Source organism: Amblyomma americanum, chromosome 10 (assembly GCF_052857255.1).
Source record: "Amblyomma americanum isolate KBUSLIRL-KWMA chromosome 10, ASM5285725v1, whole genome shotgun sequence".
Lineage (NCBI taxonomy): Eukaryota > Metazoa > Arthropoda > Arachnida > Ixodida > Ixodidae > Amblyomma > Amblyomma americanum.
In genome coordinates this window covers 59,257,743-59,329,831 of record NC_135506.1, presented here as the reverse complement: position 1 = coordinate 59,329,831, position 72,089 = coordinate 59,257,743, and the positions used below count along the sequence as shown (strand labels likewise).

At 47.0% G+C, this 72,089-nt stretch overlaps 2 protein-coding genes across 2 annotated transcripts; both read left to right on the top strand.

Annotated features, from left to right (window-relative positions):
- The first annotated feature begins 11,518 nt into the window (after positions 1-11,518).
- LOC144108342 (uncharacterized) lies at positions 11,519-14,899 on the top strand. Its single transcript, XM_077641601.1, has 3 exons — positions 11,519-11,538; positions 11,645-12,269; positions 14,855-14,899. The coding sequence occupies exons 1-3, from the start codon at positions 11,519-11,521 to the stop codon at positions 14,897-14,899; spliced, it is 690 nt and encodes a 229-aa protein (XP_077497727.1).
- A 16,579-nt stretch (positions 14,900-31,478) lies between these two features.
- On the top strand, positions 31,479-61,758 carry LOC144106327 (uncharacterized). Its single transcript, XM_077639103.1, has 3 exons — positions 31,479-31,566; positions 51,097-51,143; positions 60,737-61,758. The coding sequence occupies exons 1-3, from the start codon at positions 31,526-31,528 to the stop codon at positions 61,684-61,686; spliced, it is 1,038 nt and encodes a 345-aa protein (XP_077495229.1). The 5' UTR covers positions 31,479-31,525; the 3' UTR covers positions 61,687-61,758.
- The last annotated feature ends 10,331 nt before the right edge of the window (positions 61,759-72,089 follow it).

The following is a 72,089-nucleotide window of genomic DNA, read 5'->3' as shown; positions in this document are numbered from 1 at the left end:
AGCCGCCGCGCGCGCGGATGGCCAAGTGTAGTTCCCGCCGGCGTGACATCTCGTTGAGACGGGACCGCGGTTTTTATACACCTCACATGAGCTGTCAGTAAACTGAAAGCGAACCCGTGAGCCGGCCGACCATGGAACCGAGACGCTGGTGTTCGATTCAATGTAAACATTGAGTGATCGCTGTTGAGTGATCGCTATCGGCGGCGGAACGTAAGTACGTGAGGATTCCTTCGACATGCCTGATGATGCTTTTAGGCGCCATTTCACGCTTTCGAAAAGAATGGTACAACGGCGGTCCTCCGAACTGCAGGACGAACTCGGCCCGCGATAACGAGAGAGAAATGTCATCTGCGCGCATCGTTTTTTTGCGACACTAAAAGCTTCCGAGCGGACGTCAGCAGAAAGACATTGGGCACTGCTCACGCGTGCTTGCTACAGGTGAAAGACGAATAAGAAAGCACTGTCATTGAGCTCTGTATCACCACAAACGCTTCGTCGTTGTGAGCGTTATATATGTTGCCTTCAAGGAATTTCGCTATTTCGCTGCGGTGATAGCAGAAAAGTCTACAGCGTTCCACTTATCGGTGGTCTCTTACTGAGCTGCGCCTCCTTCGTCAGCTGGTGGAGTTCAAATGAAACCTTTACCATGTAGCGCTGCTGCTTTTTACTGAGCCATACTCGCTTTCTTTGCGAAGTTAATCATGCGACATGGTATGCACCTTCCGTTTGTAAACAAGCTCTCGTTTTCTTGCATTAAGGTTTGCAGTAAACGAGCTGACAGAGGCATATATGATCAGAAAAGGTAGTAGCGAACGTTGAGTTTGTTTTATGGGGTTTAACGTCCAAAAGCGACTCGGGCTATGTGGGACGTTGTAGTGGAGGGCTCCAGATAATTTGGACCACCTGGGGTTCTTTAACGTGAGAGTGTGAGCGAAACAGAACATTCCACCAACACGAACACCCGAGTGCGGAGCAATGGGAGAGCCGGCTCGACAGCAGCGAGCTCACAGTCCAAAGGACCCTGGTGCCGCACGCTTGTGAGGCAGCGCGGCTCAGCGGAGCCATGGAATAGGGGCCCGACCTTGCGAGGACAGGACCCGGGACCGCCTGAGACGAGGACGACGCGGGTCCTGCAGCCGCGAATTCCTTAAAAGATCCAATAAAGTTTGCTTACCTTAACGTGCACTGACATCGCACAGTATACGCGTCTCTATCATTTAACCTCCATGAAATACGACCGCCGCAGCCACGGATCGAACGCGCGTCTTTCGGGCCAGCAGCCGAGTACCACAAAAACACTTAGCCACCGCGGCGGCTCAGTAGCGAATGTGGCAGTCAGCCATCCGTAGTGTACGGCGAGGTACGCTTCCTGGAAGCTGCGTGAACTGTAACGGTGCGTTACTTTGGGTGCTGTCTCCTGTTCGTCTTTTTTTTTTCATTAGGTGCAGTGTAAATGCTCTGAGACATTCATTTTAATATTTAGTCCACGCGTGTCTTCGGCCTGCGTCTCTTTACGAGCACCGTTTTATCTGCATTGCATGTTCACAAACTAATCTAACCATCTATTCAGCTTTATGAGTTCATCCGGAAGCTCACGCTGGCGCAGCGAGATGTGCAGACCAAGACGGCAGCCTCTACGTGCCGGCACTGGTCACACGAAAGCGACAGCAACGAAGGCTTCCTGAAAAAAAAAAGGGGTGCAAAAGACGACGGACGTAGGAAAGAAAGATACCACAAGCGCTGTCAACTGGCAACTGATCGTTTAATTACAAAGCTCATTATAAGTACATACTCAGAAAACAACAAAACAGAAGACATCAATGAGGCGTGTCTAGACATGAAAACTCCCTTTCATGCAATACAACTGATGGGTCACTAACACGTGTGCGCGTTCTTATAGATAAGGTAGGCCTCTGATACCTCCACTGTTAGTTGATTACAATGCGGAAACAAAATTGTGGTTTGGTCAAGAAAAGGTTCAGACCCACGGCATTCACTGTACAGTGCTTCGCGAGATTTGAAGGCGAAGTTTTTTTTTTTAAAAGATAGCTTTCAGTATTGCACCGTTGTAGCGCTAGATTCTTTTTCCGGCCTGCGCTATCGCACCGCGTGCGAGTTCAGACTATCAGACATGACCTACGAATGATAAGCTTTAATGAAGTAAATTGCGTCATGCTTTCATGCTGTCGCGATAATTGCGTGCGTAAAAGAACTCAAGCGTTAAGTACGCGCCCGATCGTCGCTGGTTTCTTGGTGTGCATCGAAAAATAAAAGCTTCAAGAATAAAAAAAAACGATGATTGGAAGCGGTGCTGCGCATGCGCATTGTGTTCACCTACGGCGTAGGAGCTAAGCTACCGGTTTGAGTGTCTTCAGCTTGAAAAGAAAGTCATGCCGCGAGTGTCCAAGAAATTCCCTCATTTTCCCCAGAGAAATTCACCAGAGAAGAAGTGCGGAGATTACTGGAAGACCGCTCTCGACCGTCAACAGAGTTTTGAAAGTCTGCAAAACTGGAGGTATAGACTCTCGGACCATCCACACGGTTCGCGGTCACGTTCCACGATCGCGGAATGACACCTATTGATAACTGCAGCCGCCGTGGACAATCCTTTTTTAACGGCCCAGCAGATCAATAACGAGCTCGGGCTAAACGTTTGTGTTCAAGTGGTTCGACAGCACCTGCACAAAGCAGGCCTTCGAAGCAGGACAGACTCAAGAAAGCCTTTGGTTTGAGATCAACATAAAGCTGCCGTCTAGAATTCGCACAATCGCATAGGGACTGGACTGTGGAGGATGAGACCAGGTGATGTTCACAGATGAAAGCACATTTACCACGAAGAGACACGCCTTACTGAAAGTGTGGCGTCAAGACAATCATCGGCAAGCTTTTGCACCAGTTGCGATGGTCTTTATATACATGTGGTCCTGAATCCGTTCAGTTTATGCTGCTGTGGTCATAGTAGTATCAAATTTTACCTAAAGTAACCCGACAACGATTGTTGCACGAGAGCGCGACTTCCATGTGTTTATGGGATAAAATGTATCATTTCAGCGCTTAAAATACAGAAATGTGTTCTCCGGTTAGCTTGGCTACTTCTCGGTTGCTGCATATCATGAATCAATTGCTCGAAGTGTATTCTAACCGAACGAATAAAAACCACATTGCAGTAACAGCGCGGTCCTTGTTTTAGTGACAGGTGCCTACTTAGCTAAGGTATACAAGAAAAGAGTTTAGAGTTATACCACTTGGCAGCGCGTAAACGAACTTTCTTTTTTTTACTGTACGCAGCTTTCATCCCACCTGCTTCAAGCGGACAAGCCTCAGCGGACGTTGCTCCGTGTATGGTTGGGGAGCCATCACAGCTGAAAGCTTGGGTCGCCTTATACAGCTATATGAACGGTTCACTGCGGCTGAATACTGTAATATAATCGAGCAGGTTGTCCTGCCCTAAATGCTTTGGATGGACCGTTCAAGGATGGCCTGTTCTATTATCAGCATGACATTTCTCCAATCCGTACTTCACATTCCGTGGAAGCCTTGTTAGGGAACCTTGCATCCGTAAACTTTCGTAGCCAGCAAAAGGCGCAGACATAAATCCAATTTAAAATGTTTGCGAATTATGAAATCACGCTTGTCACGAGTGAAGCTCCATAAAATGAACAAGGACTACCTCTGGGCTGCTGTAAACGCCGAGTGGGACAGGCTTCGCGCAACTGAGCAATTCACAGAACTGTTCGTCTCTATGGTAATGCGCATGGATTCCGCCATTCTTGGCGATGGAGAATTCACCAAATATTAATTAATGCAAAGTATGCTCTTGTCGAGCAATTCTGCATTGTGATAAGTTCAAATTTTGCGCCATCTCCAGCTTTTGTTTGAATTGCTCTTTATTTCTTAGACCAATACATCTGCTAAGGTCTGCAAGACATTTGCGCTTCAGTTCTCTTCAGCACACAATCATCGTGACAGCACGAAAGCATGCCGTATTTTACTTGCTGGGTTAATGACACGGAAATCTTATCATCCGCCGGTCACCCCTGACACTCATAACACGCACGCGGTGATATAGCGCAGGCCGGAGGAAGATTCCAGCGCTAAAGCAGTGCCGACTGAGAACGCCGATTTGCCTAGCGACACCAAAGCATATCTGAGTTGGACACGGATCCTCGGACTGAGCGGGCCGACGCTAGGCTGCGCTCATTTCGCGGAAAGCCACGCTTTCCGCTGTTCGCGTTTCTTTTCATCGCGATAGTACATTCTACCGCTATACTGAGATGGGTATTTTTCAAAATTGATAACGTCGGCAGTTTTCCTCGACACATCAGAGGTGCATTACCGCACCATCTGAGTACACGTAGGTCGTCCCGAAGTACTGGACTACAGCGCGCAGCGTGATAATCTCGGTTCTCATTCTTTCCAACATGTCCGAAGCGGCCTTCCGGCTTCCAGCCAACGCCGATGCATCGGTGCTGAAGAAACACCTCGACACACAGGGTGCGGCTCTTTTGAGACTGAGCCTTACGAACTGTCTTGTCGCGGACGTGAAGGAGCTCTGTCGCTTGGCCGGCCGCTGTGAAAAGCTGCACACCCTCGACTGCATCGGCTGCCCCTTAAAGGCCGTTGACCTTCTGCGCCTCCTGCTGGGGCCGCTCCAGCAGCTGACGCATCTCAAGTTCTCGCTACAGGCTTACGACAGCATACTGGGCCAGCTGCTCAAGTACCTTGGCCAGGTGACCGGCGGTGAGCTCCGCAAACACAAGGCATGCAACGTGCGCCGCATGTACGTTGAGGTCGTCGGTGACCCTAGCGTCGTCGTTCTCGAAGCCTTCCTCAGGTATTGCCCGAACGTGACAGACCTACACGTTCACTTGGCGAGCGGCAGCATCAACAATGCCGTGTGGCGGTGCGCTCAGATCTTGGGCAGCCGGAGCCGCATGGAGACGTTCGTGCTCACTTCCGAGGTGGAATGCATGGCACCCCGCGAAGTGCCAGCGGTGCTCACTTTCGAAAACTGCGCCCCAGTGCGCGCGAGCGCCATTTATCGGCGCCAGGACAACTCGTGGAACTGCGCGTGGCTTCGCGACCTGGCGACGTCCGCCAAGTCGAGCCCTCTCTCCGAGCCCCTGGTCGTGGTCGCCATGAACCAGTCGAAGCTCCCCCAACAGATCCACGATGCCAGCTGGCACAACAACTGGAGCGACCTGCGCACTTTCTGTCTGATCTTGTCACCGCAGGAAGTCGAAGGCATTCTACATGCTACTGCCGAGGCTGCGTGCAACGTTCCTTTGCAGAACCTGTTCGCTGAATGCAAGAACCTAATCGAGCTTAACGTGAGCTCATTCCACTCCGGCCCCGATCTTGACCTTTCGGAAGTGCTGGGAGCGCCCGCGCTCCGCCAGCTCCAGGCGCTCTCGCTTGCACCCTGTGGTCTTCGCTACGGCGGCGCGGTGAAACGGCTGGCAGAGCACTGCCCCAACATCGAGGACCTGGACGTCCGCTACTTCTCCAACGATGGCAATACGGTTTGCATATTTTGCGAGGAGGAGCTCAGGTTCAGTCCTGACGAAGCGGCTAACTTGAGCGTCAGCAGATCGAACGGCCGCCTGACGCTCAACCATGTGCCCAGGATGGAGTCGCTGAAATTCCTCGCAAGCTGTATGGTGGCCGAGCTGCGTATCCTCGACTACTCGCCGACTCCGCTCCGGGAATTCGAGCACCTGGGCCAGCTACTGAAATTCAATAGCAGCTTGCGTACCCTCGTCCTCAGGTACGAGGGACTCTTCTTCACCTCCATCATGTTCTAGGTAGGCTGTTTTTCGGGTTGGAAGAGTAGCACGCAATGCCAGCTTAAACCCAGGGTCATCTGATTCTCTAGTACGAAGAAACGAAGAACTGCAGCATTGGAATAATTTCTTGCTAGTTCCATTATGTCTGGCGCCTAATATCGGTTTTTCTCGTCTTTTTCATTCGGTCACTTCACTGCACTCTGGGTTAAAAAAAATTGCTGCTGAATCAACTTACTATGGGAAAATGCGTAGTATGTGCGCGAGCACGTCGTGTTTCATTTCGCTTCCGATTCGAAGCTATAGGGTTTCAAGGTCAGGCATCGGCGACTATTCTGCGACTGTCATTATCAGCATCATGTTGCTTATTAATGCGTTGTCATTATATAAAAGTCTGTGTAAGCAAAAATGGCGACCGCCGTCACGCGTGACGCTGCGCGAACCTTGTGAGGTCATCACAATCTACCCACCCGATTGTGAGGCAACTGCCCACCGTAGAAGGTGGCAGTTAAACTAATGATTAGTTGCGAGAGATTGCTCGAGGAGAGCTACCTGGGTCCCGCAAGCCCCACCAGTGGCTACGTTTGAAATAGCCACTGGAGGGGCAGTGGCGCATCACTAAACCGCTGCACCACTGCGCCAGGGGTGTTATGAGGAATCCCCGCGATCTATGAATGTAGAGAATGACCAATTCCGCATATATGGGCATTAATCCATTAATGCTATAGTGCCCGACCCTTGAGGTGGAGCTACAACAGAATCAGCAGTAATAGAAAGTGCTAACGCATTCATTCAAACCGTCAACCGAGTGTAACGCCTAAGCTTTTTACTTCATGATAGCTGGATGCGGAATGTTGCATGAAGGGTGGGCCTCTGTTAACACTGCCGCAGTACTTGTGTGAAATGTTTTCGATAACAGATTATAACGCTGGCAGAGACGACGTGGCAGGGAAACGTCTGCGCTGCAGCCGAAAAATGAGCCCTGAAACAATTAAGTACAAACACATAGCGAGATCAGTGCACTCAGCCAGGATACGTCCCCTGGAAGATGTACGCCTCTCCAGTTGTACCCCTTAAGGCGGCCGCGGCCGCCGTGTCCCAGCACATGTCCCAATACCTTGATTCTCTAACTTGAAGCCTTTGACGCCTGCATTTACGTTCCCGTATCTGTATACGTCATGTATGTGGTGTACGATGTTAAGTCTTGACGCTGACAATGGTGCTATGAGGGTCGCCGTAGTTAAGCGCTCCGCATTAATTTCACTTACCTGGGTTGTGCACGAACATATCACAACACGTGATTTTGCCGGACTGACTGCAATAATGCGACAAAAAAAAATTCCTTTTGCTCATAGTGAATGCTCCTGCACCGAATCCCATTGCTTGCCGCCGCGGTGGCTCAGTGGTTATGGCGCTCGGCTGCTGACCCGAATGACCTGCTGGCCCAGGCTCTGGGGTCGCATTTAGATGGAGGCGAAATGCTAGAAGCCCATGTACTGTACAGTGTCTTAAAGCAACCCTTCACTACTGTGTCTCTCATAAAAACTGAAAATTAAAGATTTCTATTGAGGAAAGGAAATAGAGCAGTAATTCTCGCACATTCGGTGGACACTTGAACCGCGCCGTAAAGGAAGGAATAAAGGAGGGAGTGAAAGGAAGAAATAGGTGCCGTAGTGGATGGCTCTGGAAAAATTTCGACCTCCCATGTCCAACATTGTCGGACAAAAAATTTGAATATCAGAAAATTGCAAAGCATTTTTATTGACTATAATAGCCCATTCTTCCGGTGTGTAGCAAAACGTTTCGCTTAAATTTTTTTAGATGAAAATTTGTTTATGCGGAAAGGAAATATCGCAGTAACTGTCTCTTATATCACGGTGGACACCCGAACCGCGCCGTAAGAAAGGGATAAAGGAAGGAGCGAAAGAAGAAATGAAAAGGAGGTCCCATACTGGAGGGCTCCAGAATGATTTCGACCACCTGGGAATATTTAACGTGCACTGACATCGCACAGCACACGGGCGCCTTAACGTTTCGCCTCCATCGAAACTCGGGCGCCGCGGTCGGGTTCGAACCCGGGTACTCCGGATCAGTAGCCGAGCGCCTTAGCCACTGAGCCACCGCGGCGGGCATTAAATTTTTTCCATCGCTCTCATCAAGCAGATAAGACTGCCATATATATGGGGAACGCTTTTGGCGATAGTAAAAACGTTAATCGAAAAAAAGTGCAAGACTGCCGTAGGGTGATCTGCGGATAAATTGATTGCAATAGTGAAATCTTACAATATGTGAAGAAAACTGCTTTCGTAAACTCTTTCCCGCTCAAAAATGATTTTGTCCAGAATTGTTGGCTATGATAAACCGTAAACCGTGCTGCATCTGACTGCACAAGTGATTCCCACTTCTCGTTTTCCTTACGCCTCCTACTTTTTTTTTCCTCTTTAGCGAGACATCATGAATGCGACGAAGCTCCGCTACCTGTGCGTCCTGAGCGACAAGCAGCTCAATAGTTCGACCGCCGAATCGGTCGTCGGAAACCTCGGCTACCGTATGCCGCGCCTCGAGGCCTTCCACGCACATTACAAGACCAGAGAGAAAATAACCAAGAAAGTGACCTGGCTGCGCGCCGCCTCGAGCCCCGATCAACTTGAGGGAGTCGCCGCCGCAGCTCCGGGGACGACGCCGCGGACTCGGCACGGTTACCTGCTGCATGGGAAGCCGTGTGTCCTCTGCTGGACACAGACGTTCATCGGACTCCTCAAGCCGCACAACCGCGGGAGAAAGACGAGCCTGTAGAGACCTCCCGCTCCGATTTGGTTACACCCAGTCCCAAAAGCGGATCTCTTATGCCGTTCTGGAATAATTTCGACCCCCTGGGGACCTTTAACGCGCACGCACGCCTTAGTAAAACAGCCAGGTGGTCGAAATTATTCTGGAGCCCTCCACGACGGCACCTCTTTCTTCCTTTCTTCTTTCACTCCCTCCTTTATCCCTTCCCTTACGGCGCGGTTCAGGTGTCCGCCGATATATGAGACTGATACTGCGCCATTTCCTTTCCCCAAAAACCAATTATTATTATTATGCCTTTCTGGTGGCTGTTAGGATTTTACTTGAGGCATTTGCCCACTGTTCGAAGGCAACAGTGTTTTCTTGAGATTTACTGTCACTTTACGCATGCAACGTAATGCGCTTAAGTGCCTTCTACACGGCTCGTGATCATCATAATCTTTATTTGATTTAGAGCTTTCGTACTCATTTTATGCCGTGTATTTCATCCTCGATGTACACTTTTAGCGTGACTGTTCAATCACGGATTGAAATAAATAATATACAGCTTTTATCTGCGCCAACGTGGATACACCATTGCTCTTTGCCAACGTTCTTGGTGGCTTCATCCTTCAAATCGCAATTCGCTCCGTGGGAAATTATCTTCTGGCCCGTTCTGGAGTGCTTCCCTATCTTATCGGCATATGACTGGTAATGGCTGCTTACTCGGCGACGCATGCGGGGCCTAAGCTGTTTTTTGTAACCGCTTTAGCTGCCGTGTTTTTAGTTCCTCCATTACCAGTTTTATTTTATTTTTTCAAACCAAGAATGCCAGCTAAGAGCACTTCCGTGTTCTTTTTATCGAACCACCTAGGCGAAGTGGTATTGGATAGTATGCTGCCGTTAAACCATCGCCCAAATGTATACATGTCGTTCTGCAGCACTGTTAACAGATTAGATGCTTTGTAGAACATTGATAAGCCAGCGCGAGAGACTTCCCGGCAGGCGTCACAGATTTTTCTTTTTAGGTGCGCAACTTCCTTGGCACTTGGACGGCCAGACGTTTGTGAACGATTCAAACCAACAGAATAAAATAAAAGGCCAAAAACTGTCTTCAAATTGAGGGAATCATCATCAGCAGCAGCCTGACTACGCCCACTGCAGGGCAAAGGCGCATCCCATGTCGCTCCAGATAAACCCTGTCCTTTGCCAGCTGCGGCCACCGTATCCCCGCAAACTTCTTAATCTCATCTTGCCTTCTCTTGGAATCCACTCCAACCCGCCGCAGAGGCTCAGTGGTTAGGGCGCTTGGCTACTGATCCGGAGTACCCGGGTTCGAACCCGACCGCGGCGGCCTCGTTTCGATGGAGGCGAAACGCAAAAGGCATCCGTGTGCTGTGAAATGTCAGCGCACGTTAAAGACCCCAAAATGTTCGAAATTATTCTGGAGCCCTCCACTACGGCACCTCTTCGTTTCTTCTCTGTCTATCCTTTACACTTCCCTTGCGGCACGGTTCAGGTGTCCGCCGAGATGTGAGACAGATACTGCGCCATTTCCTTTCCCCAGCAACCAATTATCAATTATCACTCCACTCCGTTATCCTGCGGTTATCCTGCCGTCGCATTACATGCCCTGCCCAAGCCCATTTCTTCCTCTTGATTTCGACTAGGATGTCATTAACCCGCGTTTGTTTCCTTACACACTCCGCCCGCTTCCGGTCTCTTAATGTTAAACCTATCATTTTTTATTTCCAAAGCTCGCTGTATTGTCCTTAACTTAAGCTGAACCCTTTTCGTTAGCCTCCACGTTTCTGCCCCGTAGGTGAGTGCCGATAAGATACAGCTGTTGTAAACTTTCCCCTTGAGGGATATTGGTCAATTGCCATTCATGATCTGAGAGAACCTGTCATATGCGCTCCACCCCATTCTTATGCTTCTAGTTATTTCCCTCTCATGATCTGGATACGCGGTCACTACCTGGCCTAAGTAGACGTATTCCCTTACCGCTACCAGCACCTCGCTACCAATTGTAAACTGCTGTTCCCTTGTTATACTGTTGAAAATTACTTTGGTTTTATGCATGTTAATTTTTAGACCCAGCATTCTGCTCTGCCTGTCTAACTCATTGATCATGCTTTGATGAGTGACTCCTGAGTGACTAAGCAAGGCAATGTCAACAGCGAATCGCAGATTATTTAGGTATTCTCCATTAACTCTTACCCCCAACTATTCCCAATTCAGGCCTCGGAATACCTCCTATAAAAAGGCCGCGAATAGCACTGGCGACATCGTGACTCCCTGCCTGACGCCCTTTCTTACTTGAATTTTATAGCTGACTTTATGGAGGATTATGGTAGCTGTGCAGTTGGTATAGGCGCCTTCCAGTATTTTCACATGAGGCTCTTCTACACCCTTATTTCACAATGCCTGCATCACTCCTGAGGTTAACTGAGGGAATATTTTTATTGCTATCCGCCCAAGCACAGTAACACGCCTAAAGATGAAAGCTCGCTTCTAGCCATCCTGGTTGGCTCAGTTAATAGAGCGACTGCACAGAACAAGTGGTTGCTCAGGACTGATCCCCGGACTAGTACGGGTTTTTTCTTCGACCAAGAAGGTACTGTGAAAGCTGTGCAGTTTTTCTTTGTAGTCGCGTGGCTGGGCTTGTGTTGGTGCTAATCATTGATTGTTTGCTTATTGAAAACTACTGTATACTGTACCTTTGGGTTTTCCTTAATTACAGCCAGGGATCGCTCGCACCCTATACACTCGGCTTGAGCTTGCCATAAGTTTGCGGTCAATGGTCTTCTCCGTAACTGTGACTTTCGTTGCTTGCTGTCCTAAATCCACATGTCAACAGAGAACGTTGCGGTGCTTATCGTAACGAGATCGGCCCGCCTCGTTCATGCGTCCTGGTTTTCTCGCTGTTTGCATTCTAGCGAGAAAAAAAAATTAGATAACTTCGGCGCATGAATGCGAGCGAGAATTGGTGCGCAATCAAGATGTTGTTAGATCGGCAGCCAGAAACGATTCTTTCAGCGTAGGTTTCCACGCCCGTGGTAATGCCGTGAGGTCCTCGAAGAACCGCAACCCAGCCCTTTCAAGCGTGCTTGCTCTGCTATTGTTTGTGTTCTGCGCTTGTTGCTTCTCAGTGGGGACGTAGAAGTAAACCCAGGGCCCATGACAAAGGCGCAGGAAGAGAAATTAGACACCGTGGCAGAAACCGTATTACGACTTGAAGCGAGCAACGCCACTCTTATTGAAGCGGTAACAAAAGTGCTAAACATTCATGCGACACTGAAAACAGACCTTGAAAATCTAACCAAACGTGTTCAAGAACTTGAAACAAAACTTGAATTGGCTTCATCTGTTAGTACTTCTGCAAATCACGAAAGTGGGTTATCTAACATCGTCAATAAAATTGATGACTTAGAAAACCGGTCGCGCCGTTCAAATGTTCTGTTTTATGGTATCGCCGATAGTGACTCGTCTGAAAGTTGGGAGACGTCAGAGCAACTTGTCAACGACTTCTGCCTCGATAAGCTTGGAGTCACTGTTACTTCCGTTGCTAGGGCGCATCGTGTGGGCCGTTTCTCGACCGAGAAGGCACGGCCAATTATAGCGAAGTTTATCAACGATAAAGAAATTGAAGCCATTCTAAGTAACGGCCGCAAGCTAAAGGAAACAAATTTTAGCATCGGACGTGATTATTCGCTTGCTGTCTGTAACAAACGTCGACAGCTGCTGCAGTTCTCGAAAACGATTAAAAAAGATGGTGACCGCGTGCGTTTGGTTTTCGATAAATTGCATATCAATAAGGACACGTATCTGTGGGATGTCGCCAGTGGCCGAGCGGTGCCAGTTAGTCTTTCCACGACCGACTGACCGGTTCCAACGGCCACCTCATCTTTTCCAGCGTCTTCATGCTCGTTGAACACTCGTCTTAATTCAGAGAATAGCAGTAGTTTCCTTTTCACTAATATCCGAAGTGTACTTTCAAAATCTGTTGCCCTTTCTTCCCTCGTCGATTCAACGTGCGCTTCACTTCTGATATTAACTGAAACTTGGTTGGACGATACTATTCCGGATGCTAACATTCTTCTCAGTGAATCCGAATTTTGCTTTTTTCGTTGTGATAGAAAAAATAGAAAAGGGGGTGGCGTCCTTATTGCTACAAAGAAACAAATATCTGCTGTCCCGATCACTGTCACTACTTTTCTTGAATGTGTTTGGATACGATGCAAAATTGGTATTGCTGATGTTGTTATTGCTGCCTTCTACCGACCGCCAGATATGACTGCCACATTTTCAGGTGAATTTCATAGAATATTGAGTGACTTATACGTGCGTTTTCCTAACTCCATTTTCCTTGTATTTGGTGATTTTAACTTCCCAAACATTGATTGGCCTAATCTTACGGTTAACCCCAGCGACCAGGAAGCCCACATGTTCCTTCATACTTGCTTAGATTTTTCGCTTGTTCAACTTATCACTGATCCTACCCGCCGCTCCGCCACAACGGCAAATATTCTTGATCTCGTCCTAACAAATAACCCTGAGGTTTGTTTCGATATCTTGCATTTACAAGGCCTATCCGATCATTAAATCATCACCGGGTACATCACTCGTCCATTTGGTAGAAAGAAAACATCCACTAAGCGAATTCATTGCTACAACCGCGCTAATTTCGATGGGATTAACTCTGCACTGCAATCATTTTCGGAGGACTTCCTAGCTCACTGTTCATCTCGCTCTGTCGAAACAAATTGGAAATCACTTAAAGACACATTAACTAATCTTGTTGACAAGTTTGTGCCGGTCATCACCATCAGATATCATAAAAATGCACCATGGTTCACAAATCGCCTTCGTCGTCTTAATAATAAGAAAAAACGCTTGTACCGCCAAGCAGTCAAAACAGGTCTTCCATCATCATGGACAAAGTACAGGCATTGCGATCGTGAATATCAGTCACTGCTTAATACAACTCGTCATCATTTCTTCAGTCACGACCTGTCCACCATGTTAACCAATAACTGTCATAGATTTTGGCGCGTCATCAATCCGAGTTCCCACCCCGAAATCGTACTAACTAATCCTGACGGTGATCCTGTAACTGAAACTGAGTGTGCACAGCTTCTTAACGACGCATTCGTCTCAGTGTTCACCCATGAAGATACCACTTCCTCGCCCATGTTACAGTCATCTTCCGTCACTTCCATGCCAGAAATTATCATTAACGAATCAGGAATTCTAGCCCTTTTGAATAACCTCAAAGTTACTACTAGCTCTGATCACCTTGGATTTAATAACAAAATACTAAAGAATGCCTCTCTAAACCTCTATCACGTATTGACATCACTTTTTTCACAATCATTATCATCTGGTACAATTCCTGACGACTGGCGTACAGCGAAAGTAATACCCATTTTCAAATCCGGAGACCGCACCATTCCACTTAACTATCGCCCTATCTCATTAACCAGCAACATCTGTAAACTCCTGGAACACATAATTCATACTCAAGTAATTAATTATCTAGAGGAGCACGATATCATTTTCAAATACCAGCACGGTTTTCGCAGGGGTTATTCATGCGACACACAACTCACTGGATTTACTAACGACATATTTTCCGCAGTAGACACTGGTTTACAGGTTGACGCAGTATTTTTAGACTATTCTAAAGCTTTTGATCGCGTTCCCCATCACAGGCTCCTAACCAAATTGACAAACTTAAATCTCCATCCCAGCGTTATTTCATGGATAAAACAATTCCTCGATAACAGAAAACAATTCACCTCTGTCAACGGCTTTAACTCGTCTTCTGTCCTCGTAACATCTGGAGTCCCCCAGGGAAGTGTACTTGGCCCTCTGCTCTTTTTAATTTTTATTAACGATCTACCCAAGTGTGTATCGTCTCAAATTAGGTTCTTCGCGGATGATTGTGTAATATATCGTAATATTACTAATGAAACCGACCGCCAATCACTTCAAACTGATCTTGACGCTGTAACGGCTTGGTGTTCTTCCTGGCTAATGTCTCTAAATGCATCTAAAACAAAGTTAATGTCGTTTACTAACCGTTCAACTCGAATTGCTACAACATACTTCCTCAATAACGATAAAGTTGAACTTACAACAACTTACAAGTACCTAGGAGTTCACTTTCAGTCTGACCTAACTTGGCATTACCATATTAACACAATCTTAGCATCAGCAAATCGCGCACTCGGCCTTCTTAGGCGTAATCTCAAACACGCGCCTTCACACTTGTATCAGTTCGCAATGACGGCACTCGACAGCATGAAGGCCAGAACAAGAAGAGCAAGTTTATTGCGGAGCATTGATATATATATAGCCTTCGTGATAGCGCGGTTTAAGCACTGCGCATGTCAGGCACATTGTTATCGTGTTATCACGCAAGCCCGATACATCCTTCCAAGGTTAGCACAAGACAGTGGTTCAAGTTCATGATAACTGATTGAAAGCAGCGTCATAACGAAGACGTTGGGGAGGCTTCGCGGTACGAGTCGACCTCCTCAGACTGATGACACTTGTGGGTTGCTCTGGATGGGTAATCGAAGCCGAAGGCGTGGCACCGTGGGCTAGATGTTGGCCACAGAGCCCCGGAGGCTGCTGGGGTGCTGCACTTGTAGTGCCATAAGGCTGGGGTGTCACACTCCCTGGACTGTTCCTTGCATTTGGGTCAGCTTCGTCTGCGCAGTCGTCGTCGGTGTCATCGTCACTTGTTTCAGCATACTGCTCGCTGGAATGAAGCAGGTGTCGCCTGTTGCGCCGAAGAACACGACGACTTTCAGTTACAACGTGGTAGGACCTCGGGGCAGCTTCCCCAACCACCTTTCCTTTCTGTGACCAAGTTGTGTCTCGCAGCCTGACGACGTCACCTTTACCTAGTTGAGGCAACGGCTGTCCTTTGGGCGTCTGGCGGTGCTTCTTGACTTCGATAGTCTTGATACCGCCAAAATCGGGGAGATTAGATCGAAGGCGCCTGCCTTGAAGAAGCTCGCCAGGGGATTGACCATCAATCAGTGGCGGTGATCGGTAGGCCAGAAGGCCTAGCCAGAAGTCGTGTCGTGCGTCTTGAGTTTTCTTCATTATCCGCTTGACAATTTGCACACCTTTTTCAGCAAGGCCGTTAGACTGCGGGTAGTGTGGGCTAGACGTGACGTGCGTAAAATCATACTCTTTAGCGAAGGCTGCGAACTCTTGGCTTGAAAACTGTGGTCCATTATCAGTGCACAGTTCGATAGGAATGCCGTATCGAGCAAACATAGCACTGAGAGCCGCAACAACACTTCTTGCACTTGTGTCTGGAAGCCTCTCGACATCTGGGAAGTTGGAAAGAGCATCATATACGACAACGTAAGAATTTCCCCCAAAACAAAAGATGTCCGCTCCGACCCTGTACCACGCACACTGCGGCACCGGGCGCATTATCAGCGGTTCTTTGGCTTGCTGGTACGCGAACTTTCTGCATGTAGAACAGTTTTGAAGAAGCACTGCGATGTCGTTGGTCAAGCCTGGCCAAAAAACGAGAAGTCTTGCTCTTTCTTTGCATTTGTTTAAGCCAAGGTGGCCGGCATGAATTCTTGTTAGCATTTCTTGTCTCATGCTTCTCGGTATGACAGCTTTTGTTCCTTTGAACAGAATTCCGTTGATTACGGACAGTTCAGATGAAAACGGCTTCAGCTCACCTTGAATTGGGTTTCCTGCTGATAAGTTGCTGACGACAGTCTGCAAGTAGCAGTCACGAGCAGTTTCCTTTGCCAGTTTTTGCTGCGTTGTTACCGTGACCATGCCGTTCAGGAGCTGTAGTGCGTGAACTTCGACGTCTTCTGTGGCACCAGCATTGTCGACACCCCCGGGTGTAGTCGATCGTGAGAGCATGTCTGCCAAGACCAGGTGCTTCCCTGGAACGTACTGTAGAACATAGTCATATCTGAGAAGTCTTAAAAAAAATCTCTGCAATCGTGGGGGCATGTCACAAATTCCTTTAGCAGCGATTGACAGAAGTGGCTTGTGGTCGGTCTCGATAATGACCGTCTGTCCATACACAAACTGATGAAACTTCTCGCAACCGAACAGAATGCCCAGCGTCTCCTTTTCAATTTGCGCGTAACGCTGCTCCGGTGGTGTTAAGACTCGTGAAGCATATGCCACCGGTCGCCAGTCACCACCGTGACACTGTAAAAGCGCCGCTCCGACGCCGTCCTTGGACGCATCGCAAGTTATTTTTGTTTTCTTTTTGGGGTCAAATATTGCTAGCAAGGGTGATGTCGCAAGTGCCTGCGTGATGCATTTCCATTCCTTCGCGTGGTTTTCGGTCCACTCGAACTCGACTTGCGGTTTGATAAGCGCTCGCAGCATCGCTGTTCGTTCTGACAACACTGGCACGTATTTTCCGAAGTAGTTGATCACTCCTAACATGCGCTGTAGATCGGTTTTGCTTTTTGGTGTTGGCATTTCCAACAGATTGCGCACAAGCTTCGGGTTCGGGGAAATTCCTTTTTGTCCGATAACGTCACCCAGAAAATGCACCTCTGTTAAACCGAACTTGCATTTTTCGGCGTTTAGTGTCAATCCTGCTGTTTCGGCAGCTTTCAGAACTGCTACTAGCCGTTCATCATGCTCTTGACGTGTAGTGCCCCACACCAAAATGTCGTCGATATACACGTGAACTCCTGGCAGCCCGTCCAACATCTGACTCAGCATTTTGTGAAAAACTTCCGGTGCCGATGAAATGCCAAACGGCAGGCGCAAGTAACGGTATCGACCGAAAGGAGTGGCAAAAGTGCAAATTTTTGATGTTGCGTCGTCGAGGGGTATCTGGTGAAATCCAGAGTTTGCATCTAGGCAACTAAAGTAGCAAGCGCCGGTCAATTCTGCTTCAATATCTTCTCGCCTGGGAAGCTGGTAGTGTTGCCTCTTTATATGCTCATTGATCCTTCTCGGGTCCATGCACACCCTAAGACTGCCGTCTTTCTTTTTGACCAAAACCAAAGGGCTTACCCAGTCTGTAGGTCCATCTTCTTTTGTGATGATACCAGCTCTCTCCATTCTTTGAAGCTCGTCGCGAAGCGGTTGGCGCAAAGACAGGGGCACCCGCCGCGCTGGCTGGACGACTGGGGTAGCATCTGGCTGTAGTACCATGCTGTATGGTTGCTTTAGGCATCCTAAACCCTCAAAGACATGCCTGAAGTGCTTGATCGCTTCGTACTCAGCAGAAGTGTTGACAGTGTCCACTGTGCGCTGCACAAGGCCTAGAGCTTCACATGCGTGAAGCCCCAGTATTGCACGACGTCCATTTTTCACCACGTAGAATTTCACTGTAGTTGCAGCATCTCCAACGGTTATTTTTTGGACTGTTGTTCCGAAGTTGGTGATGATGCCTCCATTGTATGCTCGCAGCACAGAGCTCGTAGGATTCAGTTCGGAAGTTTTCAACTTGCGGTATATCGAAAATGGTAAGAGGCTTGCTTGTGCTCCGGTATCCACCTTGAATAATGCTTTACGACCCCCAACTTTGGCTTCGACAGTCCAATCACCAGTAATGCAGCTGTCGATGCAGACGTCAAGAACATCAAACTCATCATTGAACTGTGCGCCGACTTCGTTGACGAGCGCCCTGGCCGGACAACAAATCGCAAAGTGATGCAGCTTTCGACAAGTGTTGCATCTTTTTCCGTAAGCAGGACACTGCCTCGGCTCGTGCCGTCGGTTGCATTTCTTGCACCGGTACGAACTACCGTTTACTGCACTGGTCTCTTGCCGGTCTACGCAGCGGTGGCACGACGCCCTACTGCGAGAGACGGAGTCAATGCTGGCACCGGGCCTGGCCCAGACCTGATTTCTTTGTGCCACTGATTCCGCTACCCTGCACATTTCTTCAGCCTTTAACAACGTTAAGCCCTTTTCCCGCAGCATTTTTTCACGCAGTTTGGAATTATTCGTCCCAAAGACGATCTGATCCCTGATCATTGAATCGTGCAGTCCTTCGAAGTTGCATTGCGCTGCTTGCTTCTTGAGGTCTCTAATAAATCTTTCGAACGGCTCTCCGTCTTCTTGTTTTCTCGAGCGAAAAACATACCGCTCATGCACTTCATTGCTTACCTCGGCACAGTATGCTTCAAACTTCCGGACCAGGGTGTCGTAATCTTCCTTGTCTTCCTGCTCACCAAACGTAAACGTGTTGAAGACGTCAAGTGCTTCGTCACCGGCAACGCTCAACAGGAGTGCAGCTTTCGCTGCTCCGCTTCTTGGGTCGTCCTTTGGCGTGGTCGCCTGGATGAAGAGTTCCAGTTTTTGCTTAAACCGCTTCCAATTCTGCGACAGGTTACCGGAGAGCTGCAAAGGTTCCGGGGGCTTCAGCAGGTCCATAGCGCTCCGAGCTACGCCCTGCCCAACTGGCCACTTCTGACACCATGTATCAGTTCGCAATGACGGCACTCGACAGCATGAAGGCCAGAACAAGAAGAGCAAGTTTATTGCGGAGCATTGATATATATATAGCCTTCGTGATAGCGCGGTTTAAGCACTGCGCATGTCAGGCACATTGTTATCGTGTTATCACGCAAGCCCGATACAACACTTAAAAAAACTTGCTTACATCACGCTAATCCGCCCGAAAGTTGAGTATGCGTCTGCCATATGGGACCCTCATCAAGCTTACATCATAAACAACCTTGAATCCCTGCAAAACCGTGCTGTTCGCTTCATCTTTTCAGATTATTCACGCTTCACCAGTGTCACAGCATTAAAACAACGTGCCGAGTTGGAACCGCTATCATGTCGACGCCATTTCGCTCGCCTAACCTTGCTTCACAAACTGTATCACCATCCCACCCTCCACGACGACTTCTTTTTGCCACACCCTGCAGTCTTTCCTCGCCGCGACCACGTTAACAAAATAAAACGCGTCACATGCCGTTCTTTGCTCTACTCGAAATCATTCATTCCTCGCACTATAATAGATTGGAATAACTTGCCATCACACATAGCTACTGAGGTTAACCCACAATCGTTTCAGCATTCGTTAAAACAAACCATGGACTAACAGATTTGGTATTTTTGTTGTATTATGTGCATTTACTGAGTATTTTCTTCTGCGTTGTTTGTTGTTGTTATTTGTGTACATTACTAGTTTTAATTAATTATTACGTGTATTTTGTTTCTAATGCCTGTGCCATATTTTTATGCTTGTATCGCCCCCCCCCCCCCCCTATGTAATACCCTCGCACGAGGGCCCTTAGGGGTATTGTAAATAAATAAATAAAGAGGAACTCCAACCGGAAGGGTGGACTCCGAACTGCTTGTCAAACTACTTCCTGGATCCTAGGCCTGTCGCTGGCTCCAACGCGTCCTTACGTCGGGTTGTACGGCATGCACTGTAGGGTATTGACGCCGCTTCTTTCTATTGTGTCTATTGAGGAAGGAAACTTTTCTCAACCGAACTGTCTCTCTGAAAGCACGTGTGGGTGCGAGCCTCAACAAGCCCTGCCGTGAAAGTCGGGAGCGCAGACACCATCTCATACGTGCGTGCGGAAATCACCGAAAGTGAGCTACAGGGGTTGTAGACACTAGGGACCTTTAGAATAGGGCTACGTTATCGATTAGGTGCATAGCGACATAACGGGGTGCCAGTGCGCATGCGCAAAACATTAACGCGCTTCCTGCGCATGAGTACTAGCGCCTCGCTATTCCCCTATGCCCCCAAGCAATAGGGTAACCCTATTCTAAATCTCTCTACTGACCCCTATCACGGCCTAAGAAGCATTTCGCATCCAACTTGACTGCGGTCATTGCGGTTGAAGTGCGGTTACAGTGATGCCACCACGTCCACTAAGTATGCGCACAGTGTCTGCAACGGCAGGCATGGGTAGAGCTAAGATACATGTATCAGGGATACTATGTTTCGTTACATTTAGTGTGTTGGTATTAGGTAGCCTTGCGAGAAACTAAGGTATCGGGGTACCGGTGCCGAAAATACATATTTGGTGTATCGTGTATTTCAGCGATAGTCGATACTCAAAAAATAAAGAAAATGAGCCGCCCATTTTGAATCCGCTGTGTCAGATTTCGGGCCTGCGGCGCTCGCTCAGGTGGTAGCATATTGAAAAAAGGAATGGAGTGCGATAATAAACAGACGATGCCAATGCCATCCATGGGATCGGCCAGTCTTCTGTCTTCCTATGTCAGCTGTTTGGCAGGCAGATTTGGTATACCTTGCGCTTCTGCTCACTCGGTGACAGAAGGGATGAGGACGCAGGCTCTGCGTTGTAGCAGAAACAACACCACTTCATCCCTATGTCAGGTTGCAGTGGGTGCCAACAGAAACGAAAGACTTCCGCGATCGTGCTCAGAAGCTTAGAGAGCATTTGTTGTTTACTTAGCCATCACGGTAAAGGTATACGCATTGGTCAGTGCGGTCATCGGTGCCGGCAGCGTCAAATACATCAGCCAGTACATTCCTTTCTTTCGAAGAGACAGATGGTACAAGCCCTGTTTCTCAAGAGGTACGAGTGAACTTTCAGTTTATTAACTCTACCGCCACGATCCTCGAGTCGACGTGGCTATATGATTCACTCCTATCCGTTGATGAAAGGCAAAGCTTCACAAAACACAACACTGCAACTTGCTGGTCTGCTGTTGCTGTTGTTGTTAGCCTATCAAAAGATGGCACATACCTACACTGGGGGATCGGCCAAGAATCGGGTGGCTATTCACCTGTACTCAGGTAATTAAAATGAAAAGCTCGAGGGAAGGCAACACCGGAGAATTCTTCTTCATGAACGCAAAAGGAATAAAAGTTTTGATTTCAATATAAGTAATAATAATAATAATAACATTAATAATAATAATAAAGAGAGAGACTGAAACAGAATTAAGTCAAAATGTAATAATTGACACAAAAGACAATTTTGTAACACTTAGCATGGCAGTCGTTGAGATTCTAGCAGGAAATTTAGGACAGCGGTGCAAACAGATCTGTGGCTGAACCCAAATGTGGTGGCACCAAATGAGAGAAAGAGCAGGCTGCTTAAACTAAGGCCAAAATGCCGCAAGGGTCCTCCAGCAACCTTCTTCTCAAAGAGGTGTATCGGCGACAAGAGAGCAAAAAATGCTCAATAGATTCAGGCTCACGGCAAAATGCACAAAGGGTAGAGAGCGCCAAATAATAATAATAATAATTGGTTTTGGGGGGAAAGGAAATGGCGCAGTATCTGTCTCATATATCGTTGGACACCTGAACCGCGCCGTAAGGGAAGGGATAAAGGAGGGAGTGAAAGAAGAAAGGAAGAAGAGGTGCCGTAGTGGAGGGCTTCGGAATAATTTCGACCACCTGGGGATCTTTAACGTGCACTGACATCGCACAGCACACGGGCGCCTTAGCGTTTTTCCTCCACAAAAACGCAGCCGCCGCGGTCGGGTTCGAACCCGGGAACTCCGGATCAGTAGTCGAGGGCCCTAACCACTGAGCCACCGCGGCGGGGAGAGCGCCAAACCCGACCTGTGTAAATAGAAATTTAGAGGAGGGATACGGCACCGCAGCCTCGTCAGAGATACTTCAAGCAAGAGATACTTCAAACAAAGACCAGCAGAGGGAATCTCACCCCTCGTCACAAGCAACGAACTTGAAAGGTCGTGGGAGGCGCGACTCGCCCGGCAGGACCTGGGAACCAAGCAGGCAACCTTGGACCAAGCCGAACGAGCCGCTAGAGCCAGTGGGGCCCTGGAATAGGGGCTTCACCCGCATGAACCTCAGTCTGCTATTTCAATAAAATGTTTATTCCTGAACCTTATGCTTCGTTGCACGCTCGTCGCATGACAACAAAAAGTCACGTGGTATCCAGGCATTTGTGTTCGGCCTCTAGCGTACGGAAACGTAGTCCCTGATGTATTGCAGTGCATGAGACTTGACTGTAAAAACGGCCCTTGCCAGTCTCCGCCGTTCTTCTTAGTGCACGCTATAGATGGTAACGTAACGTAACATCCTTGTGAACGGAAGACGTAATCTGTGTTGTCCTCTTGACTGTCCTGATCCTCGCTCTTTTTTAGGGGACAAGATCATCGGTCCATTGAAACAGCAGTCGACTGCCATCAAGGCTTTCACGAACGACATTGGGCAGCAGCAGCAGCAAAGCGGTACGAGAAGAAATTTGCTTGTATCCAGCAGCTCGGCATTGGCGAACGACCTTCAAAATCGGTTCATTTTCTACTTTCTACTTCCCAGAGCATGGCATGAACGCCAACAAACAACATACTAGCGCATTTTTCTGACGCTAGCGGCCGGCATCCAGGCTGGCTGGCAGGCCGCTTGAACGGCCGCGGTGCATATTGCCGCTATATCTTTCTCTTCGCTCAGGTCGACGCAGCACATTGCTAATATCGAGGGACCAAAGCGCTTTCGAGGGCCAAGCGCGAGCGTAGGAGACGCGGCCAAAGCAGACGAAACTCTCGAAAGGGCGCGAACGGCGTCATTCCCAAGAGTTCTCATTTCAAACGAGAAGGCGACCAGCAGGTCGCTCTTGGAAGTGTGAACATCGGTGTTGTCGAGCTGCGGTGTAGTAGCAGACGACTGCTGGTCGCAGGACCTCTGCGACTCTCAAGTGTGAATGGGCCCTAAAACCGCAGTAATTTAGCCTTTTATTGTAACAGTTAGCATCACGATGAAAATTATCATGCGAATACGAAAATTGCGAGGACATCAAACGCCAATTTAACCGACCTTGCTCCCTGAAAGCCCGGCGCACATGGCCTTTCCCAACAAACACTCTCCGATATTGGGTAGTTCAATTTGACGCATCACCTGTGGCTTTCGTTTGTCCTTTTCTTTCCTTTTTTAGCTACCTGCTTTTTCTTCTTTTTTGAAGCAGACCAAAACCCTTCTTTAATTTTCTGTGCATAATGATTGTTGCCACTTTGCAGGCAACTGAAATCCACATTTTCTTATTGATTTGTGCATTCTTTCTTTATAATTCTATCCATCTGGTACTGTCGCGACCACTGCATGGCCCAAATATATTTCACGATTTCTGCGATCATAGCTTTAATCTTGCAGGATTGTCTGTCTATCTGTGCGTAGGGGTTGCGATCTCTTATTGAGCCACATGTTGATTCGGCTTGTTTGAGATATAATATGGAGCGACTTTATCTTTGGTATGTAGATTTACTAGAGAATATACGTATATATAAATATCTTCTTGTCATGTTTCCTGTATACATGCAGTCAACTTTGTTCCCAGCGATGCTTTTCTGGCCTTTCTCAAGCTCTATCTTCGCATTTCTGATATTCCATTGTATCTTCGCATTTGTAATGTATATTTCGCAGAACTCCTGCTTTTTTATATGTGCTCTCTGTTGCGACTCTAATTTCGGTGCAATTACAATGTTCGACCGGTGACAGCTGCGCCCTAGGAATACATTGGAACGAAAGAGGGAGATTTTTTCCTGGCCATTGCACATGTACAAAATTGTAAACAAGGTTCTTGAATGAAACATATTGGTTAAAATATGTCTCCTCAACTTGATTATTCTTATCAGGGACGGCACTACTTTGCCTGTTTCCAACTGATATAATTCTGAAATTCATGAGGCATTTTCTTTACTTACAAAGACAAAAAAGATGGAAGCATTGATATCTGTTATTTCAGCCAGTTTTCTGGACATACGAAGATATTCGTTTATGAAAAATGCATAGTTCACTTGTCTAGAAAGTGCGTAGCTTTCAAGACTCTGTTTGCAGCATAGATGCATAGATAAGCACTAGCATCGGCAATGGCAATGCAATTATGGTTAATGTATTTGATCCCTCTACAGATTCTATAAGGAGGAGGCCGTGGTGCAACGTGAGCTCCCCTCGAACAAAATTTCTGGCTACGCCACTGGCCTTATCATATGTGGTCCCCCATGGTGTCGCACCACTTTACCTTTAACCTTGACATTTGACCTTCAACCTTTCGATTCCACGGTAGAGGGCGGTAGAATAGGCCGCTGCGTTCATTGCGCGACCAACCTCTCGCGATCAAACATTAACTGCCACCTGCCACCTGGCAGGGTGAGCGCGCTGCATATGCAGTGTGCGGAAAGCACTGAACGTTACAGACGCCAAGCAGGGTCTACTTGCCCGATACACCACAGCTTTCGCTCTCTAAACAGGTACAGCAGTACTTAAACCGCAGAGGTTTTTTTTTAATGAATTACTTCTACAAAAAGAATTGGGCCTATTATAGAAGCCTTCTCGTCAATATTGGCTTCATTTGGACCCTCTCCCAATCTGTTAGCTTCATTCAAAGCTTCTGGGATTTTTTTTCCCTACTGACACAGGACGATGGACGACGACGCAGGTTTTTCAGCTGGGCGACCTCTATACGCTCTCGCGTAAAGTATCGAAATGAATTGAACTCGACAGCGTTAAGGAGCTCGTGGCGCTGAAAAGCCGGTGTCGTCGGCGGCGTTGGTCGTGAGCGAAAAATGATCTATCTCGGTGGACACCTGAATCGCGCCGTAATAATAATAATAATAATTGGTTTTTGGAGGAAAGGAAATGGCGCAGGTAGGTAAACTCTTTTATTGCGCCCAAAAACAGGGGACCAGTCAAAGGACCGGTTGCGCTGACTTAGAGGAGGTCGGCGGGGATCCTTTGGGATGCCGCGGCCTCCACCGCGCGCTGGATAAGCCAGCGTTGGTCTGCTGGCTTGGAAGTACACAGGAGAGACTCCCACGTCTCTGGGGTGTTTGCGTTGTCTGTGTTGTAATGTGTACAAGTCCACACCGTGTGTATGAGTGTGGCCGGAGTTGAGCAGTGTTTACACATGGGGGCTATCTGTTCCGGAAAGATCCTGCTGTATAAGAGGGGGTGTGGGAAGCTGCCAGTTTGTAGTTTGCGCCATTGGACGGCCTCGCGTCTTGTTAGATCGCGGTGTGCGGGAGGATATGTGCACCTTTGGAGTCGGTAGTGCTGGAGTATGTCCGTGTAAGTGGTGAGTAGAGAAGCGCGTGGGATATTAGTGTCAGCGGAAGCAGGGTGGCTGATCATACTCTCGGCGCAGTATCTGTCTCATATATCGTTGGACACCTGAACCGCGCCGTAAGGGAAGGGATAAGGGAGGGAGTGAAAGAGGAAATAAAGAAGGAGGCGCCGTAGTGGAGGACTCCGGAATAATTTAGACCACCTGGGGATCTTTAACGTGCACTGAAATCGCACAGCACACGGGCGCCTTAGCGCTTTTCCTCCATAAAAACGCAGCCGCCGCGGTCGGGTTCGAACCCGAGAACTCCGGATCAGTAGCCAGCGCCCTAACCACTGAGCCACCACGGAGGGTCATGTGGGCGTAAATTTTTGTTTTCTCACAATGGTTTTGGAAAATTGCCTCGGGCCCACACAAAACCTTGCTCGCCGCTTGGCAAGCGTGTCGCTGACCCTTCCGTGGCAAACACTGCGGTGCATGCTCAACACCACAAGGCGTGTCCAGCGGTAGTCCCCATATAGCAAGACAGGCGCTTTGTCGCTGGACGACACAGTAGTGTTCTGAATCCGAGTCCTTATCCTGGCCACACCGTCGCCGTCGATGAAGGGGTGGAGACCTCACACTTTTGACGCCGAGTCAAAACTTTCTCCGTGGTCCATGGGCTTACAAGCAAGAGGTGCCTCATACCGTTCATTTTGCAGTTCGATGTCCTCGTTGAATTTTTTTCCAAAACCTCTTCGTTGTGGCAGGCATTCGGCGAAGGAAAAGAAATGGCTTTTCCTCAAAAACCAATTTTCAACCATCTGATAGGCTGAAGATTCTTACTGTCTCAAGCGCTGAGCTGTAGCCTTCTTTATTTTTTAGAGGAAGATATGACTGAACGCACACTGCGTTCGTAATGCGTCTCCAATGTCTCCATGCCTTGCCGTAAGCCCATTGCCTCCGGACGGGAGTCTTCAAAGGAATGCAGTCTGGTCGCCCCACTGCTGCATGAATTCGAGTCACGTGGAAATCTTCCTGCTCCCGATTCAGCATCGATAAGCCTGGCACACGCAGAAATTGGCTCCAAGGCGCTGGTTGGGAGAATAGACGAGGCACAACTGGTGAAAAGCTAGCCCTCTTTTTTTTTTTTCAAAGTAAACCGTTATGTTCAGTTCTCAAAAACGCTTCCGAATTTCCCGTACTTGCGTCTGGAATCTTTGAAAATTGGCTTTTGTGGAAAACAAACGGCTACTGATCCGGAGTTCCCGGGTTCGAACCCGACCGCGGCGGCTGCGTTTTTATGGAGGAAAAACGCTAAGGCGCCCGTGTGCTGTGCGATGTCAGTGCACGTTAAAGATCCCCAGGTGGTCGAAATTATTCCGGAGCCCTCCACTACGGCACCCATTCTTCCTTTCTTCTTTCACTCCCTCCTTTATCCCTCAGGTGTCGAACGACATATGAGGCAGATACTGCGCTATTTCCTTTCCTCGAAAACCAATTAAATTAAAAATGAAATTTACTCAGTTCTCTTTGAAGCAAACAGGTTGGTTCGTTTAGGAATCCCGAGCAGCATGAACAGCGGGGGCTTCAACAGCGAGAACCACACCTTTGGCGTCGAGTTCGTGAGCGACGGAGTCCAACTGCAACAAAACAAATACGTCCAGCGATGCGCCAAACATGAAGGATAGACCTTCACCGCGAGCAGCATGAACAACGTAGGCTCAAACGGCAAGAACCGCACTTTTACTATCGAATTCGTGAGCGCAGGAGTCCATCTGTAACGACACAAATACGGCAAGTAATGCGCGCGACATAAAAGCTGGACATATATTGCGAGCAGCATGTACAGCGGGTATCAAACAACGAGAGCCGCCTCTTTAGTATGGGGTTCGTAAGCGAAGGAGTCCAACTGGGACAAAAATTCCTGCAGCAGTGCGCAAGATGAAAGCTAGACCTCCAACGCGAGCAACGTAAACATGGGGGCTCAAACAATATGAAGCGTAACTTTCGAGTCGAGCCTGCGAACGAGTCTGACTGCAACCACGTCGGCACGCCACGAAATGCGCGCAACATCAAAGCTGCACCTGCAGAATCTAGCAGAGCTGGCACGGTGTGCATAAGACAAGAAGCACAGCTTTCGTAGCCTACGAGCGAATGAGTCCACCTACAACTATGCAAAACAGCATTTACTGCGAAGAAAGACTCCAGTCACCCGCGCTTCGCACCAAATCCCCCGAAAAAGAACACGACTGACAACTGAAGAACCGCCACTCACCTCACAAAGTGGCGGATCCAGCACATTATCGAGGTTTGCCCGGCCGATCCTGTGCATCCAAACCTTTCGGCGAGCCGCTTTGCTTTTATTGCAAAAGCAATACTTCTCGAGGTTTCCGCTCTTGGCCGTCGTCCCGGAAAATCCACCACTGACCTTTAGCGTGACCTATGTGTGACGTCATACCAGCTGTGGAAAAGTGGGGCCCCAACTCGGCTCGTCGCGATAGTCCCAGCGCATCCTCCATGCTACAGCTGCGCGCCGCTGCCGCGAGGGGCGCTCGCTGTACGTGACTTCATGCCAGTTGTGGAAAAGTGCCCCCCCCCCCCCCCCCACACACACACTCGGCTCGTCGCGATCGTCCCAGCGAATCCTCCACGCGCCGCTGCCGTGGGGGAGGCGCTCGCTCTACGTGACGTCATGCCAGCTGTGGAAAAGCGGCCCCCCAACTCGGCTCGTCGCAGTCGTCCCAGAGAATCCTCCACGGTATGTAGGATGATGTGTATAAGGTGAAGCTGCAACGATGTGCTGCAGCTAAGAAGCGGCGGCGTGCGGAAGAAACGCATGAAGAGCGGGAACAACGTTTAGCTAAACGGCGTGCATATTGTAGTCGTTATGGAGAGCGCGAAAGAGACGCAACAACGACAGAACGAAGCGAGCAAGAGACAACGCGCTCAAGAGACGCCAGAAGAACGCGCCGCAAGACTCGAGAAGCGTCGTAACGCAGATGCGGCTAGAAGAAGTGACACCTACCTTAGTGACTCTTCAACTGCGGAAGAGACCGCTTTGAATTCTCGAGAGCGTCGGAATGAGACGCTGCGTAGACGACGTGCCGAGGAAACGAAGCTTTCGCAATTCGACTTGGGTTAACCAGAGCTAAACCACGGAAAATTTTTTTCCGGACGGAATTACAAAAATCTTTTCCCACTGCCTCCTCGCTTGTTGCATTCATACGCGCAACAGAAGCTCGGAATTGCCGCAACGCGTAGACGCCGTCAAAGATGGAAAAACACTTCCCGCCAGAACTGTTGCACAAAAAAGTAAACGAAGCGCGACTCCTACCCCGGTAATTCGATTGGAAAACATTTAATTCCTCAGAGAAAAGGCAGAATGCAGACGATCCGTGCTAGGTGGATATCAGTCCACGGCTGACAGCGACCTGGGTAGCCCATTCAATGACCCGGGTTTGAACTCCCAAGTCTGAGCTGACCAACACGGCCTCCCACTGCTCGAGAGTAGGAACCTGTATTAGAGATTTCGGGGGCGGCTCCTCTTTACAATTCCACAATGGGTGATCATAAGTGGCTAAATCACCACATAATGTACATGCTACCCCGGTAATGGCGCCGGCGTCTGCTGCGAAGCAAAAAAAGCGCGCGCTAACACGTGACCACGGCGCATCGGCCAATGGGAGGCTAGATAATTCGGCGGCGCGCTAGGAGAGGAGGGAAGCCGGCGGTAAAGTGTACTAGAAGTACACTTTACCGGCGAGTTCAAAGCTTTGCGTTACTTTTGCTTTATTGAGGGGTTTTAGCGCTTCGCGCTCGTATCGTTCGGGCGCAGTGGGGCGTTCGGGCACGCAGCAATCACGCGGTGAGCGGCGAACAACGCAGAGCACACCCAAAGCGCGTTCACCGCGAAGCTTGCGGATTGCTGCCCGTTTGTTCGGCGCGGAAGCTATGCTGGCGTTCGTGGCATCCGGTTTCTCGAGAACGATGTGCCGACGAACTACGACTGCAACTTGAGTCCCACGCGTTTCGGCAAGGCGCCTGGCAGCGCTTCTACGTGGTTTGCCGCTCCGCGCGTGTTTCACAAAACGTAGTAGAGCGATTTGTCCAACGGGAAAGGCGTCGCGCCGAACGGGCGATGGCGTTCCGTGGATGCTGTGGCAGTGCTGCAACACGCTGTCGCGTTCCACTCTTAAAAAAAGAAGCTTCAGCGTCCTCCAATATTTTTATTATGACAAACTAATAATAATAATAATAATAATAATTGGTTTTTGGGAAAGGAAAATGGCGCAGTATCTGTCTCATATACCGTTGGACACCTGAACCGCGCCGTAAGGGAAGGGATAAAGGAGGGAGTGAAAGAAGAAAGGAAGAGGTGCCGTAGTGGAGGGCTCCGGAATAATTTCGACCACCTGGGGATCTTTAACGTGCACTGACATCGCACAGCACGCGGGCGCCTTAGCGTTTTTCCTCCATGAAAACGCAGCCGCCGCGGTCGGGTTCGAACCCGGGAACTCCGGATCAGTAGCCGAGCGCCCTAACCACTGAGCCACCGCGGCGGGGCAATTATGACAAACTCGGAACACGGACCCTGGATGGCTCTTTTCCTTCTCTCCGCAACGCGCCTACGGCGGCGGAGTGCACGCATGCCGGAGCTCTTCTCCACGGCGGGCGTTGAAAATTGAAATTGTTTTTTGAGGAAAGGGAATGGCAAAGTAACTGCCTCACATATCTCGGTGGACACCCGTAAGACGCCGTAATGGAAGGGAGAAAGGTTGGAGTGAAAGACGAAAAGAAGAAGGGGGTGTCGTAGTGGAGGGCTCCGAATTTCGGCCACCTGGGTATCTTTAGCCTGCACTGACAAAGAACAGCACACGGGCGCATTTTACGTCCCGAAACGCGGCCGTCGCGGATGCGTTTGCACCCAAGTACTTAGGCTCAGTAGCCGAGTGCTCTAACCACTAGTTGCATGAAAGACAACCAGCGTTCCGTCGAACGCATCAAACAGCACTTGCGTTCTATGCAAAACCCACTTCCATGCACTCTGCATGCGATGCCGCGCCTCTAAGACTACACCATCACGAATAAGAAAAATAAACGATGCTAAACAATGCAAAACAAGCGTTCGTCTTTATGAGCCTAACCTTAAACCACAGCACAACCAAACATAACAAAAATTAGCTCTGGTTTAACTACTGCTGAGCCTGGTTAGAGAGCGAAAGCTGTGGTGAATCAGGCATCGCCGCGATGGCACAGTGGTTAAGGCGCTCGGCTACTGATCCAGAGTTCCCGGGTTCGAACCAGACCGCGGCGGCCGCGTTTCGATGGAGGCACAACGCTAAGGCGCCCGTGTGCTGTGCGATGTCAGTGCACGTTAAAGACCCCCGGGTGGTCGAAATTATTCCAGAGCCCGCCACTACGGCGCCCCTTTCTTCATTCACTCCCTCCTTTATCCCTTCCCTTACGGCGCGGTTCAGGTGTCCGCTGATATATGAAACAGATACTGCGCTATTTCCTTTCCCCAAAAACCAATTATTGTTATTATTATTCGTTCACATGCGCAAACTCCGGAACAAAACATTCGACAAAAGAGCTATTGCCATCAAATTCTACTCTCTCCATTTTTGGACTTTCGATCACTGCGAAATCAACGTGGCCTCCACAGACAGCGTGAACACGCCGTTACTACGTCTTTCAACAGGGTGAGTTGTTGGGCTAGTTGGTGTTCGGATTTTACAGGCATATTTTTAGCGCAACGGACGGGACGAGATACTCGTCTTGTCTGTATCTCGTCCCGTCCGTTGCGCTAAAAATATGCCTGTAAAAAACTACGTCTTTCGTCTCCTCCGTTTCTCCTAACCTCCTCCTCCTCCTCTCTTCCTCCTCTCTCTCTCTCTCGAGCCGAACAGCAGCGACAGCCAACGACGCCAGAGGCCACTGCGGACGCGGAGTTTGAGAGCGAAGGCACGCCGGTAAGGAGGCAGTTGACAAGAAATTTCCACGATGGAAACTTCGGGGTCATCACTTCTGCGTCTTCAAAGCAGGTATTTATGCACTGTAATATGCGCGCAACACCTTTACGTGATTCAGTGGCTATTTCTTTACGTTATGGGGCACGGTTGCGAGCTTTGAACCGTGCATAGCATTGGCAGTAGCTAGGCCTAATGCCGCCGTGACTGCGACGGCTCCCAGCGTTCTTTCGAACCTGAGTGCACAGTGTTCATAGTACGTTTTTATTGTGCCCAAAACTGTGTCGCCGAGCAAACTGTTTGGTCCTGACCGAACGGAATTTCTCGTAGTAACAAAAATATATCCCTACCCGTCACGTTTAGCGGCGCGGTCATAAACATGGAAACGCCGAAGATGTGCTGCAGACGCTTCATAGGCCCAGATAGCGGTCCCTCGTCAACCGCGCGCACGCAACCGCCTTTGTTTACTTGAGCGATCATCGTGCCGACGCCACTGCGAGGCTGAATATATCTAGCAGTGGTTCTTTGTTCATCACTGAAGAATACGTGGCCACAATCGAGCACAAGCTTGGAGTGTTAGCGAAGCTTCGAAAAACTAGGTGGATAAAAAGGTTTATTGAGGCCTGCTTGAGTTTGATGGAATCGGCTAGCGTCTCTCGTGACAAGCTTCGGCATGGAGTCCGTCACCTTGGCCAAGATAGTGGCCCGCCTTATGACTGATCGTCCGCTAGGCGTTGAGTACATGGTCTCTGTCGTTGCGACCCAAAGTCTCAGCGGGGAATCTGTGGGTGCTCGCAGCTCGAACTCTTCGAATTTTGAACTTGATCTCAAATCGAATTGAGCTGCTCCGTGGTCGCAACGCTTGCGTTTTTAAGAGCGTGAGCTCTTACTACTTTTGTTAAGGACGCGTCAGTCTGCAGTGCAGGTCAAATTGACCAGAATAGTTACCACAACAGTGGGCGCGTAGCGCATCAATTGATACCTATGCTTTCTATCCGTTATAACGTATATGCCAGTGTAGCGGCCATTGAAGTGGGACCACCCGCCTCCGGGGCCACACCATTTGCATAAAATTTGGGAGCTACCCGTTTGTCGCACAATATTGGAAGTGGCGTCAAATGACTTGGTAGCTTCCTGAGGATAAAATTACTGATTGAGATGAAGCCCAAAATATGTTTGGGATTCGCAATGACGACCTTTCTGCCCCCAAACCGTGCATTCCGAGGGCCTTCAGACGGCCATGCTGAACCATTTGTCGCAGGGGGTTCCGGATGGTGTCAAACGATATAGTTTGTTTTTTTTTCGCACGCCAAAACGTCGGCGCTCTGCCCCCCCCCCCCCCCCCCCTCCTTTTGTACGTCCGCCGGCTGCCGGGGCGCGCGGAGTGGCCGCGCCCGCGGTAGCGCGTGACGCTTGAAAGAATTTGGCGCGGTGTGAACCAATGACGCCCGGGGTCTGACGTCACTTGCACAGCGTGACGTCATATGCCAGATTTCGCTCTAAATCCCGGCACCGCCCATCACCGTGAGGTGCGGAAGCGGGAATTTAAAAAAAAAATGTATTGTAAATTTCCCGCTCGCCTTAGAGGTCTCGTACGCGGCATGGACGCCCCGTGGCTTGTACTCTACGTAGTGCAAGAATTTTAAAAACCAAGCTCGAACACCCTTTTCTGTCGTACTTTAAGTCGAACACTGAGACAGTGTTGGCAGAGAATTTTCACACCTTCGGCTCGCGGGTTCATGCTTTTTACCTCCTGCTCTCAGTCTCAGTGGCGCCCGCGGAAAGCTCGCCCGCGCGCCGCTAAAGGCAACGCTCGCTGTCTGTTTCTCGATCACGTGACGCATCCAATTGCCCACCACGCTTCCTCACCGATCGCGCCATTTGTCGGAGTGACCACGTAAGATATTGGACCCTTCACGGGATAGCGCGACTGAGTCAGCGGGTAATAATGTGTTGAAGCCGCCGCACTGACTTACGATTGCCAAAAGAATACGGAAGCCATGCATGCTCAGCTGACAGTAGCGTTTACTGAGGTCGATTCGAGCTTCCCATGTCGTTTTAAGCGTAGAATGCTACTCGTGGTGGAGCTTTGTCGACCGCTTTGCAAAGACCTGGTAATTGATTTTGTGGAGGAGAAAGACCAGTAACTGTAACTTCTTGGTGGACACCTCAGCTGAGCGTTGAGGGAAGGAAGGAAGGTGGGAATGAAAGAAGAACGAGAGAAAGAGCGTGGTAGTGGAGGGCAGCTCCACAATAATTTCAACCACCTTGGGATCTTTAACGTGAACTCTGCGCAGCACACGAATGCCTTTGCGTTTCGCTTGAATTGAAACGCGGCAGCCGCAGAAGGCCGGAATGCTCCGCGGTGGTTTGCAGTTCCCGTAGCCTGGCTCGGCGGTAACCGGGTCAGGGACACTTTCATGGTCGGCATGGTCTCAGATCCTTAACCAACGGCTATCATTGCTGGCCGATAAAACGCTCCCGCCGCGCTGAATAGTTAAATCGACAACGAGTCGGCATAGTTGGCTCTGCAAGTTCAGGCTGTTGCCTTTATGCTTCGTTTAAATCGAAGGGCGGGGGGGGGGGGGGGGGTGAGGAGGCGCGACGCTGCACGGTGGCGTTGCCTGTCTCGAAGCATGGCGGCATCGCGACACAGTATAGTTGTATGGTGCGGTTGCGGAATGCAAGGAGCTCATTGGTCAACGGTTTGGCTTCTTCCCGCGCCGGGCTTTGTCCGGATAAATAGCTGCTGTGAACCAAGGCGTGCGCCGCGACGCAGTGACACGGCGGCGAAAGAGGAGTCAGCATGCATGGTGGATCGTGAGCTCTGCCAGAAGAGCTCGTTGCTTCGTGACCCTCTGGCCGCTACTCTAGAAGGCTAACATGTTGGGTTTGGTCTTACAATTAATTACTTTTAAAAAGTCCACGACTACGCCCGTTATATTCTCCATGCTGGGTTGATTTGCATCAAGAATTAGGTCGTGTTTTTGCAGTTTGTCCTCAGTTCTCAAACTCCCTTTCATGTGTAACCCACCGTGATTTTTTTACATATGGTCACGGCTTCCGGCTGCTGACCTCGAGCGACATGCAATGTTGTTGCGACTGAATTAGTGGTTTTTGAGGAAAAGAAATGGCGAAGCAACTTTCTCAATTCTCAGTGGACACCTCAGCCCAGTGTCTTTCTCTACCAGTACCGTACGTTTTAATGGGACAGTGCTAAGGAGCTCGTGTCGCAGATATGCTGGTGTCGGAGTTGCTGGCGTCGTATCACAAGAACCTTCAAATAAAAAATCTTGCAGATATAGGGGGGAATCGAGCCTTTCAGATTGCACACTCAGAACACGCTACGATGGTTCGTTGGTTCGGAAATAAAAGTGGACCTAGTGAATGCGTTGTGGTCCTTAATTGACTCCGTAAGTGTCTTTGTGCGCTGATGCGTACAAGAGTAATTATGAGTATGTGAATTTTGAAACGCGACCCGATAACAATCGCGTTCTACTCTATAAAGCCTTTCAATGGACTGCCATGGGCTGTGGCGAAGCAGCGTCATCTATTTTGTAGAGATGAAAGCGCATTTCAAGGGCTGAGTTATTTTGCCGTGTTTTTGACTGTGTGCATGTGTGTTTATCTTTCTTCAAGTTGTTCTTGAGCCACTGTATCTTAATTAATGTTGATACTTTTGATAATGTTGATAATGCTAATATTGAACATGAACCCTGCACCTTGTATTTCTTGTTGATGTTACTGACCACTGTATTATGTAACGACTGCTTCCCCCCTTTCGTAATGCCCTAAGCAAAGGCCTTTAAGGGTAAATAAATAAATAAATGATGATGATGATGATGGTGGTGATGATGATGATGATGAAGTAAATGCGAATAGCTTGCGCTGAGGTGCGATAGGCAGTGTTATGACCGTGTTCAGTTTGAGTTTGGGTTTATGGAGTTCTACATCCCAAAGCAATTCAGGCTTTCAGGGACGCCGTAGTTGAGGGCTTCGGTAATTTCGGTACCTGGGGTTCTTTAACGTGCACCGACAGCGCACAGGGCTTGTGGATTCTAATTTGGAAGACCGCCAGACGAAATCTTTGAAGACCTCAACTGGTCTGAACGCGGAGGCCGGTGATAACACGACGGCTTCGCCCCTGCGGGTGGCAGCGTGTGTGCGCCCTCTTCAGGCTTCAGACGGGCAGGCAGCGGCAACCGTACCTGTGTGCGTCATGTTTTGTGCGAGTGTCAACCCTTGCTATGTCACGGAACCCGCACCGTCCGAGCGCCTGTGATGTACGGCGTCTGTGTGCTGTAGTGGTCAACGAATGCGACGCCAACGGAGACACAACACCTCCATTACGGCCTCTCTTTCTGTCTTTTCTCTTTCACTCCGAACTTCCTTCACCGATATGTGAGACAGTTACTGCACCTTTCCTTTCCTCTAAAATCAAAACGGAGACGCACAACGGCCAGCCAATTCATGGAGCAGCGTCAGTGCTTCCCGTTCTTGATCTCTTCGGGCGGCGGATGGGCTGCTTTGAGAGGCTGCCTAGAGATACTGCGATTTGTCCAACGGGCAAGGCATCGCTCTGGATGGATGATGGCACTCCGTGGACTACCTGGCAGCGCTACAAAACGCTGTCGGTTCCACTCTTAAAGGCGAAGCTGCAGCGTCCTCCATTTTTTTTTGTTGCTTTGGGGTAGAGGACGAATTCGGATTTCTTTGGAGAGCATCGTAGGCCATATGTGGCGTTGTATCGTTCTACTGCTTCGGTAGCTTGCTGCAGGCGATTTTGTGTGCCAGCGTCCGAGCCGATGCTGGACGAAATGGTGATGTTTCCGGCGCACAGTGCGTGTCTTACGCCCGGTATGTTTCGAGGATTTTTGGGAGGCGTATTAGAGCGATGCTAAAGCGCATCGGGGATAGGACGGTGCCCTGTCGTGAGCGAGCCTATCTCGAGGGTAGCTATGCGTCCGCCGACGAAGTCTCGAAGGTAGTTCTACAGCTGGGCTCCGCATTTCTCATTTGACGTCTTGCAGGTTATTAGAATAGCGGTGTGGTGTAAGTAGTCGAATGCACCTTTGTGGTCAAAGGCGTGTATGGCCTTGGTGCTTGTTCGGTTTTGTTCTCGGATGTCTTCTTAGAGTTCAAGTAGGGCATTTTTGGTGGGTAGGTGAGAGAGAAAACCGTACATAATCGTGGGTGGGGGTCTTCCTTGTCCAGGTACATCTGTAGCCGGTTGTGGACTACATACTCCATGCTTTTCCCGACGCATGTGAGGGAGGTCGGTCTAAGGTTGGAGATGAGGGGCTTCCTTGGTTTCGGAATGAAGCACGGCTTTTGATTCCTGGGATATTGTTTCCATTACCAGCAGTGATTGATGTCTGCAAGAGCTGTGATGGACCGGTTGTGTGGGTTAAGGATAGCTTTGCCGGAGATTTTGGAAATTTCGGAGAATTCTTATCAGTGAGTGTGTGGCGACACAATCTGCGCACATTTCAGCGCAGCCTTTACCTTGTTATCATCCGACCCAGCGTAAAACGGCCGCACGCTGGACCGCGTTCCCGATAGCTTGTTTCCGTTTGCTAGATGCTGCAGATAAGCCCAATGTTGCCCATGCCCGTTCTCCACAAGTTCAATGTTGCCAAAACAGACGCTGGAGCCAAGTTCAGTGTTGCCCACGCCCATTCCCGACAAAGGCAATGTTGTCCAGCTGTTGCCTGCTGTTGGAAACATACGCTGCAGACACACCGCGTCTGGCAGGCCCAAGTTGTATTGTAGTAACGCTAGCCTGGCCTGCATTTGTGCGAATAGGTGAGTGTCACCGGCAGTGTGTAGGATTCCTAGCCTTTCACAATATGCAAGCCAACATTCCTGCTGGCACTTTTGTTTGTCGGTGATTTTTCTGCGTAACCGTCGCCTTGTTGAGTCTTTTCTCTTAGCGGGGCTGCTTTAATGTCCCTGCCGGAGTGGTTTTTGTTTGATGTAGGTTTTCAGCGTATATTTTCATGGTTTACTGCAAAAATTGTCACGACAGTCCGTACTCATTTTGCCTAAACTTCGCCTTGGGTTGTGGTACATTTTTTTCAAATTCTTGAATCGTCCAACGTTCTACTCACACCTCTCATGAAAGCTGCGGTAACGGGTGACGCTGTCGCATGATTGATTAGACGAAACTGAAATAAAGGAGCTGAAGGGACAGTTGTGTCAGGTAACCGAGAACAGTGCATTGGGCTGTAAGATCATTTCCTTTAGACACTGTTGCAAACAGTTTCATGATATATACTTGCTTTCTTATCTTAACGTTTGACACAGGAATGGAAAAATCCCACTAAGCACACCCTCCCCTAACTAAACTGTTCAGAGTGCAAACAGTAGTCATTAATATTTAATCCACTGCTCGGCATGTGTCTAACCTGGGGCCAGATTACGCAACTGTCAATTAGGAAAATTGTCAAAAACTTGTCAAAAAGGTGTCAATAAGCCTCGCTCCTATTGGTCGGTCGTGGCCGGCGGCCATTTTGCTAATTTTGCGTCATGGGTGGCTGCAGATTACGTCACGGATGTGGCAGAAGTGGTGACGTTGCACACCTAATTATGCAGCCGCTAATTGACAAGTTTTTTGCGACAGTTTCGAGGCCGTCAATTTGACCGTCGCGTTTGTGACAGAAAATGGCGGCGGCGTACGCGGCCATTTAACTGAGGCGGCTGCGCTGGCGCGAGCAACGGCGAAGGAAGGCGCACGAAGACGCGTTTGACTTGCCGGGAGAGCTGTTTCGAAGCCTTTTTCGACTGGAGAAGCAGACTGGGGAGTGGCTACGCGACGAACTCGCCGATGAACTGGGAGGTTTGCGTGCGAGCGCGCTGTCGGTGCGGCGGCAGGTGCTGTGTGCACTGCGGTTATTTGTCATGAGCGGCTTTCAGGTCGCCGTTGGTAGCGAGGCGCACGTCGGCATTGCACAACCGACGGTGAGCAAAGGCGTGCGGCAGGTATTGCAGGCAACCTGCTAACTTACCGCGCAGAAGGGGTGGGTTCCGGTGGTCCTCTCTGTGCCACAGATATATAAATAAAATACGCTTGTGCTGGCAAAGCACTTTATTTTTCCCAGCAAATCGCACTTCGTGGTCGTCTTCTGTTTCATCATCATCATCATCATTTATTGTCCCTTAAAGGCCCCTGTCGGGGTATTACATAAGGGGGGAGCGTATACAAGGTTGATGTGGAAAAACAAAGGTCACAAAAATATAACAATGCAATATAGGAACATAAAGAGAAGCAAGGAACGCGAATAGTTAGAACGGTGCATGTAAAAAATGCCTTTAGGCCACAAGCACCACACACGTCGGCGAGAGGTTAGAAAAAAAAAAACATGTCAACCCAGGTGATCTAACAACATCGCCTTAAACCTTGTCGCATCGTGCACATTTGTTAGTGAGTCGGGCAGAAGGTTCCATTCTTCAATTGCGGTCGGAAAGAAGGACTTGTTGAAAGCATTGGTGGAGCCATGAAGTCGTTGGACGCTATTTGAATTAAAAAGGCGGCGCGATGTACGAAAGGGAGGAGATATGAGGGAACCACTGAGATAGGGGAAATTGAAGTATAACTTATGGAACAAGCAAAGGCGCGCAACTTTTCGTCTGAGAGCTAAGGAAGTGAGGTCAAGTGATGATTTAATGGAACTTACGCTGGAATGAAAGTCGTATGTTGACGATATGAAGCGTGCTGCACGGTTCTGGACGGCTTCGAGCATGTTAATTAGGTAGGACTGATGAGGACTCCAGATCGCGGATGCATACTCCAGCCTACTGCGGACAAAAGTTTCATATGCCAGTTTACGTATGTTAGCGGGGGAAGAGGGAAGTGATCTTCTAATAAAACCAAGTGTACGTGAAGCGTCGGCCGTGATTTTTGTAATATGATCAACCCAAGTTAATTTGCTATTGATTGTGATGCCAAGGTAACGATAAGATTCAACTTGCAATAGGTCCTCAGAAAATAAAGAGTAAGGATAAGTTAAATTGGAGCGTTTCCGAGAAATTTGCATAAAACTGCACTTCCTAATGTTCAGTTCCATCATCCACAAAGAGCACCAATTTTCGATGAGCTTCAGATCGTTTTGGAGGGCAGCTTGATCGTCTTTAGTATTTATACGGCGGTAGATAAGGCAGTCATCTGCGAAAAGATGGATGGTGGATGAGATGTTGTGTGGGAGGTCGTTAATAAATATTAAGAAGAGAAGCGGACCCAACACAGACCCCTGTGGTACTCCGGAGGAGACGGAAGTAGAATTTGAAGGAAGTCCGCCTATTACGGTGAACTGAGAGCGAGCTGTGAGAAAATTGTGAATCCAGTCTAAAACAAGTGGGTGAAGGTGAAGACCTGAAAGTTTGAACATAAGACGTTGATGTGGGACACGGTCGAATGCTTTGGAAAAATCAAGATAGATGACAGGGGAAAAGAAACAGACAGCCACACATCACACACTGCAACACCTCACCTTTTGGAATTTTTGTCATCGATCGAAAGAGGCGAAAAACACAGACTTCAACAAGTTGTATTCGTCGATTTCGTACCAAGCGCTTCTTGCAAGTTCGCTCGGTAGGCACGTAGCCTTCACTGCATTCGTTCAAATTTTTCTGAGCACTTAGGTCAACCGCACAGTAGCTCGATTCCAGACGCCGCGCAAAAAAAAACAATAACACGGCGTGAAACAGCTGCTTTCGTGCAAAGCGGCCATTTTACTGCCGTCAGCGCATCCCCGCGGCAGCAAAAGTTACCCACCAGCCAATTTATTAGCACAACTTCGAACACTTTTTGTTTTGCTTAATATGTTTGGACTTTAAACACAATGTTTTGGCAAAATAAAATATTACTTATTTTCATCGTTGCTTATTTCTTATTTCTTTTTACAAAAAATTTAGCAGACGGCCCCTCGAATCCTCTCGGGGCGCCGCCCTGCTGTAATTAGCTGATTCCTCGTTGCGTCACGTGGTGACGTCTAATCGTTTGTTCATTTTGACGTCACTATCAATAACTTTTGACAGTATTTGTCACAGTTGCGAAATCTGGCCCCTGAGCTCGATGTGGCATCCGCATATTTTCTGCAATCTGTGACCAAGCTGGTAGGTCGTAAACGTAGGTGATAGTGTTACTGAAAGTGCAAGCTTCTCTCACGGCGATTTCCACTGGATGTGCTGGAGCAGCTTTTCTTGCTCCGCCGCCGTGTAATAATAATAATAATAATAATTGGTTTTTTGGGGAAAGGAAATGACGCAGTATCTGTCTGATATATCGTTGGACACCTGAACCGTGCCGTAAGGGAAGGGATGAAGGAGGTGCCGTAGTGGAGGGCTCCGGAATAATTTCGACCACCTGGGGATCTTTAACGTGCACTGACATCACACAGCACAAGAGCGCCTTAGCGTTTTGCCTTCATAAAAACGCTAAGGCGCCCGTTTATGGCACAAAATTCGGATGAGGCAGTACGCCGGTCTACGATTTCACTAGACATGTAAGCTAACATGTAAAGCCATGAATGATGAAACGTAACAAGCTATGACTTAAGAAAGTCATGACTCTTCGTCGTAGTCATGACTCAGTCATTCTGCAACGTATTATGGCTCAGCATTTTCCTTGTAACGTAATTCGTAGCAGACGAACGCGCTCCGCAGGCACGTCTACTTCGCGTACCGTACTGCCGCTTGGAATCGGTGCACATCGGAGATTCGGCAGGTAGTTGCCGGGCGCACGTAACTACGTCACTTCGATTGGGCAGTTGCGTTTTTTAGCGCTGCTCGAGCCGCTCGAGAAAACCGGCGCAGCAGCGGAAGTTCCTCGCGATTTCGATTCCCCCAGATTCCAGCTGGCATCGAAGCTCGTGGCGGTGACAGCAGCGCTTCCTTCAAACCGGAGAGCTGCGTGTAGTTCAGGCACATTCAAGGGGAAGAGATCGGTGACGCCGGCCACTCGGTAGGTGCGGCGCGTCTCCGGGACTCGTTGCATAACTGCGGACTGCGTACCTGAGCAGTACCCTTGATTTCTGAGCTCTTGTACATACCTGGCCCAGATAGTGCTTCAGATTTTAATCTTAGGATAAGCTGACAACTTTAGGGCTATAATCCGGATTTACAACGCACATTTATCGTGGAGTTTCAAAGAGGTAACGTCGAAATTACGTAGCATACTTTTTCAGTCTACTTCTTGTAAGCACTCCCCAACTACTGCGGTATTACTACTACGGTATTAACAAACAGCCGTCTCCGCGAGTACTGTGTGAAACGAGGAAAATATTTCTGAAAGTTTTGTTTCCATGTGTTTCAATGGGGCGCGCTGCCATTACGTACTCCCCCCCCCCCCCTCCCCCCCCCCCCCCAACCGGAGCACGCGTGCGTAACACGATCTTATAAAAATACACCGCCTGCAAAATGACGCTGTATACTTTCAGAATGAGCTCTGGGATGAACTTGGTTGTTCTTCACGAAAGTACGTCATTATATAGGTGCAGTCTGAAATCAGAAAACTGCTTTGATGACTTTTGCTTGCATTTATTCCAGTGGCCAGTGCCACCGAGTGCTCCCGCGTAAATGAGTGCTCTTGCGCCATCTTTCACCGATATGTGGCGAAAGCGAGATGTTGTGGCGCTGCTGGAGCCGGCCGGAACTACTGGGGGGAAAACTTGGGAGTGAGAAGTAGGCTTACCGCATATTGGAATAAAGGGAAGCAAACAAAAGATCTCACAAGTTTTCAGATTCCACAGAGCACCTATATGATATCGCCCTTTCGTGAAGAACATCCAAGTTCATCCTAGAGCAGATTCTGAAACGATATAGGAAAGACGAAAAATATAAGACCTGCGGAGCGAGGCGATAGCATAATTTGGGAATGCCCCATATCCCCGGGCGCTGGGGACAATAATGGAAGTAGAGAAGCCTCGGAGGCCCTGCTGCAGAGGGAGGTCCCCGCCGACCAGCAGCAAGCTCCCCCTGGTGGCTGAAGCCGCGAAGAACCAGTGCGTCTTCGCCAGTCTTTAGTGGCGCAGGTACCGGCCCGCGTCCCCTAGGCCTGCGTGCCAGGGACGGGGACTAGGAGGCCTCCTGCATCAGCGGAAATAACGTTTTGTTCATTATCATCATCAAGAACGCGCAAGTGGCCCTCGTCGCCGTAACGCGCGCGGTCCAAGAATGAGCCCAGTGCCACTGGCCCGTTAAGAAAATATGCGTCAAAAAATCCATCAGTCTCTAGAAGTCTCTGTCTCGCAGGCCATTCGTATAATTCGTCACATTGCTAATAAACATAGAGGCATGCGAGAGGCTGACCAGCGACCTCTTGTTCAGGCGTTTGTTATCAGTCGCCTCACATATACCCTCCATTACCTCTACCTTAGCTGCCAGGAACGGGTCCGCGTTGACTGCCTTAATAGGCAGGCATACAAGGCGGTTCTTCATCTCCCCCACCCGACCCCCACATATAAACTACTGGCATTAGGGGTCTACAACACTGTGACGGAGCTCTCGGAAGCTCATCTCACTTCTCAGTACGAGCGTCTCACCCACACCTCCACAGGACGTCACATACACGACAATCTTGGAATAAGCTTCGAAACGACCATCGCCGACAAGGTCCAGCTTCCGTACCATATGCACAGTAATCTTATTGGTGCCCCTCCCCCTAAAACGTGCACCCAGAGTATCATGTCGCTCTGCGCAAGGACAGGGCTAAGTCTCTGCACAAAAAGTATTTAACAGATAGGACAGCGGTGTATGTCGATGGCGCCGAATACCCCGATCGCGATGCTTTTCGCTCGCGGTTGTAAAATGCTGCGGACGGCCGTTGGTTGCGTGCTCCATTCCCGTCAGATCGTCTCAAGAGTCCGAGGTGGTGGCCAAAGCCTTGGCGATGGTCTCCACCTCTGCGGAAGCCATCTTGAGCGACTCTAAATCTGCTATTCGTAATTTCGCCAAAAGCCGGGTCTCCCCTATCACCCTATCTCTCCCCCGCTCCACCAAGGACCAAATCCGCCCGACCCAAATGATCTGGGTCCCTGCGCACTCATCCCATCCGGGGAACGAGGCGGCGCACAATCATGCCCGAGGATTCGTCGACCGGGATGTGTTGTTGCCCGTCCTTCGGACGGCGAGAGATCGTATTGTTACATTTCATGACATAACCATGCACTACCGTTTAGGTAGACTTCTATATCCTCCCGCACATATTTCTCTAACCAAATCCCAATAGGTTGCGGGGAGGCAACTCTAAACGAACACCTTCCCCAACTCCGCGATATATGCCCGCATATACCCTGGGGTCTACTCTCCCTCCTGTCAACTATGTGGCCAACATGCCACTCTATTCCACATACTCTGGGCTTGCCCTCAAAACTCCTATCCGCGAGGTTTGCAGCTCTCGAATCCAGACCAGTGGGAGGCCGCATTGCTCAGTTCCGACTCGGACACATAGATCCGGGTTGTGACAAGAGCCCTAGAAGACGCCGAACGCCACGGGCTCATGGCCAATTGATGGGGCTATAAAGCCACACCATCGGCTAATCTCTCCGCAATTCTCCTCCGGCGCCGATCGATCGTTACACCACGAAAGAGAGTTAGGAAATGATGTCTCCCTGTGTTGCAACGCACTTTGGAACGCTTTGGATTTGGTTTTGTGTTCTTTTTGCTTTCTTTTTCTCTTTGCTGCTCTATGAGCTGTGCTAAAGGAATTCCGTTAGGCTGGCGAGTGACATCTCTTATTGGACCTCGACTTGTCGCATTTTGCCTGCGCCGTCAGGTGCCGCTTGGATTGGTTAGTTCGTGAATGGATGGGTAACTACACCAAGGAGGTTACACGACTATACCCAAAGTTACTGTACCATCACATAGTGACAAAACATCACTGAAAATGAAACTGAACAACCAAAAAATCCAATCCGTAGACCAGTCGACGCGGCCGTTCTCCGCCGACAGTGGCGCGCAGCAGTGCGGGCGTTTCTTGGGTGACTGCGGTAACTCCGCGGCCGCGCCTGTATGTAGCCGCGATCTATCGCCTTTCGGGTGAAAAAAAAAACACCTTGCGGAGCATACTTACACAGCGTTGCTGAAGTGCAGGGAGTCAGCGTTATCAAAGAAATAAAACTGACCCTTTAAAGGGGCTCAGGAACACCTTCCGAGGCGGGCACATCAACTAGCTCAATCACTGCATTGCGTTGTCATGAAAACATGTGCCAAATAATACACTTCTAGGCGCAGCACAGAACCCGAAATCGCGCGCGAAACTTGACGAGCCCTTGCAAGCGACTTTTTCATGCTCGCACCCTGCTCCGAGGCTATTCGTTAGATTCTTTCAGACGACAGGCAGCTACCGTGGCCCCGGCCAATAAGCCGCGTAGATCCGGCGATTCAGGAAGCTCCGCCCCCGGAGGTAGGGCCGGCGGAGGAGCGCAGACCTTCCAGCGTAAAAATTTTACCACAGGAGAGAAAGAGAGAGAAAGACGAACGGAAAGGCAGGGAGGTTACCTAGGCAGCGCCCGGTATGCTACCATACACGTGGGAAGGGGAACGGAGGAATAGATAGAACGGAGAAAGAGCAAAGGGAGATTATCACTTTTCCACATGTACGTTGGTCATTACTTGCAGGGTACACAGGGCACACACTGGTAGATAACAGCCTTGCACGTAGTCCTGAGTCCTTTAAGAACTTGAAAAGTGCCTTCAAAGCTGTCCTCTGCGATGAAGGCTTACTCCAAGGGCCCAGAATCTTGGCTTCAGTAAGGGGCTGAAGATCTAAACGGCGGAGTGCTGCAGCCAGGAGTGCACGCTCACGCTGAAACCTAGGGCAGTTACAAAGAAGGTGTTCTATTCTTTCGTCGCACCCACAGTCTGCCATTGCGATTAAGTGGGAGTAAGCATTGTAAACGCCACTCCCAGCCGCGACACAACTGCGTAGCATCACAGCGGGAGAGGCCGGACGGAAGACTGAGTTGAAGTAAGGGGTCTAGGCGGTGCAGACAGCATGTAGAGTTTCCAGAAGAAGACCATGACGCTAACATCTCTTTTCGGCCAATCATTTGCAAATGTCTTGATGCGTCGGCTCTTGACAACTGTATCTGGACAAAGTTGGCACTGCCGTGAGCCACTCGAGCTGCAGCGTCAGCTGCGTCGTTTCCGACAATGCCACAGTGTCCCAGTACCCACTGGAAGGCGATCTCATCATCCTCTTCCTGGCCTGGTGTTGAAATTTTCTTAATTGATCTACGAGTTGATCGTGATCGCCGTGGCTTAAAGCAGAATTAGGACATTGAAGGGCTGCTTTTGAGTCGCAGAACACAGGCCATTTGTGGGTTAGGCTGACCACAGGAGTTGAAAAGGCGCGAAGGCGCTGATATTTAAAATTTTGACTCGAGATAACTTAGCTTCTTCATCATCATCATCATCACCATCAGCCTTACTACGTCCATTGCAGGGCAAAGGCCTCTCCCATGTCTCCCATTCTGTCATTTGTCAGCTGCGCTCAACGTAAGCCCGTAAACTTCGTTTGTTGAGTCGCAACACCGTCATCACGCTTCGCATGTTCCTTCTTTATCCTCTGAAGCCGCGATTCAGCCACCGCTTTTACAAGTGGTGGTACCCCACGGCTTCCAAACGTTGGAATTGTTTGTCAAAGCTGCTTTTGATAGCGAGGTAATAGCTTTTTTCCAGTGCGTTGCGAAAAACATTGATTGCATTGGCTCTTTTCATGAACTCCGAGTGAGAGGACACGAAAGGCAAGAGTGCCTTCTTGCTTCTAGGTAAAGATATCCAGCATGAATGGCCATCGTCATTAAAAGCTAGTCGAAGTTATAGGAGCCTTATGGAATGGGGGCCAGGGAGTTCGTGGGTGAAATTTAGATCATGCGACGGAGCTTTGAAAGCTCCTAAGACAGGAAGGGAGTCATTAGGAAAAAGTTCTGCAAGTATAAAAAATCCTCAACATATTTAAGCGATGAAGTACGGGTAAAACATCCACCTCACGTGCAAGCGGACCGGGGTTTGAATCCCGTGTCCTCACAATTCTGCACCGGGTCTGAAAAACAAAACCAGGTGTCGATGGAACTGCATATCCAGGCCTGGGATGCGTCTTTATCTCGGTGACCAGAACCGACTACGGCCTCCCTCACCAGAACAGGATTTGGCCACCACGGTGTGGTACTTGGCCACAACCCAGTAAACATAACTAATGGGTTCACTTTGCCATGCTATTTGGTTCCAATTGGAACCAGTTGGATCCAATTGGTCAGCCAGTTGGGCTCATGAATCCAACTGTGCAGACCATTCAGTTTCCATAGTTCCAGTTGGGCATTCCTATTGGTTTTGTGTTTGCAATTGCATTACCTGACTCTTTCGTGCGGTTCCAACTGGTTTCGGCACTCTTATTCGGAACTCCCAAGAGGAACCATTTGAAAGCAATTGGAGCTCCACGTTGGAACCCAGAAAACCAACTGGGAGCTGATCTCCCAACTGGATGCTCCAGCTGCTTCCAATTGGGCGATGCAATTGGAAAATCAAAGAGGAAGTCAATGGTGTCCTTCACTGAGATCTGTTTACATATTTAGCTGGCTATAAAACAGAACACTGGACTAATTATGTTCTTGAAACAGATATATTAGCAGCTTAATCTCTAGATTTGTTTATAATTCGCCTAATAGTCAACCACTACTGGCCCCAGCTAGAGGGTCTCAAGAGTAGAGTATATAAGAGAGTGGAAAAGTGTGTTCTGTGAATATATGTTGAGAATTAATTTATGTTGGGGTACAGTGTCTGACTATATAGTGTTCATTGCACGCTTGTTGGCCTCATATTTGATAACAGCGGGTAATTATAATTTCAGTTCCCTTAGACATAAAAGAAAGGCCAATTAGTTCCAAGTGAAATTCTTCTGTTCTTGATTTTTTTCTCGCTAGTTAAAACCACTTAAGTCGAATGGGTATGCCATTAATGTGAGTTAACTGGTGGGCTATTTGGTCTGGTTGGGTGGCCAATTATTTTAAACTGGAAGCACCAGTTGGGCTCAATTGGTCGAGCCCAATGGGTGGCAAAAACGCAATTGGTTCTCGATCAATTGGTTTAAACTGATAACTTTCCAAATGAACCCATTGTTTTTTCTTTAGTGGGAACCTTCCACGAACGAGCCAATTATTAGCTTCCACAAAGCGCATTAAAAAATTCTTCATGAATATTATTCGTGAAGTGGCGTGTTTTAACGTCCAAGGCATACCGCAACATTATTAGAGCCTCTTTCAGAGCTTCTTTAATCGTCATATTTGGTTTGACATCTACGTTAATTGCGCCGGCGCTTAGCACCCATCGTAGAGACAACTTTTTCGTGGGTATGGCTAGCATGCAGTTCTAATCCCAATGCGCTCTTAATCCTCCCTGCCGGCCATAAAGCGCCCGGCCCCACATATAGGGCTTTGTTGTCGCCTGCGGGGTGGTGCGCCTGTGTATATACATATCAACAAATTATAGCTGTGAGCTCAACTGAGTGCTATCAAGTGCATGAAAACAAATTTTCGCTTAATTTATCAAAGCTTGGACCAATATCAGCAGAGTAAGCCAGCTTTCACGAATTCTACGGCCCGAAGTCCTGTTTTAAATTTTATAGCCAAGTTAAAAAATCAATTCACTCCATTTGGGAAATTTCCCATTGGTACCAATTGTATTTTCTAATCGTAAATTAGTACACAATTAGACCAGTTGGACCAACTGGGCCAACTCGAATAATAGTCCCCATTAGGTCCCATGCAGAAAATTATTACATCCAGGAAACTTTCACGAAGTCTACCGCCCCTACTACCCAATTAATTAAGCTGAACAAAGTACACAATGTCCTCCACCAAGTTAATTACGTTTAGCACCCAATTAATTAAGCTGCACAAAGTACACAATACCTTAAGCGACTGGATCCAGAACATAATTTAGGCTTGCGTCTTTCCACTGGTGCATACAGAATGTCACCCATAAATAGTCGGTAGAAACTAATGAACTATTGCTTAAAGACAGAAGAGCCGTGCTCACATGCTCGTACATTTTAAAAATCCGTTCACTATACAAACATATCTGTTATCTCATCGCCACAAAGTGCCCTTCTAGAATACTCTTTAACAATAAACCACAAGCTACCAGGCCACTGCTTTTGCGATTCGAAGAGATGTGCCAGAACCTCGGCGTATTAGACATGATGCCAAGCATTGCTCGAAGGCGAGGTCCACTGCCACTATGGTATAATTTCCATGAAATCTGTGATTTCGCTCTCACACAGTTTCGCAAAAAACAAATTCCAGAAGAAGCTATAATGCAAGAATTTCTTTCACTTGAGGAAAGGTACAGTAGTTTCACAGGATATTATACAGGTGGGTCAAAAACAGAGGCGTACGTTGGAAGCGCAGTGGTACAAGGGAATTGGAATAAAATAGTAAGACTTCCACAGTGTGCATCCATCTTCACCGCCGAATGCTACGCTATCTGTGTAGCCATAGGAAAAATACTAAAGGAGAACCTCGCCAACAGTATTATTTACACAGACTCGCTAAGTGTACTTACAGCCCTCCATTCTGGAAGTGCAACAACTCTGCTGCTTGGCGACCTCATACACAACATTGCAACAGCCATAGCCCAAAGACAGAACATAAGACTCTGCTGGGTACCTAGTTACGTCGGCATAAAAGCCAATGAAAGAGCCGATTTGTGCGTTGCTCAAGCTTCAGCCATGCAAATTAAAAATGTAAATATGCCCTATAAAGATTGCATAAAATTTCTACATTTAAATGCATGGAAACAATGGCGGTCCGCATAAACAACAAAATAAATAACAAACTACACCTAATAAAACCAGTTTTAGTCCAATGGAAGTCATCTGTGCACCAAAAACGTTCCAAGGAAGTCCTTATGTGCCGTCTCAGTATAGGCCACATACACATTACACACAACTTTCTGCTTACGAAAAAATACAAACCAGTTTGTACATGCGGAGATGAACTTACAGTTAATCACGTTTTATTTTCATGCTCGCAACTGGAAAAGCAAAGAAAAGCGTGCTTTTCTTCATTTTATAACCAATGTATCCCTTTTCACCCAGCACTGCTGTAAGGTGAAAATGCAATTGTCGACATGTCCTGCGTTTTTAGATTTTTAACAGAAGTTGGTGTTCTTAAAAAGTTGTAAATCATGACCCAGTGCTTCGCGGATGCTCCTCAGCCGCTTTCTCATTCCCATGAAAAGGGCTGAGGTTTTGTATTGTTGTTCGGGGCCTCCAGTCCTTGCACAGCCAAGGACGGCTGATGAGGTTACCTGACCTCCTTTGAAACTTTAAATATTAGCTATTTATCAATATTGCTTTGCTCTCAATACTAGGTAGAAGGAGATAACTTTTTCAGCTTTCCACAGTGCCAAATTTTATATATTTCTAAAAAATCTCCAGAAAACAATTCTTTATACCTTGAGCTTGGCGCATGATAGCCTTAGTTGCTTATGCGCCATTAAACACAACGTAATAATAATAATAATAATAATAATAATAATAATAATAATAATAATAATAATAATAATAATAATAATAATAATATAAAATTTATTATGTAAATGAGTATTAAAAATAAATAACAAAATAAACTTGAAGTATTGCCATCTACTCAAAAACAAGACGGAGCTCCTGCCCCTAGAGCTTGATTACTGCGGTAACCTTAGGCAGCAAGCTTGATAAATATGCTCATCTGTTTCAGCCACGCATGATTCAAATTACAGGATCTTCCAAAATTCTCTTTACAACATTGATCATGTATATTTCTGAAATGGGGATGGTAGAAATGTGCGGCTTCCGACATAATGTTCACTATAGTAGGATACAACTTAGAAAAACAGCAGTTGTTAAGACAAGGCCAAGGTCTGCGGCGACTGTATTACTCCGCACGCCTGTCACAAAATTAAACGAAATTAGCTTTGTAATGTTTGAATTTACAAAACAAGCTAGGTATCAAAATTCTAGAGCTTATAACTTTTTTCTTGTGATTATTCTTGTTTAGGTGACAAGAGAAGTTTTAACAACAGACTACATTTTTGTCGTGTAGGAATTCAGTGCGCCGGTCCTAAATATGGGCGTAAGTTGTATCCGACTATAGTAATCGTCAGCAGCCTGTCGTGTTTTCATCAAAGTTTTCGGCGCCGTCTGGTGTATGCAAAGGAAATCACCATGATGTGAAAGCCACTGAAGGGAGCGCTGCAAGGTGCATGGGCCTTTTGATGGCGCCACCACTGCCTTCCGGCAGCAACCAGGTGCTGATAGCTTTCAGTTCTTTGACCTCAGTGCAGACATTTACAGATTTGCATCATGAGTGGCAGATCCAAGTAATAGCATTGCCAAACCTAATACAAGACAAAAGTTACCACAATACATGAGGTCTGTGCGCAGTTTCAGCACAAATGAGCCAGCGCTTGAGGCGGGAAAGTTTTTATGTCTTCACATTAAAGATGCATGATACTATGCGCTTTTCATTTAGATTTTAAGCTCATTTCAGAACCAGCATTCAATTCTCACACAAAAGCTTCTATTGTGTAACAAAACCTTCAACTTCAGTTTGTTTGCTGTCGCAGAGACCAACCTGGGCCCTGGGCGATGGGAGGCAGCGAAGTGCTAGAAGGTGAACCTTCCATTTTGTCTTACTTTCACAAGTGTTGCTTGAACCTGTGATGATGTTTGCCCATGTTCAAAGTGTCGCAGAAATACGTGGTCACCAGGCTAGCCCAGAATGCTGACTTTCGCTCAATGAAAAAAGCAACCAGCAAAAAATCGTACAGCAGCTATATCTGTGCCGGTATGCTTGTTTGTCCACATTTTCAACCTACTCGCACAACTTACAAAGTGAGCAGGGAAAGGTCGGAGGATGAGAAATTTTCTGGACAGCTTTCTTGATCTTCTGTGGCAATTTTTGAAAGTTGAAGCTGCATAAAACTTTTCGTCGCAGGCAATGATAGCTGTTTGCCATTCATGAGGATGGCAGCTGTGGTTTAGAGTTGCATTGCATGCTGTGGTGCAGCCCTATGTCAGACCACAAGAGCAGTTCAGTGAGCAAACATTGCAGTGAATGTGACATCAAGAATCTAGGAAGTGGTCATCATCATCATCAGCCTCACTATACCCACTGCAAGGCAAGGACCTCTCCCATGTCTCTCCGTTTAACCCAGTCCTTTGCCAGCTGCGCCCACCTTATGCCTGCAAACTTCTTAATCTCATCCGCCCACCTAACTTTCTGATGCCCCCAGCTACGCTCACCTTCTCTTGGAATCCACTCCGCTACCCTTAAGGACAACCGGTTATCTTGACTTCGCATTACATGCCCTGCCTAAGCCCATTTCTTCCTCTTGATTTCGACTACGATGTCATTAAACCACGTTTGTTCTCTCACCCACCCTGCCTGTTTACGGTCTCTTAACGAGCAGATTGACCGGTAGCATCCAAAGTGGATATATGTGTATCTATCTATATATATATATATATATATATAGTGGTAACGATATATAATCAGAAACGTGGTTCATCTGTTGTGAGACAGCAAAATCTTATACATATAGACGCTTTTGCTGACATGACTTTTGGTTCTTCCTCATGCGATATAGCACTTTAAGCACTTGAACAGAAGGGCATCGACACACGTCTTCGGCCCTATTTTGTGGGCTTACACAGCTTGTCTCCACATCAGTCATTTTTCATGCTCTTGATTAGTGCATTGCTGATGGAAAGATGTGTGTTGCATGCATTCGTATGTGTACCATTCAGATCCACACATTCAGTGCTAAGGGAATCTTGCAGTGTAAGCAGAGATGCAATAGGTTTAGTGCAGTATAGGAACGAAAATATTTTTGGCTGTCCAGATTGCCTAAAAAAATTCTTGTGGTTAGAGATATCTCGAGTGGTGCATTTCCACACAAAAAAGACTTTCAAGCTAAGCTTTAATAAGTCTAGCTTAGCCTCATTAAGGATAGGGTTTATTCGACTAGAACTTGTACCGCTTTGGATTCCTCTTTCTGTAGCTTCATGCCGGCATCTACAAGACCAGCTTTTGTCTCTGTATAAACTTCAAGCGTACAGTTTATGGTATAAATCTCAAGAACACATAGATCAGCATTTACTAACTCTTTTATGAGGATAGCCATGTAAAAAATCAGCTCTCCGAGAGGCAGAAATCTCTAATATGCATAGCTGCCAACAGAAAAGGGCTCGATGCAGCACCAAAGAGGATCCAAAAGGTCTTCCACAGGACATTGGGCAGTGTGTGGTTATCGTTGGTAGCAATTTCTAACCATAGGAGGTACAGTGCATGTCCTCTTGCGAGATGTGCCCATATGAATATTCCTCGTCTTCTTGTCAGCCACCATAACGAATGGGTGGCACTGTGAGGTGCTGTGTCTTTGGGAAACAATGAAGCATGCGAGGCATAAATAAAAGGTGCCCTGCGAGGATGTTTGCACTGTTTAAATTTGAGTAGTTTTTCCTAAGCTACTCCTCAGTGCAGCATCATGGTCTTTACAGAATTCCCCCCCCCCCCTGCCATCCTTCCTCTGCTAGAAACAGCCCACTAGTGGACAAAGGGATGTAGAGTAGTGTGCGTGCCATTCCTAGAATTCTGTGGGCAGTCCGCTTGCAGGCCCTGTTCGAGAGACCTGGCATGGCTCTTCAGTTAAAAAGGTAGTAAATTGAACAGTGGCCATATGTGATGTGAATAGTGGTGTGGTTAAGAATCCCTGCAAACAGTGTTCAGTAGGGAGCTGAACTTTAAATGGCTGTGCTATGCGATATAGTGGCACCTTATTTGGATTGGAGGAGAATTGTGAGCACGATTACTGCACAAAACTGCAGTAGCGCAGAGTTCGGCATGCGATTAATAGCAACAGTTGCTGTAGTTTGTGTTCACAGTTGATGAGGATTGGCATTACGGTTGTGGTTGTCTTTAAAATTAACAGGTATGGCACAAACCTGGGGTTTTGCAGGGCTCTAGGTGAGAACTCACATTACCTATGATAGACTCCCTTCTTCCAAACAGGTGAAAGCATCATGCGAATGGAGGCAACATTCAAGACAAGAATTCAGTCAGCTCAGGGCCCCATAAGTAGGTCGCGCTGGTTAAATTGTACTGAGGGTCAGGGTTATAAACGTTGGACACCACAGCTCACTGCTGATGATAGGTTCCTTTCTACTCCTACTTGCTCTTAGGATTAGATGCAATCCCAGACTTATTGCGAGTTGCTATTTTGCAGAGCTAAAAGAAAGAAATGGTACAAAGGAACTAACATTTTCGAAACTAGTTTGTTAGCACAACATTGCTATTGCTATTTCTTCCAAGCAGAGCCTATCAGTTTGCCTTCTAAACACTCGAGTATGCTTCTGTGCCCCTTACCGACACACTTTCTATGAACCAGCTGCTTTTTGGAGAGTTGGCGCGGCAAACCAATGATAACCCCCCCGCTGCTAACATCATTTTCACGACATTACATCGTGTGCCAGATTTCGCGCGAAAGCCTGGCAGCGCAGATTGCCGCGATGTGCAAAAGTGAGAAACTTTAAAAATATTTTGTAAATTATCCGCTAGCTTATGAGGCCTCGTATGCAGCGTGCACTTTTGGGGGCGTGTACTCTACTTAATGCAAGCATACAGTATCCAACCTTGAACATTATTTCCAGGGGCTCAGTAATAAACATTTTGACAGTGCCTCCCCCTATGTTCATTATAATCGGTCGTTCGTTATAAATGGGCTCGACTATAAATGGGCTTGCTATTTAGTTCAATTCGCATCGCACTTGAATTATTCGAAGTATTATACGCTTCTAAACATTCCTAAACCATGGGATTCTTTGTTTGCCTGAATTTGCGGCCAGAGACTGCGGATTTCAGATTACGTTCACTAAATGTATCATCGCATGCTTGTTGCAATAGTCGTTTCCTCGTGGAATCAAAAGCGAGCCCGCGTGGTAATTGTAGACCTTGCATGAAAGCAATGCGTTGACTGCAGTCGAGAGCCAGCATTAACACCGTGGGCTTCTGGCTAAGAAAACAAGGTGCAGCACCACAAAGTACATCATAGCGTCAGCCTATGTTGCAGTCGACAAGTGTCAATAAACGCGTCACCGAAGAAGATGAGCGAGTGTCAGTGCTGCAGTTATCTGCCGTCACTGTACCATGAGACACTTCGCGTGCATGGAAACACTGCTTAAGAAGATAACGGAATGTGCAAAGCTGGTGCACGCATCCACTCCTGTAGCCTTTTTATGGTGGTCATTCTCATTCTACACAATTTTCATTCATTAGCTGCCACGGTTGCTCCGTGGTTGTGGTCTCATTTCGATGGAAGCGGTAAGGTACAGGCCGGTATACAGTGTGATGTCAGTGCATGTTAGAAACCCTAGGTGGTTGAAATTGTCCGAATCCTTGCACAATGGCATCCCTCATTGCCTGAGTCGCTTTGGGACGTTAAACTTCATAAAACCAAACTAATTTTGCTTTATTAGAACCCAGGAACTGTACGTTCAAGCCGCAGGGGACAAAAAAAATATAGGCGCAGTTGTCGTCTCAAGGGAGCAAAAGCGGGGAGGAAGCAGAGGCAGGACTGTGGTGCCCAGGCACTTTTTAACTGTTTGGACTGCAGCTGCATTAATCCTGCCAATTGTCATGTGCTAGAATCCTGAATCTCCATCTTTTAGGCTGGCTACACTAATTAAAAGTGGATGGCTTAAATTAAACCCCTGAGAACAGTTCGCACAGTGACACTTTTACTGAGCTGCTTGTGCGTCGTCACTTGCTGCATAGTGTCACTTTAACGCTTTCGGTTGCATCTGCAACAGTTGCAACACATTTCTCATCACTTGCAAGTGCTTGATTGGTAAACTCAGTTCACTCGGAAGCCACTAAACAAAGCGTAGTGCATTCAAGATTTGATGGGGTTTACAGGGTCCTGCTATGGCCAGTGTTCTGTACCCTTGTTGCACTCATGTGCTAAATGTGTCTGGAGGCATAAGCGAGTCCTGTAGTGCTCGCAATGGTTGATACTTGTGTATTCAAGCTAAGCGAAGTAGTTTCAAAACTTGAAATGGCTTTGGGCACTCGCATGGTCAGGCGCGCGATGGAATTCATGATGGGTCATGCAGGAATGCTCCCGCAAAAGGGGTGTGACAGCCAACTTTGTATTGCATGGAAATCTGTGGAAGCTGTAGTGGGACTGGCTTGAAAGAGCATATCCACCAGGAAAATGCAGTACTTTGGAACATAACAGCCAAGTTCTTCTGTATTAGTCTTCTATCCTAACAGATATCGAATGAGCTTAGAATTCAGTGCTGGTATGTCATTTGCTTTCCCTGACATATGGGAGTGCTGGGTAAAAATGTCATTTTAGTCGGAACACATGCATTGGAAATAAACGGGCACACTTTGAAATTACTGCTGTCAGCAGCATTCGCAGAGTAAAAATTACTTAAAGCATTTTGAATGTGACATTTCTAAGGTACCGTGGACAAGACATTGAATTCTGGCTGACGTCCCTCAAGGGACATGAGTCACAATCAATTTCGTTGCAAAATAATGTTACAAATTTTTTGTTTCAAATTTATCAGTGTTATGGCCAAGTCAGGTCATGAAATGTAGCACAGCTTCTCTGTACTGATCTAGGATGCCGATTACGTTGCTTTAAAGTGCTTCAAGAGAGTTCTGTAACTGGTACAAGCTACTCCAAAAATTGTTGCCAATCAAGGTTCGGCGGCAGCACATTGTGCATGTTTCTCTCTAATTGTAGCCTGTTCCTGGGCAAAGTGCTTGTCTCGGTTGGCAGTGGCTCCACGGGACCCTAATATGCTAAAAGCATAGCGTCGTTTTGCAGCATAAACTGCCTTACTTACGGCTTAAGGGGGGGGGGGGGCGCTTTGCTAAAAACTAAACTTCAGTACTTCATTACAAATTAAACTTCAGTGAGGATCTGAAGCCAGTCCAGAGTGAGAGGTGGAGAGTGTGCGGTAATGGGCACTGCTGCAGCTGCATAAAGTGTCGGACCACTGCAAGAGCACAAGAGCAGGAAAGAAAGCAGGGAGAAAAATGGCAGCAGAAAGAGAACAAAGCAACTCTGCACTTATCTGCTCTGTGCTTAGCATTTAAACGAGGGGTCGGGAACCAACAATGCAATCAGCCCTCTTCTTCTAGAGTCAGGATCCCACTTCCCAAACAGAGAGGGTTTTCCTGTGGCTTGGCAAAGGTGTTACTCTTGCCCTCAGCCAGCACCGGCTCGTAGTAGGCACCAGGGCTGCAGTTCCAGATCCTAAGGGCATCAGGCTCCTTGAAACTCTTCTTTGAATCCGGTGGCCAGTGCCATCAGCGGATCACTCACGTAACACAGCCTGGAAAGGCTGCAGAGCTAAGTGTGGGGCTTTCGCGCACTCATCGAGGCAGCCCTTTCTCCTAAACCCACAATCCAGGCTGGAGGGGAGGGTGTTTTCTGAGTGGTAGCACGTACAAATGGCTTCATCAAGGCCAAGTCTCCTGCTGAGTTATGATGCAAAAACGGAACCCACAGTCGTCTGGTGACACAACACCAGATTGCTATGGGTCACTCTTTGACGATTACGAGAAACTTGAACAATGAAAACTGGAGAACTACTCAGCGCAAAAGAAAATTTGAGCACTTAACAAAATGTGCACAATCCACAAATGCACTAAGTATGCATGTGTTTTGTATATTGGATGGGAAGCTATTGAGCAGCTAATATTATGCATCATTTTTATCATTTTGGCCTTTATTTAGAGCACTGATTTTGAATAACTGTTCATTGGAGCAAAAACTGCGTAGTCAATATTGCGATTAGCATTTCATAAACATACTGCAGAAGCTGCCCTTTTTTCTCTGAGGGTGCGGTGGGATGGGTGCAGAAGTTTCTTCAAGAAACTTGATATGATCAGTAATTACAGAAAGCACCGAAGCTTATAGAACTGGGCACCACTTTTTGTATATAAATTGCTTTGCGTGGCTTCGATTTGTATTAGAACCAGTGTTGGCAAGGCACAGACTGCAAGCCATCAGGGAAAGAACATATCCTGTCAATGAAGAACGAATAATGACATGGTAATCGCTGTCTTTAAAATTGTCACCTCCAAGAAACCGTCATTGGTGTTCGTGCACAAACTAATATGCTTAGACACTGTCCCATTGTGCCAAGACCACAGCCAGATCACTGAGATTTAAATGATGGCTTCTATAAAAAACTTCCACACCATTGTGTTAAGTGTGCAGAAGGCAGCATAAGCATGCAGGAATCTTCGTGCTCTGTTTAAACAACATATTGTCTGCTGCATTTTATTTTTCTCCTCAGTATAGTATTGTCTCCTGAAAACAGTTTTTTTTGTGATAAAAGAAACATGAGGAATAAGCAGACATCTCGTGCCGTACCTTTTAGGCATCTTGTGCTGTAGTGTCTTCCATTTTTCACAACCATCTCACAATCATGTTCGTTGTGGTTTTTTGAAGCAAAGAGATTCACTATGGTAGGTAAATCAGTCGTCGCATATGCCGAAAAATGACCTTGAACGACCTTCAGCCAAACCACGTTAGCCGTGTATCAACATATGTGGTAAAGTTATCCTGTCGAACCCATGACCTTTAGTTGACCTTTGATATTGGGTGACCTTTGGGTTGGCCTTTGACCTTAACATCTGATGGGGCTGTTGTAAGTCTATGATACCGCGTCATAGCCACGTGGTCGTGTTGGTATATACAGAACGGCTGTCATGAGTGCATAGCAGAACTGCCATGGACGAGCATCAGGCACTTAGCAAGCATCCTTGGTTTTCGCTGAATTGCAGGGTTAGCCAAGTTAAGCCACTGCCAGTTTTATTTGCTGTGTTATAAAAAGTTAGTTTGTTCCCTAGTTTGTAGATTACAATTTAAATTGACGGCATTAGATTTCACGTCACACAGTTTCGTGTCCTGTATTGGTCACAGAAGATGCCGATTGGTCGAGAGGGTGATGATGCCACATGGTCACATGACCGTGTCACGAAAGTTCAGAACTGAGAATCAAGGGAGGATCACAGTCAGGAAAGGGCGAGACAAGCAGTTTAGAACAGGGTCTTGCCAGGAGAGGGGAACGCACTGGAGAGCAGCTGTAAAAAAAGAAAAAAAAGCTGATAAAGAAGAAGGAACAGTGGGACCACCAGATTGGAACATGATGTTCTCGACAGCCGTTGTACTCTGCGTTTCGGTGCGCAGCTGCTTGTCATTGAATTTGGACTTGTGTTGGGCAGCTGCACTTGATATGGATCCTCTGCCCGCAATAACTGTCTCTTAAAGTGATTAAAGCATCCCCATAATTTCTGCTTCATATCTATGCTTAGAATTTATGACATAAAGAAGCCATGGAATATCTATAGAAATACATTTTTCTTCCTGTAGTATGCAATAATCAGGGGTGACTTGCAGTCTGCATCATTTTAAAGGGAAGCTGAAGCACTTTTCGAAAAAATGAGTTCCCTGTGGCTTTTTATAGTTTTTAGTCCGCTGAAAAAGATAATCTCGCTCAAAAAGGGTGGAAATCAACGCAAAAGGCTGTTTTATAGAAGAAAGCGCGCCCCATCGCCTCAGGGTGCCGAGCGAACGCCGGTCTTGCCCGCAATTGGCCAGGTCCGTTGTGACGTCATCCACTGGGATCTCCAGCCAGCACCGACGGCGTTGCTGCGTAGCGCGTTGCTTCGGCTGGCTTAAGAACTATGTTTTGGGAATTGTGGGTCAGGCATTCGCGAATGAAAATGTTTAAATTGCTAAAGTATACTAGGTTGATATATGTGGTTTTTGTTCAATTAAGTGCAGCTGCATGCTGATGAAAGATTAAGGATTGCTTGTGCTGCCTGGAGGTGCAAAAAATCAGGAAAAAGCAAACAGGCACACGCTGCTTAACGAGCTCAAAAGGGTTGAAGTCTGTGTGCCTCAGTAAGGCAGTGCAGGAAGTGGGTTTAGCTCATCATGGATGTGAACCAGCTGGAAAAGACAAAAATTTTACAAACAGGTAAGAAAGTAATATAACGAAAAGAGAAATATTGATGCAATAAACATATTATGTCCAAGGAGTTTCGCTATGCCATGTACTACCAGTTTGCCTGGTTAATGTGGAAGAGGATGGAGGAGAACAACCGAAGGATTCTACCAAGCTGTGTGCTGAGCGCTTGCCGAAAGAAGTACCATGCCAAAACTGGGTTATATACAGGCTGCAAGGATTACACACAACACTCGAACTAGACAAAGTAAATGGCACTGGCAGTAGGCAGCGTTGTTCACCAAAGCACGGGCCGCAGTAGAGCCAGCAAAACAGGACGGCCAGCGGACTCTCCATGAATACCGTCACTTCCGCCAGTTCTCCCCTTTTGCCATCCCCCCACCTGGCGCTTCCGGAAGCGATGAGGGCTTGTCGGCGGCAGGTTTTTGAGGAGCGATTGCAGCCCTTTTTGTTTACAGAATTGAGAAAAAGAATTACACGATTTCTAAGGTCCCTTCTTCCTAACCACAGTGTTTTGTGCAATTTGAAAACGGTTTCAGCTTCCCTTTAAGTGGTGTCGTTCTTATACTGTGCATGATAAGAGGCATATGTGGTTGAACAGGAAAAAAGAGTTCAGTTAATAGCTGTATGATGCGTCACAGCTTATTACTCATAGACTTTTGTTTGGTCCTGAATAACCGCCATTGCCTTTGCAGGCTAACACGGTGTTGTCAAAGAGCCCGTGGTGGCATGGGCGCTTGGGCTAAAGGAGCAGTGTTTTAACTCAGTTATGATTTGTTGCCATCCCACTTGATAATCATAGGTTTGTCAAGGTTCAAATATTGTTCTGAATTTTTGTAAACTTCCGAATAACTAGAAGTTTGTTTCAAAATTTAGTTCTTTTTACAGTCGACGATTGGGCTTTGAGCTGTACACGGTGCCAGGGCATCTGTGCAGGAATCCTTTCTACGTTAGCTAATGTCTGGCGAAAGCTTCAAATGGCCATAGGTGCGCACAGGTCTCTCCATAAAAGGACGCCAAATTTTATGGTAGCACTCATTCATGTCTTCTGGATGGCAGTGAATAGTATTTTACAAAATTTGCACTTCCCTTCACCATGGCTATAGGGGGCCACTGCACCCCTTGCCCCTCACCTGCTCGTGCTCATGAATATGACCTTTTACACATATAGTCCCACATTTTATTGCAAGTGCACTGTCTTTTACAATGCAGGTTCCGTCGCCAAACCTGGCAAAGTTCCTACTGGACATAGTTCTAACGATGGCTCACCCCCAGCATCAAGTTGTGTGCCAAGCACAAATCCCAAGATTGAATGCACAAGCAAAAAGGTGCACCATTGCAGCCACTGCAACAAGAGTTTCAGAAGGCCAGCTGTCCTGATACAACATGTTCGCACGCACACTGGTGAACGTCCATACCAGTGTGACCACTGCGACAGTTGTTTCACGCGTAGAGACTCCCTGGTTTTACACATTCGCACACATACTGGTGAACGTCCATATCGGTGTGGCCTCTGCAACAGCTGTTTCACGCGCAGGACCCACCTGGTGGATCACCTTCGCACACACACTGGCGAGCGTCCACACCGATGTGACCACTGTGACAGCAGTTTCACACGCAAGTCCAGCCTTGTGGTACACCTTTCGTCACACATGGGCGAGTGTCCATACCGGTGTGACCACTGTGACAGCAGTTTCGCACAGAAGGCTTCCCTGATGGCACACCTTCGCAAGCACACTGGTGAACGTCCATACCAGTGTGACCACTGCAACAGCTGTTTCAAGCGCCGGACCCACCTGGTGGACCACCTTCGCACACACACTGGCGAGCGTCCACACCGATGTGACCACTGTGACAGCAGTTTCACACGCAAGTCCAGCCTTGTGGCACACCTTTCGGCACACATTGGCGAGTGTACATACCGGTGTGACCACTGTGACAGCAGTTTCGCACAGAAGGCTTACTTGATGGCACACCTTCGCAAGCACACTGGTGAAAGTCCGTATCGGTGTGACCACTGCAGCATCAGCTTCACTCAAAAGCACCACCTGGTGCGACACCTGCACACGCACACCGGAGATAGGAAATTCCAGTGTGAACTGTGCCCCATGGCCTTTACACAAAATGAAGGCCTCAAACAGCACCTGGAATCCCATAATTAAAAGAAACCATTTCTCTTTCTCTTCCATACAAAGCATTTTTGGAGTTTTGGGTTAGAATGGCACCAAGAAAAAAAGCACCCTGGGAGCCAATATTTGTGTGAAACTCTTCTGCATTTTGCCTTTATTATGTTTGACAAGCATTGCTAGCTGACTAGTCCGAGTACTCACATTTACAGGTTGCTCTCTGCTTGTTCAAAAGGAAGTTTGCATCTGTTCAGCCTGCACTTGAAAGAACCTCTGTAGCCTTTCCCTGCCTAATGTGATCTGCCTAAGATCACACACATTTGTATTCCAGTTTGAAACTGTGGCACATGCAAATGGCGTCACTTCTGATATCTTATGCGTATGCCCTTCTTGTTACAGAGCCGAACACTTCGGCCAGTCTGTTTTATCTGCCGGTGGATTCCATATATTAATTTTACCAACAGTGCAACGTCATGACCAGGGGTTTAAAAATTATTTACAGGACCCTTGGGTTCTGCAGAGTACTTTCTGGATTTTTTGAGAAGCTGAAGCCATGCATGTCTCAACATTAAGTTTCACAAGTTTATTTTTTAACTATTCATGCTATAACTGGTTATACAGACTGATTTTAGCTTACAGCTAACCATTATTACTTGAATGTGTCATTTCTTGAGTGGCTGTATGGCTACGTGCTTGTTGCAACAGGAAGAGAAAGAATCCATGTAGCATGGTGCTCATTGGCACCTTTTGTAAGCTTATAGTCTTCGTCAATAATAAGAAAATTCAAAACCCTTGGTCATGACAATGCTGAGAATAACAAGGCACACAACGGTTCCAGAAAGCAACCTTTCATTTTGTAAAAGATTTGACGCACCAAGAGCAAAAGCAATCAGTACAGTATATGTGCGACCAGAGCAGAATTGTAAACTGTAGTATAGCAGCCACGCTCACTCACTGTAGTGAACTGTGTGTGAGAAAGACGCTTAACAGAACGGTGCTGTGGCTCAGCAAAAGAGCCACAACCCCCCTTACGTAACATATGCAAAGCACTTATGATCGTAAAAAATAAATAGTTCAACGAAAGTTCAAGAGAGAGCACATAACCAGTGGGCAGCAATAAAAAACTAAATATTTTAAACATGTACTAACACGATCTGTCATGAATATTGTAAACAGTATATTTACGCTTCTTTCTAGTGAGATCATTATGTTTCGACTTTGTATCTATGCTTTTGTTGACGAATGAGATGTACCTATGTAGCCGTGCATGCAGATTAGGAATTTCAGACTTCGTCCTACTGAACAGAAAATACCTTGTCGGTTTGGCATCCTTTTAACCAGCTGCTTACACACATTCGATATGCGGGCACTAGGCACACTACACGATTTCTTGTCCGAAGGCGGAATCTGATTCCTTTAATAAACGGACATTCTTCCGAGATTGCGGCAGCAGACTTGAAAACGCACTCGGGATCATCATTCTCATCGAGTAGTGTGAAAAGTTGGTGTCGCTCATGGACAGAGCCACCGTATGCTGCAAGCACTGTTCTCTTACATGTACACTCAGTAGTCCTCAGAACAGAAAAGCTCTTCAGAAGAGTGGCAGCGATATCGTACACAACATTTCCATATACTATGTGAAGGGCATGTTGTGAAGGCCCTTGCACGTCAGATGAGTTGGAGCCTTTTGGATTGCTGTGGCTTGTGGTTAGTATGCTGCTTCATGACAACAATGCGCAAACACCCTCCATGTTGATGAGGAATGCATTTGTTGTCACTTCACAGTCTCCTCGAGAAAGCTTGAAAACTTTGCCAATCGAGATATGTTTTAGAGTGGCAATGAATTGGTGCAGATTATTTGTCTCAGTACTGCCTTTTTGATGAATAATTCAAAAAAGGTTTGCAAAGGGTCTTGCAGCAATCAACGAGTGAAAAATGAGTAAATTCAAAATCTTTTTTTAGATAGTCCGCAGCAAGGACAAGGCTTTCATTGTGATCTGCAAACCTTTGATGCAGCGCGGTTGCTTGTCCCAGGAGCAACCAAAATGCCAATGGGCAATCCTATTTATTTGCGACTCAAGGAAGACATAGTATTACGAGCCCTCACACATGCGTACCACAACTAGTCATCCTGCTTTTTCAGGGTAGAACTGTTCAGGCTATCAAAAAGCTGATCTTCCCGTTCCATGAACTCTGCTGTAAATATGGCATCAACAGGAAGCCCCTGAGTGGTGATGAGAGTGAGAAGTGCTACAGGCACAGATTTGCTGAACAATTTTGTGGCATGCTTTGCTCTCATGTCAGCGAAGGGCATCCTGCAAATGTTTTGTTCTTTAGCTTCTTTGCCAAACTGCTTTTGAGATGTTCAGCTAGGCGTTTAAATATAGCTCATGGATAGGATGGATGAGCATTCTTCACAGGCCAACATTGTTCCGAGTCTTGAGCACAGATGACTGTTGTCACCAAATGACCTTTTGTTTCGAGCAGCTGGTATATTGTGAGAGCTGATGATCCTTTGTGGGCCGCCACAAAGGCTACTGGCTGAAATTCAAGTTCTTGATATGCCTGGCACTGCCCTAACAAGAGCTTTGTTTGCCATATGACTAGTCCTTATGTTCCCATCGTCTATGAAGCCAATAAAAATATCTTGTGACTGATCATATGTAAAAAAAATTTCAAGGCCCATTTCATTGAATAAAATAGAACATGCTATGTCTTGAAGTGGCTAATCTTTTATTCCTGATTCTATTGCATTTATGGCACCTGCAATGACACCAAGTGTCATTGGGATGTCTGTCAGCCAGCGGCTCAGCGTCCTCACATGCGGCAAAGTAAGCATTTCTCTAAAGAAGCAATAGAATTTTTGGGAGTGAAAGAACAAATTGAGAGCCAATTGTTTAATTTGTTTTATCAGTGCTTTTTGGATTTTCAAAAAGAGCAGAGCCTGATCTGAAGAAAGGCCTTCTAGCAAATGCGGTTGATGTTTGTTAAAGCCTCCTGATGTGTTACTCGCCTTGTCTCGGGCCTTTTTCTAATCCGGCTCAGTGCTTTCCTGTGTTTGTCGCTTTGAGAATGCAGTTTCTCAATCCGCTTTAGGATTTCAGCAATGTACGCACATGTGTGTCTCCTCCATCTTCTTTTTGGTGTTTCCGGTGCAGGTGTCACTGTTGCCTGTGCAACGCTGGCGCCTCTGGCAGCACTGAGGCCACTGGGCCAGCTTCAGCTGAAAAAAATATGAACGAAACAAACAGACGTCTTTTTTTTCAGCCTCATAGAGAAGCCTATATCCCACACAATATATTATTAGGAATGCAATCACAGGATGACTATTTGCCTGTTTTGTTTAAAGTGATGAGTATACTCGGGCAGAAATGAGCATTCATAGGTGAAGTTTATTGTGTAGTGGTTGGTAGATTTTCCTGTCTAAGGACCACAAATTCACAGCCACAGAAATTCAACATGGCAAGAAAGCATTTCATTAAACAACATGCAAAATTTATTGAAACTTGAAAAAACAACCCATGCAATGTAATGGTTTTTTATTAGTTTGTACTCTGCTACATAAGCAAAGTTTACAAAACTTCGACTGTGGCACATTGTATTTCCTCATGTATCTCGTTCAGCTGCCGCTTCATCGTTTACATGCACCACAGCAACTTTGGTGGTGCCATGCCCAGTGCAGGCTGCGGAGCGGCAAGGTGCACCCATTTTCGGGTTGGCCTGCTTTTATTAGCTGCAGCTGGGGGGGGGGGGGGGGGGGAGGCATTGTTTCAAGCGCATGTGGCAGGGGTGGTTGCGCATTTCCTTTGTCTGATTGCTAGAAAGTTGAGACAGGTCACACCGATGTAAACCTGGCTGTGAGACAACCGGCATCACCAGTGCTGTATATATGTTGCATTATCAGCTATTTAAAAACTCTGTGAACGAAATCACTAAAACTATGTTTTGTTCTGAAAAACAATAAACAGATTACGTATTACACAGCTGTGTCTGAACAATGTGTACATTTTCATGAAATGCATGAATTATCCAAATGGAAGAATCAAGAAATAATTTTTTGCATTAAAGTAAAACTGATGCACTATTACAGACCTTTCGATGTCCATCACGAAAATATCAAGGCTACCGGTCCACAGTTATGCAACTGAAAAAATGAGCATTTTGCAATAAATTCTCGTGTTTTCTTCGTGCAATTACTATCATAGGGTAAGTTTCATGTTTCTGTTGTGGGCACTTTGATGGGTGTCCTTGGGCTAGCACCTGTTGAAAAAGAACAAATGCACCGTAGGAAGCTTGAAACCAGGCGCTTTAATGTTCAGGTGTAATTTTTCTTAAACTAGATTTGCATTTTGTGTGTTAAATGGGTACAGAAAAAGTAAAAAACAAGCTGCCCGCACAAAAGGGGCTGCCTCACTTATAAAGACCCTAAACTGCCCGTGGCAAAAAAGCCGTGACTAACTGGGCGAAACTGTTTCTGGTAGCTTCATAAAAACAGAGACAGAAAGTCACGGGATCAGAGATATGTCACGAGATAGGAATACTGTGGAGAGTTTGGTGCCCTCCAGTATATGGTCGATCGTGCGTGCTGAGAGAGAAACGTCAGGGACAGCCGGGGTGGAGGGCTGAGGGAAATTTACAATGCTTAGAGCAGGCGGCAGGTTGTACCATGTGAAAGCAATGTCTGGAGCGGCACCACTACGGTACACAATAGTTTCTAGCAACGCTTCAGCGAGGCACACTGGGGAGTTTAGCAAAGATATCGCCAATCAAAGCTGCCTGTGCATCTAAAAAACAATTCCGACGGCCTTAATGTATGCAGCTCACGGTGCGCTTTCGACTTTTTGTGCCGTGCGCTAACCTGCTGGTGTTAGTGAGGCCTGTGTGATAATTTCGAACGTGACGCTCACATTGCAGCTGCAGATAACATGCACGAACAACATGCATGTAATATAGATGCAGGCATTAAATTCCATAAAACCTAAACCAAACTGAACATTAATGTTGCTCCCATACTCTGACGAGGTTATAGGGTGCGAAGTTGGAATAACCATATCCAGAATAGGCTCCGAGGCCATGAAACTCTGAGGGGATTGGTTCTTTAAAGGCAGCGAGGCACTTGAGATTAAGCCAAACAGTGAGGCACACACACACAAATGTAAGCAAGCAAAGCAAAGTATCCAATGGTTCCATGCTTAGGAAAGGAACAGCCGTGTCCGTCCATCTAAAGCTGCAGCACGGCCCCTTATTTTTGCTTTAATGAGTCTAAACATACCTTTTAAACGCATCCCGCAAAAGCAAAGCCGCTGCAGTAAACGGCACTAGGGGAAATTCGTTGTATTGACGGTTTTTTCAACTTGTTACGCAAAGAGGGATAAAGTATGCAGTGAATTCATAAATACCTGAGGTGGGCAAGAACACTAAAGAAGCGTTGTTCCCCCTTCCCGGATGTTCTGCACCACTTTGCACTGCTCCCGTGTATGAGTCGCGTCGGCAGCACAGGACACGTTAAGGTTTAGTTTCTCCTACTTTCGATACCAGGATCGCTGCAATCATTTCGACCGTGGCGGCACCCATGGTGCGGACACACAAGTTGTAACATGCCCCAGCCTTGTCAAAAGCTCTGTGCACCTCTCAGTACAGGCCAAGGTGACGAATAATCCTTTTTGTTTTGCTTTATCGCTGATATTTTAATCTAGTTTGATGTCCATCCTTTACCCAACACCTGCAGTGCCACATGACAATGAACAACATAGATATTAACCAATTTTAAAAACCTGTAATGCTGCTGCTTGTCAAACATTATGTGATGCTAACCCTCGCTAGTCCACACATTCTTAGGCAAGCCGTTGTGGAGCATACAATTATGTATCTAACTATGGCCCATTAGCCCCCTTTTTTTTTCCTCTCTTTTCACCCTCCTCTATTCTTCTCTTTCACACTCACGTGGAGTAGCATGCCAGGTCAACAACCAGGCAGGCCTCTCCTGTTTCATTAAATTTTCTTTTGTTTAACGTGCAAAATGACTTGCACAGTACACGAGTGCTTTTGTATTTCACCGCCATCAAAATGGGAATGCACCAGCCAGGACTTGATCTCGCAACCTTGGGTTCGATAACCAAAGGCATCGAGCTGCTAGAGCAGGTAAATGAGGAAACTTGCGAGAGGCAAATGGGGAAAACAGCATTTTCCTCCCCAAAATGGCTTCCGAGCATGCGCAGGGTAGCTAATGTTAAATACTACGATATAGGCTTCTGGTGAGCAACAGCATGCACTGCCAATTTGTTAAATGTCCTGAAACGGTTTTCATCTATTTCCTTTATTCTGTGGTATGGTGCATTTGGGCGAACTAACATTTGTTTATTACGGACTAAAAAGAGCACTTGTGCCACATTTTTAACAGGCAGGCCTTCATTTCAGGAACTGCGATTGTAACACCAGTTTTGAAAAAAACATTTTGGGCACAGGTGGGCAAGAAACGTTAGAAATCTTTTAGGAATTAGAGGAAAAAATGCTGTTATACTAATATTCAAGAATTTCCATCACTTCTGTGTTGACACCTTTGTTGGCAAAAAAACTGTCCCACCTAGTCAAAACAGTGAGAAATACGTGAACGTACCAGTTCATTTCGCTTTTCATGATATCAGTAACTTTCTTTCTGCAGGCTTAGTTAGCAATCACCTACTCCTTGCAGAAAAAAAATGAACACTGTGTTAACAGCGCCAAAGAGGCTGTCTGCTCCTTCGTTTAATTTTGACCCCAGTGATGAATGTGCCGAAATATCAAGCACACCAATAGAACATCGCACTGACAAAAAAATTTACAGCCATTTGAAACTGAAAATGCTCACTGTCACAGTGAAACCTAAAATAGATAGCCCTAAGAAGACGTAAATTCTCATATTTCAAGCGATTCGGAATATCAACACATACAACACAGGTTATTCCCAAGAAATGATCCTTTTTCTGTTAGAAACAAAATAAATTTCTGATCACACTTAGCTTAACGCTGTCATAATATAACTCTGCCCCTACAAAAACGTTCTGAATAAGAATGTAGCCTGTCTACCAGAAATATTTACTTAATCTGAATTAAATAAATAAGCTTTTAGTAATTTTATTCGGATGACTTTAGATGTGGTAAAAGCAGCTGTCCTGGCAGTACACATACTAAAATTGTATTCGTTAAGAAAATATGAGAAAGAATGTTAAGTATAGAACAAGACCTTTTTTGTGGGAACTATCACGCAGAAAGGATGCTCCCACAACATGGGAAGATTCATTGTTAAACAGTGCGGGAAGAAAGGACATGCGAAATGACGACCCACAACACAGGCGCTGACTCGCAACTGTTTTTTATTCAAAGAAACTGTTCTTATAAGTTTTCTTTTCCAGAAAAAACACGACAGCAAATGTAAAAGCCCAAAAATACTACTTGCCATATAAGACAATGAAAAAACACATTGCTGTGGTACAACCAGACGTAAAGTTAGAATGTTAGATGATGATAGAGAGAAAGATGTTTGTTATAAAGTTAGTGTGAAAGTTAGACGAAAGTTAACTTTCACATGCAGTTGCACCGTGGCGATGGGGTGTGTTTTTTGACCGTCGTGTATGGTGAGTAGTAACGGTTTTTCCTTGTTTTTTTGTCTTTTAAATTTGGTGTTTGCTGTGTTTTTTTGTGGAGAAAAATTTAGTAAGACAATTTCTCCAAATAAATATAAGTTGTGAGGCAGTGCCTGCGTTGCGTGTCTTCCTTCCACGCGTCCTATCTTTCCGCGCTGTTTAACAATCAATCATTGACAATTCACCCAAATCGCAGCCTTAAGTAACATGGCAAGATTGTCCAAATGAAAATATCACAACTAAGGCCATCCAAAATACAAAATAGTGTTACTTTTTCTATGAACATATCCCAGTGAGCAAATTATCTTAGCTCGAAAGAATAACTTCAAAAATTGGTTATACATATGTGCAAACAGTACGAATAATGTGTCAACCTGTAGCTTGTTGAGCGACATTAGACTGAGCAGTCAGGAGAGCCATGTGAAAAAAAAACAAGGCTAAAGCACCTCTGACAATGTTTTGCACATGGCAGCTGCTAAATTGGGCTAAGTTTACTTGAAGGCATCAATGTCAGCCTAGAGAAGAAGTGCATTTTATGATGTCAATAATGAAGCACAATAGCAAGGATCACTACCAAAGGCAACTTTATCAACACAGTATTGAGAGGAACGTTACTTTAGAAGTAGACTAACACACAAGCCGACAGCAAACAGTACCACAAATACAGGCAGCTCTGAAAAGAGTGCTTTAAAATACAACAATAAATTTAACAGCTGGCCGTCCCTGTTGCGCTTCTTCTCCAGCGTCCCAAGCTGCCTTTCAAAGTCACATGCATTCTGGAGAGACTGGAACACTCAACAGTCCTGGCTTGCTCTGGAGCTTGTCATGCACTATTAAATCTATACCCCTATAATTTTCATGCACTATTAACATGAAATATCATTTTTAGTGCCTGTTGGTACAGAGTTGTGTAAAGGTAGGTCTCTATTGTCCAGCTCAAAATTTGATAACCTGCTTCCCCTCGGCAGAAGGACCAGTCTCATGTGAACATTGCTTCAGAGAAAACATTGTAAGTCACTTCTACCTTTACCAGTCCCAAATGCTAGGTGCAGGGTGTGCAGCCTTTTCGATTGAAACACTCTTCAGGCTGTTGAGCATCCAGGAGATTTCCCTTATGTAGCAGCATGCCTGAAGGAGGTCACTGCAAAATATTTTATAAGGCCATCTTAGTGAGACGGTCAAAGAGAATTGACTGATATCTGTAAGTAAAGCAGCAGCAAAAAAATCCCTAAAAACTAGCTGCCAACAAATTTACTCACCTCCGTGATAGCAACATGTACAAGCTGCATCACCCTGGTACACAATGCTCAAGCAGCATATATTGCCCTGCAGACAAAGGGAACCCCCACTCCCACTGCTAGATTCTAGAGGAAATGATTGCACAGGAGAAAAACAGCATAGACCAATAAAGCAACAAAGCAAGCCGTAATAATCCCTTAACTAGAAGGCTACTTACTCATTTCAGTTTTTAGTAATTGGTATGCACTGCTTGACAGCTCTACACAATGGGTGCCGCAGACTGAACAGTGTGTTTGTGAAGAAACTTAACAGACTTGCAGAAACATTGACACTAACTAATGTGCACTGTTACAAACATGGAAGGCCATGACAATGGTAATAATTTTCTTTATTATGTGATTTTCCTGACAGAAGTAGTAAAGACACTGCTTGAGTACATGTTGATAAAGCTACCTTAAAGGTCTATAGATACCAAAATTTTGCGTGCGTGTTTCCTTCTCCGAAATTATGCGTTAGACATCAGTATGCAGGGACCACTCCCTGGCATTCTTGCATTACCGCTAAATTGTTTATAATTGAATTCGTTCTTGATGCAGTTTCGTTTTCAGCAACTGCACAATAGCTCTGATGTGAAAGGTCGGTTTAGGTCACCTGATGCATGAAAAAACTGCAGTGCAATCATTACAATCCAATCAAACACAATGAGATCACTGCAATACCTCGTGAGGCACGAATTTACCTCCTAATGTGATCTCCGTTTTCCTACTCCCAATCTCCCGTGTACAATCTCTGTGCCAGCTCTATTTAATAAAGATTACTGAACAATCATTGGCACAGTTTTAATTCACTACAACTAGGTGTGTGCGAATATTGAAATTTTTGAATACGAATGGAATACGAATATGAAGAAAAAATGGCTTCGAATATCGAATCGAATATCTGTTCAGTACAAAAAAATCAGAAAACGATGAGCAAGCAAACGTTGTTACCCTTATTTTTTTTCAAAACAGTGTATGGTCTTTGCAACTAAAATAAACAAAGCTAGACTGCCTCAGCGCCATATAAAAAAACATGATGTGCACAGAAATGTATACTACTTGATTAGAATGCATAACAGTATCCAAACTATAATGAGGTCATGCAAAACAAAATCCATAAAATGACAAGACTGGTAACAAAAAATAACATGATGACAACCTCATTCATTCGGAGTTCAAGGGACCGGAAGAAATGCCCGGTTCATCCGAAGGCCTCTGTTAATAAAATTGCCCCCCCCCCCGAAAAAAAAGAAATGCTGCCGAAAATGCTGAAGACGCAGTAAGGCCTTATGAGGCGGCTCCATCGCGCTAACACCTGAAAACCCGTAACGAGCCACCCGTTTTGGAGTGCTGGAAGAACAACACAAATGCAAGCAAGGGGCCAGGGAACACACACTGTCGTCAGAGTGGCGAGGCGGCTTGTAAAAAGGAAAAATAAATAAGCCGCGCGGAGCTGGGACTGGACTATCGGCGAATGCGCGGGCGACGTTTGAAGCTGCCGCGGGGCCGCGGTGAAGCTCAGAAACCGAAACTATGCAGC

Coding starts and splice junctions, on each gene's coding strand:
- LOC144106327 (XM_077639103.1), top strand. CDS start 31,526: ATGGAAACTTCGGGGTCATCACTTCTGCGTCTTCAAAGCAG. Junction 31,567..51,096: donor CTTCTGCGTCTTCAAAGCAG/GTATTTATGCAC, acceptor TTGCTGTCGCAG/AGACCAACCTGGGCCCTGGG. Junction 51,144..60,736: donor AGGCAGCGAAGTGCTAGAAG/GTGAACCTTCCA, acceptor TTTACAATGCAG/GTTCCGTCGCCAAACCTGGC.
- LOC144108342 (XM_077641601.1), top strand. CDS start 11,519: ATGAATGCGAGCGAGAATTG. Junction 11,539..11,644: donor ATGAATGCGAGCGAGAATTG/GTGCGCAATCAA, acceptor ACCGCAACCCAG/CCCTTTCAAGCGTGCTTGCT. Junction 12,270..14,854: donor GACGTGATTATTCGCTTGCT/GTCTGTAACAAA, acceptor GGCACTCGACAG/CATGAAGGCCAGAACAAGAA.